Source organism: Neltuma alba, unplaced genomic scaffold (assembly GCF_004799145.2).
Source record: "Neltuma alba isolate B1F8T4 unplaced genomic scaffold, ASM479914v2 tig00010174_pilon, whole genome shotgun sequence".
Classification (NCBI taxonomy): domain Eukaryota; kingdom Viridiplantae; phylum Streptophyta; class Magnoliopsida; order Fabales; family Fabaceae; genus Neltuma; species Neltuma alba.
In genome coordinates, this window is record NW_021635117.1 from 1071938 (window position 1) to 1144026 (window position 72089).

At 33.0% G+C, this 72089-nt stretch overlaps 2 protein-coding genes and 1 long non-coding RNA gene across 6 annotated transcripts; 2 read left to right on the forward strand and 1 right to left on the reverse strand.

The window, feature by feature from the left end:
- The first annotated feature begins 3172 nt into the window (after nucleotides 1-3172).
- On the forward strand, nucleotides 3173-9622 carry LOC114754648 (DNA replication licensing factor MCM6-like). The gene is given in 22 exon segments (XM_028943441.1): nucleotides 3173-3324; nucleotides 3449-3598; nucleotides 3694-3819; nucleotides 4227-4389; nucleotides 4558-4751; nucleotides 4851-5004; nucleotides 5006-5059; nucleotides 5140-5214; nucleotides 5675-5904; nucleotides 5988-6102; nucleotides 6753-6827; nucleotides 6904-7044; nucleotides 7137-7340; nucleotides 7421-7582; nucleotides 7665-7720; nucleotides 7926-8076; nucleotides 8154-8280; nucleotides 8459-8514; nucleotides 8560-8620; nucleotides 8798-8863; nucleotides 8866-8927; nucleotides 9021-9622. Coding segments are annotated over 22 exon segments (2643 nt in total). The 5' UTR covers nucleotides 3173-3247; the 3' UTR covers nucleotides 9165-9622.
- Nucleotides 9623-27036: 17414 nt separating this feature from the next.
- LOC114754668 (transcription factor GTE1) lies at nucleotides 27037-47653 on the forward strand. Of its 4 annotated transcripts, XM_028943462.1 has the most exons (11): nucleotides 27037-27133; nucleotides 27220-27388; nucleotides 35006-35224; nucleotides 38161-38238; nucleotides 38495-38719; nucleotides 38867-38965; nucleotides 39058-39116; nucleotides 39234-39296; nucleotides 39610-39732; nucleotides 46983-47133; nucleotides 47271-47653. In XM_028943462.1, exons 2-11 carry the CDS (start codon nucleotides 27263-27265, stop codon nucleotides 47466-47468), a joined length of 1341 nt encoding a protein of 446 aa, XP_028799295.1. In that variant the 5' UTR covers nucleotides 27037-27133; nucleotides 27220-27262; the 3' UTR covers nucleotides 47469-47653. The 4 variants fall into 4 exon arrangements, with proteins under 4 accessions (XP_028799295.1, XP_028799296.1, XP_028799297.1 ...); XM_028943463.1 differs by lacking the exon at nucleotides 39234-39296; XM_028943464.1 differs by lacking the exons at nucleotides 39234-39296; nucleotides 39610-39732.
- On the reverse strand, nucleotides 43670-56070 carry LOC114754669 (uncharacterized). The gene is made up of 3 exons (XR_003741225.1): nucleotides 56058-56070; nucleotides 55031-55032; nucleotides 43670-43952 (listed from the first exon to the last, which is right to left on the reverse strand). It is a non-coding gene; the product is annotated as an uncharacterized LOC114754669 (long non-coding RNA).
- Nucleotides 56071-72089: the final 16019 nt, after the last annotated feature.

Here is a 72089-nt window from a genome sequence, read left to right on the forward strand (position 1 = left end):
TTTTTCACACTTTAGATGCAAAAACACAATTGTTCATATTTTCTTTGATTACTTTTCCAACCATGTGATATCAATGGAGCAATAGTATAGTTTGCCTAAGTTTAGTTTCCTAGTTATTCTATATTTCCACTAATTTTCACCTATATTGGCAATGAATATTGGCAAAAAGATTATTAATGTAATGCTTATACTCAAAGTTCATTATTGTTAATGCACTCAATTAATAAAACAAAGTCACTGCTTTATATAATAGGAGTAACCTAGGTCATTCTTTTCTCAAAAAACCTGATTGTTTCTACTTATTAATAAATTTGGACAAAGAATCCGAAATTAACCAAGTTGGATACCAATTATGTCTAGTTGAATTAACCTATGTAAAAATAATAAAAACAATAACTAAATTACTGGTTTGAGTTTCTTAGTGTTTAAGTGGAATAGTCAAATGAATAGATGAATGCATCAACTCTTGGATTGGGTTAGGGGTACCATCCTAGCTTCTCAAATGCTTGGAGTAACACCTTCCATTAAGTTAAATGAATTTGCCAAATCTGCCATAAAAATTAATGTCAATCAAGTATTAAGCATTTTCTATAATCCTAGCAAGTGTTCAAGCCTTTAATTACCGTTTATGATTACCTCATATGTGAATTAGTCCTATTGCAAACTTAGATCACTCTTTAGAACATAAACTTAATTATATGTCTCATCCTTATAAAATATTTGTCGCAATTGAAAGTTAAATTTCAACAACAACTTTTTAGAGTTATTGCTAAAAGTTATCACCAAAAGTTAGATTTTTTTTATTGTGAAATCATGCATATAATTATGAAAACAATTGATTTCAAGATCCATAAAAAAGAGGTGAAACCAAACACCGTAGAATCCTAGAGATTTGCTCACAACAGAGTTAATTTACAAGTCAATGAAAACATGTCTATCAATCCATACACACTCCTCAATTCGCAAATCACCGCTCCTAATTTAGAAACTACAAATGCGAATACAAAGAAAGTGAATGAAAGGCTTCAGGCTTGGTGGCTACTCCCTTGAAGAACTACAGGCTCAGATACTCCACTAATTTCCAATCCAAGAGCTGGAGACGCTCAACCACTCATAGCTGGAGGTTTAACTCCATCAAACTATGGTATAAACTTGATCGAGGTTCACAAACCTTGGGCAAATCCATGAAAAGATTGAGACGGGGAGGATGAAATGAATTGAGGTATAAATGGCATTTTGATAAGAAAATGGATGAGAATCTATGGTGAAATTGAGAAGTGCAACTCAACGTGGAAAGGAACTCTGATTCAATGCGAACTGCAATTCAGATGCGGCTTAGGAATTCTGGGGAATAGCGATTGAATGGAAACTCTTTTCTACCCTTACATCTAATACGACATGAATAACCCATGTGATAAATATTGTACCGATTCTTAAGTGTATTCTGCAAGATAAACTTTTTATCTGCATATATCCACTATGTCCAATTTTTTGATCAAATTTTAATTTAATGTATAGACTTTACTTTATAATATAAGAAACCACAAGAATAAAATTTAAATACTTTATTGGACCATTATTAATTAAAAAAAATACATATGACGAAATTTGGTTAGAGAACTAAATCTAATGGATACGGGAAAATAGATCTAAGTTTTGTCCGTATAGAAGCATTGCGTGGTGTGTGTATAAAGGTCTGTGGTGATTATTACATATTTCAATTATGTGCAAGGTTCGAGTCTGTTTAAGTTAGGCAGAATAAGTTTTGCTCATGTTTTTGCATGAGATTATAGTTGCTTGTGGATTTGTTGAGCTTCATAAGAAGTCCCAAAGCAGGTGAATTGAAGACATATTGAAGTTATTGTGAAACCCAAGTGATTAAGAAAATTTTGGATAGTTATGAGTGAAGTTCATCAGGCAATTTCAGTTTTGTTCTGAACTTTAATATGAAACAAAAATCAATTCAATCTAACTTTTCTAAAATTAATTATAAATTTTAAAGTTGATATAGAATGGGAAAAAAAAATAAGAAAACAGCAGCCTAAGAAAATAGTTGGAATATCAAAGATTTCAAAGATTTATCATTCTTATCCCACTTTGCACTTTAATAAATTTCTCATTCTTATAAAAATTTAGTTATTTAATAATTAAGAATTTTCTTCTCATTTAGCTTCCTAAGCTTATAAAATAATTTTCCTAGAGTTTTCAGGCTAAAAATTAACATCTATCCATTTTTCTTGAGTTTCTCAAGAAAATAAGCCTTTTATTTATGAAATTAAGTTTTAAATTATTTCTACCCCTTTTTGGCAAATAAGCTCTTCCATAAACTCATTTATCTCCAAAAATAATTATCTATAGTTTTTTAATCATTTTGTGCATTTATATATTTTTTATAATTATTTCTTTCTTTATTTTCCTGAATTTCTTTAGGAAAATCCATTAAAAAAATACTTCTTCAATTTTAAAATTTTAAATCAGGAATTATTATATAAATGTGTTGTTGTTTGCTTTTCAAGTGCATTCAATTACTATTAATATGTAGTAAATAAGACTGATTTTGAATTTTAAAATTTGAGAGGTATTTTTTTAAATTTTCTTGATCTGTTACTAAAAAATATGCTTTATTTATTTTTCTTAGATTTTAGCTAATTCTTTAACCTTTCTAATCATCTTATTAAGGGAAAATTGGTATAAAAAAATCCTTGTTTAAAATTTTAATTGGCCAGAAGAACCTGAAATTGTGCAAGTATAAGTATGATCCGTGAGTGTAACATATCATCTACTGTGTGCAATTGCACAAAATTAAATTCTTCACTATTATCAAATATATAGAAAACTAAAAGCTGAATATAATTAAATTTGAATTCATTTAATTATAATACTATTTATTTTTGAATTCTGTTATATTATAATATTATTTATATTCCTATGTGACTCCTTTCACAATTTTCCTTTTCGTTACTTATTCATTCTTATCATTTTGTTCCAATGAGAATGAAAATAAATAACACGGCAAGGAAAAATAGCATCGGGTACTGCCCCGTTAGAACTGGAAGCCCATGCCTGTGACCCGGAAACCACTGCTTTTGGCGGGAAACCGTTGGGCGCCTTTCGTCTTTTTCCCGCCAATAATACAGCGAGATCCCATTTGGAGTGAGGCGGAATCCAGATTCTAAGAATCAGGAAGAGTAAGAAGAAGCAGTATCCGTTGTGAAGAAGGTGTCTTGTGCTGAGGAAAGAGACGGAAATGGAAGCATACGGTGGGTACTTGGTGGATGAGAAAGCTGCTCGGGTTGAGGATGCTTTCCTTGAATTTCTGAAGAGGTCTCTTCTCTTGTTCTGTTTTCTCACTCTGGTTCTCTTTAATTTAATTTGAAGGTCTCTTGAGTTATTTTTTCCCCCTTCCAATTCTGATTCTAATTTTTTTCATTTGTTCTGGGAAAATCAGCTTCCGGGTCGGCCAGCAGAGAGAGCCATATTACGAAGCGGAGATTGAAACAATGAGAGCCAACGAATCCAACACGATGTTCATCGATTTCTCGCATGTCATTCTTTATAACGATCTTCTTCAGAAAGCCATCTCTGATGAATACTTGAGGTTCTGTTCTTTCTGCATTTTTAATGAAACCCCAAGTGTTTCGCGATTTATGAAATTGCCCTTCATATTCTGAGCCCAATAATTTACTGTGATAGATTTGAGCCCTATTTGAAGAACGCTTGCAAGAGGTTTGTTATGGACTCGAAGCCAACCGTCATATCTGACGATAACCCTCACAAAGACATAAACATTGCTTTCTTCAACATCCCAATCGTTAGGAGGTAAAGTTTCTGTTTTCTATTATTTTTACCCTTTTCCTGTTAACCTGTTTGTCCCCTTGTATGAACCAAATTTGGAAGCTGTTAGGTTTTCGGTACCCTCCATGTCACACGTATAGCCATGAGAAAAAGAATTTGGTAACAGGAGTAACACATATTTTCGTAGATTGTTTGGTCAGTGTGTGTATTAAATAAAAATCTGCAGTTTTTGGGCTTTTTGTTGCTTCAATTTGTTATACCTACTTCCAACCTGTGTGAGTAAATTTTCTATAGGAACCAAATTGAACGATGTACTGTTAGCCTTTCTGCACCAGTAGACTGCACACAGTGCACTGGTTTCTTCTAGGATTGTTGCTGCTCACTCTAACGTCAGCTGTTCTCATTTATTCCCTTAATTTCAAAACTTTCAGGTTAAGGGAACTTACTACAGCTGAAATTGGAAAACTGGTGTCTGTGACCGGAGTGGTGACACGGACAAGTGAGGTTCGACCTGAGCTTCTCCAGGGAACTTTCAAGTGCTTAGAATGTGGTGGGATTGTAAAGAATGTTGAACAGCAATTCAAGTATACTGAGGTGAATTACAGATAATTGATCAAAACATAGTTGGTGTAATAAAATTCAAAATAAATGAATTTTTATGCATTTTACTTTAGATTTAGGTTATAAATTATTGTTCTCTGTTATCAACTGTTTCCTTAGTTATCCTTTGACTACCACTGTCTAATTTGCATGCTCTTGCAGCCAGCGGTCTGTCTAAATGCAACCTGTTTAAAGGGGGCAAGGTGGGCATTGCTGCGGCAAGAGAGCAAATTTACTGACTGGCAGAGGGTAAGAATGCAGGAGACATCTAAAGAGATACCTGCGGGATCTCTTCCTAGGTCATTAGATGTTATTCTGCGTCATGAGATTGTGGAACAGGCCAGAGCTGGTGACACGTAAGACTTCCGATGCCTTAAATATTCTGAGTTAGTGAAATTGCAGGGTAATTATTACCTGATTGAAGTCATATCCATTCTTATTCTGTCTTCCTACAGGGTGATTTTTACAGGGACTGTGGTTGTCATACCTGATATATTGGCATTGGCGTCTCCTGGAGAGAGAGCTGAATGCCGCCGAGAAGCTTCTCAACGCAAGAGTTCTTCAGTTGGAACTGAAGGTGTGCGGGGTCTTAGGGCTTTGGGAGTCAGGGTATCGACTGGCTCCAACTCTGTTCAGACTTAGGTTTATTGCCAACTCTGTTCAGGTTAGGTTGTTAATGGATCTGTACATCTTCACATGGTTTGGTTTAATATAAGATGTGTTTCTTAATTTCTTGGTCTACAGATATGTGATGGAAGAAGAGAGACAGACATCAGGAATAGAAAGAAGGATGCGGATGGCGAAGAGCAGCAATATACAGTCAGTACATGATGCTATTTTCTTGCATGCACCTTTGTATCTTCATATGGCTTGACTTATCTTTAATTGCATTTAGTAAATGAGCTTGATTTTCTTTTTCCCTTTATAATTACGCTTTAAAAATTCTCATCCTCATTTTTTTCAGTTCCTGTTCCCAGTATTCTAGTCTGTATGTCTGCATCACAATGTTTTCTATGCTAGTAAATGAATCTGCTAATTTCAGATACGTAAATTAGTTTTGGTTCCAGTGAACAAAATGTATTCTTTGTATGCTTCTCAATCAGGAACCTGCTGCAGCATCTCTGATCATAATTATTTTTCCTACATGTATAGAACGTGTATGAAAAAAAAACTAAACAATAATAACGTGGTTATAAAAGAAGAAGAAGACTAGTGCATATTTCCTCTTTGTCTTGGAAAGGTTGATTATGACCCTCTGTTTGGCTGTCTTATATTACAGACACAGGAGCTTGATGAAGTTAAGAGAATGAGGAACACTCCAGATTTCTTTAACAAACTTGTTTCCAGCATAGCACCAACTGTCTTTGGTCACCAAGATATCAAGCGAGCAATCCTTCTTATGCTAATGGGTGGAGTACATAAATTTACTCATGAATGCATCAATCTAAGAGGAGATATTAATGTTTGTGTTGTTGGGGATCCTAGTTGCGCCAAGTCTCAGTTTCTCAAGTACTTCTCCTTTTATGTATGTTGGTTCTATTGTATCATTTATGCAATTGAGTGGCTAATACGTGCTAATCTATGATTATTAGATATGCTGCTGGCATAGTTCCAAGATCTGTGTATACATCTGGAAAATCATCCTCTGCTGCTGGCTTGACTGCAACAGTTGCCAAGGAGCCTGAAACTGGGGAGTTTTGCATTGAGGTAAATACAGTCTGTTGCTACTTTGTACTCTTTAGAAATTAAGAAGTTAGTGCGGCTGGATTAGGGTATGCTGGGATAATCTTGTAAATTCATAACTGGTTTTCTACCTTCAATATCATGGAATCTCTAGTTTATAGTGGCATATAAGATGAGCATTCCACATGCCTAGTTTAAAGTTAGACTAAACGAGGGAATTATGAAATCTATTAATTGGTTGTGCATATTATAAGCTTTGGAGATTTAGTTGCTTGAAAACAAAAACAAGAAATGGCAAGATATTATACGACATATGCACTAGAATCAATTATTGAATGAGGATTTGAGATCCTCTCAGTTCTCATGATTTTATGCTTGTATTTCAGATGTCTGTCTACCCATTCTTGATCTTCGTGTTATTTACTCTTATCTTTTGCATGATATCATGGGCAATTAGAATTTTATGTTAACATCTCATACAAAAGTGACATGTTAATTATTTTGTGTAATAATATGGACTGAGGTATGCTACCTTAATAAAGCATGGAGGTGCAGCAAATGAGTATGATTTTTCCTTTTTATAATATTATGTTATATTTTTATTGGATTGCTTGATGATATTAGGTACTATCTTCAACTATGTGTTTTCTGATACTTGAATAACTTTTGTCCAGGCTGGTGCTTTGATGCTTGCTGACAATGGCATTTGTTGCATTGATGAATTTGACAAGATGGATGTCAGAGATCAGGTAATAAGCATAATTTTTTGATTTGGTATCCTGTGGCCGTGAACAGGGAAGTATCTCATACTTGAATGAATTGAAGGTAGCAATTCATGAGGCCATGGAGCAGCAGACAATTAGTATCACCAAGGCAGGAATACAAGCCACACTTAATGCACGTACTTCCATTCTTGCAGCCGCCAACCCTACAGGGGGACGATATGACAAGTCTAAACCACTCAAAGTAAGTTATCCAGTTTCTGATAGAAAGAAAATCATTGTTCGTTGCTCCTCTCTTCTGAATGGAAAGGCCTAATTACTCTAGTTGCTTTTCAGTATAACGTGGCCCTTCCACCAGCTATTTTATCAAGGTTCGATCTGGTATATGTTATGATTGATGACCCAGATGATCAGACAGATTACCACATAGCCCATCACATTGTGAGAGTTCATCAAAAGCGCGAAGAAGCTCTGACTCCATCATTCAGTACAGCAGAACTGAAGCGATATATAGCTTATGCAAAAACTCTCAAACCAAAGGTTTGATGAATTATTTGCCTTTGAGACCACTTGCTTATATGAATTTTGTGCTTCTTTCTTACATAGCCTGATTAATGCAGCTCAATCCAGATGCCAGACAACTATTAGTAGACTCTTATGTGGCCCTTCGGAGAGGAGATATGAACCCTGGTAGTAGGGTTGCATATCGCATGACTGTTAGGCAGTTGGAGGCATTAATCAGGCTCTCTGAGGCCATTGCACGTTGTCATTTGGAAACTCAGGTGCTACATGATTTTTGAACTTACCTACCTCCATTTAGCATTACATATTTGGCTTTTCTGGGCTAAAGTTGGCCTTTTGCAGGTGCAACCTCGTCATGTTCGTCTAGCGGTTAGACTGCTGAGCACGTCCATAATAAGGCAAGATGACAATCAACAATATATACCTTATGATTTGCTTTCGCTTACGCTTAATCATCATCTTTATATCTTCTCATTTCCAATCTCCTTTATCTCTTTCTACTACTTACCATGTGTATTCACAAAAATAATTGCTTGTTTCCCAGTTGTTATGCTAATTGCTTTTTGAAGTTGACAACTGTATTTTTTTCCCCCTTGTCTGCAGTGTGGAGTCCAGCGAAATTGATCTGTCTGAATTTCAAGAAGAAAACCGAGATGACAGCTTGGGTGGTGATGATGGACCTGATAGCAGAAACGATGCTGATGATCAAGGAGGAAGCACTACAGAACAGAAAGATGATGGAACTAAAGGTGAGGTTTCATGTACCCACTTTACCTTAAAATGACCATACTTTTGAGGAATATCTGCACTGAAGATGATGAATATTTCCAGAGGATGCAGCAGATGGTCCTACCCCTCAACAAGGCAAGAAGCTTATTAAGCGATGAATATTTCCAGAGAGTTACCCAGGCCCTTGTTATGCGCCTTAGACAGCATGAAGAAACTGTTGCACAAGAAGGTGAGCAGTACAAATTTTTCCCTTTGGCATGTAAATACTAAATACGAAAGAATCGCTCAAAATGCTTGCTGGCTTAATGATCTAATCTCTTTCCATGAGTTTAGCTATATTCCCTTTCCTGGTGTCCACTTAGGTACTATATTGAAATGTTAAACTCCCATGGGCTTGTTAATTTCAGGAACTGGTTTGGCTGGAATGAGGCAACGGGATTTGATCCAGTGGTTATGTGAGCCAGCAAAATGAGAAAAATACTTATTATAAGCGATGAATATTTTCCAGAGAGTTACCCAGGCCCTTGTTATGCGCCTTAGACAGCATGAAGAAACTGTTGCACAAGAAGGTGAGCAGTACAAAATTTTTCCCTTTGGCATGTAAATACTAAATACGAAAGAATCGCTCAAAATGCTGCTGGCTTATTGATCTAATCTATTTCCATGAGTTTAGCTATATTCCCTTTCCTGGTGTCCACTTAGGTACTATATTGAAATGTTAAACTTCCATGGGCTTTTAATTTCAGGAACTGGTTTGGCTGGAATGAGGCAACGGGATTTGATCCAGTGGTATGTGAGCCAGCAAAATGAAAAAATACTTATAGTTCAATGGAGGAGGCAGCTGCGGAAATTACCAAAATTAAAGCTATTATAGAGGTACACATTCACTTTATATGCTTCCCAGAATTTATTTACTAACATGCAGACAGATGTCGCATGTTTAACGAGAACAAAACACTTGTACTGCAGAGTTTGATTAGAAGGGAGGGCCATTTGATAGTGCTAGATGATGGTAGGCAAGCAGCATCGGAGGCCGCAGGTGCGGAGCACGTGACATCAATCTCCAGAAATGACCGGATCCTGGCTGTGGCTCCAAACTATGTTGTCGATTAACAGCTTTTCGCGTTGTTGCAATGCTATGATGTGTAAGTGTGTACAAGGGAACATTCAAATTATTCAATTACCACTGGAAATTAGTAACTAATGAAACTGGTCTTTGATGGAGAAAGTAGCAGATCACTCATGATTTATGTCGGCAGTTTCCGTGCTAGCGGGCAGGCCATCGGTGGCCTTGTATAAAGAATTTGTCACAATCAAAATCGGATGCACCAACAGCCTCGGCACACTAAGATTTATTCAATACTGCGAAGAGATTTTATTGACTAGCTGTTGGTAGTTAACTATCTCGTAATTCTGTAATCTGTCACATGCTCACGCAAGAGTTGCAAGATATTGGTGACCTTGATAACGATTGTGTTTTTTTTTTTTTTTGGCCAAACTATACATACTTTCTCTAATTTTTATGTCATGTGTAGATAGCCTTCTTGATCTCTGAAACTTTACAGCAAACTCCAAACTGTCACATTTATGAATAACTTAACTGAAATTAGTTTTGTTTATTATTTGCACATAATTTAAAGCTTATTACAAACTTGGTTAAACTCGTGTGTGACTCGGCTAATTTTTTTATCTTATTGAGATAGGCAAATGTATATTGAACAAAACTAGCTCAGTGCAGAATTTGTAGAGGGCATGGTTCGAAAAACAAAAATAAAGACCAAAGGCAAAAACTAATATTAATGCAAAAATATGAAATACTAAAAGTAACTTGTCTTCTTTTTTTGTCGCACACACATTAATATTGAAGCAAATTTTATACGTTTATAATTCAAGTTCACGGCCTAATTTTAGGCCACTATCACTAGTTTTCTTGTACGCGTAGGTTGACACTTATTGGAAACTATGAGACATTTATTATTAACTTTAAATGTTAAGGGTTTATGGGATTTTACGTAATTTAACGTTTTTTTTTTTGTGCCACCCTTAGATAGCCTGTAAAAATACTATTAATGTCTTAACAATGTTTGAATATACTAGTAATATTTTAATATTTCAAATACTACATTTTATCTAAAAGTCCTCTTTTGCAATTTAATCATAAACATGTAAAATTAACCAAATGTCCTATGTGTCTTCCTGTTAATGGTTCTTCGAACTTTATAAGTTCTTCTAAAATTATTATTTCCATTTTTACGATTATTTCTTAAAATTTTACAAATCCTTCTTTGCTATTGATTGCGTGAAACAAATTGCAAAGTTTTTCCTATTCAATATTCAATGGCATTGGGCATTGTCGGGATTTACAACTCCGCGCTTGTTGGATGTTGTCATGATACAAAAATGGGCCAAAACTTGCATATGATGGACCAAGAAGTTTGGGCTGAAAGGGGTGGAATGAATAAAAAATGGAGAGGTAATGGCTACATAAAAAGAATATACGTTGTAGGGAGCCCAAACAAAAAGGGGAATACACAAATAACCAGCAAGTTGTTGATGGAGGGGTGGAGGCGGCAATGTCCTCACTACCATAAAGTGGAGATGGTGAATTTAAATTTAAGAAGCATAATCTCCGGTCCTAAATATAAAAACTAGTTGACTAATTTGAGTAGATTAAAAAAATAAGTTAAGTTAGTTATTTATAACAAATAAATGTTGTTGTTATTAAATCTCCTCACCAATAAAGCTTATTGGCTAGAACTGTCATTATTAGAAAGACTATTTTAGAAAAAAAATAAATAATTATAAGAGAAAAAGTGGATTGGGATCTTATATTTAGGATCAAAATAAAATTCAAACGAGATCTTATATTAAGAACCGAAGGTAGTACTTATTTAGAGAACTACGCATTAAGATACCGATTGGTACGAAGTACTGAAAATAAAAAGTAAGAATTAGAATTGCAATTGAAAAAATATGTTAAAAAAGTGTTTAGTACGAATGATTACTTATTATTTGGGATTAAGCAACCCATATGTGAGATTGGAGAATACTGTGGAGAGAGGTGGTTTTCTCCAATCCCACCTATATGGGATTGCCTAATCCCATGTAATAAAAAATTACTCATACTAAACACTTTTTAATGGTTTTTCTCAATCCCAATCCATACCTATCTTTTTTAATAGTTCATACCAAATGAAATCTAAGTATTCAAGACGTGACAGAAATGTTTAAAGTAACTTAGAGATACCTGAGTTTAAACCAAATGAAAGAGAAGAAGATATGGATCAAGGTCATGGAAATTATTTTCCAATCGTTCTCTTAATGCCTTCTTCTGTATTTCTCTTCTTCTGACATTCTTTGGACCTTATTTTCATTAAATCACAATTAGTATTGTGGAGCTCATGAAACATCCGTCATTTTGACATCTTTATTACGCATTTTGAAGCGCTATAATGTAGGTCAATCATTAACCAAAACTCATAAATTAAATTTTGTATTTTTATTCTTGGGTTACTATTCATTTGGTATTTTCCAGTTTTGTCGTTCAATTTTAAAAATTCATAACTAATAAAAATATTTGAAATCTCTATAAATCCTTTACATGAGAAAAATATTACTCTAGCCTAATCCTGTCCATATTGATACAGTTTATTCTTTTTTAAACTTGCTCTATTGTTTTAATAGAAATTGTTCTTTGAGTTTCAAAATTCATAACTCATGTTTTACATATCCATTTGCCTTGATATAGGATTTGTTGGAAAGCTTAGGAAGTGACGTTTGCACATAAGAATCATCATAGTCATTAGAGATCTTTTACTAAGCGTTATTTAACAAAATATTGAGCATGATATGAAAGCAGCTTAATCTGGACAGTCATGATCATGCATTTTAAAATCATGTTTCTAAGCCCATATTTAAGCATATCATCACTTTCATTAATCAATACATATCAAACACACACACACACACACCAAGGCCTGATATTATATTTAAACAACTCATGGGCGTTGTTATACATTTTACAACTCACATGAAAATAATGCCAGAAGAATTAATCAATCCACTTAGAGATTCATAACCTAGCATGGTTAGTCAGTGAAAATGAGATTTAAAGAATTCCAGTTTAAATTAACTTTCATAATTGAACTCATTGACAAGTAGCATTGCCAAAACACGCAATCAAGAACATGTGCGTATGTGTAATGGTGGTTAAATGAATGAAGTATTAATGTAACATGTGTTGTAATTAATTTAATCCGCATTTATCTTTAGCTGGAAGTTCCCTAACCTCATCAATCTAAAGTCACTGAAAATTTCTCTTTTATTATAACTCATAGTTATCCTCTTGTTTGAGACAATTTTGTCCAACTTACCATTGATATTTAGAACTTGTTTTCATATCAATAACAAAGTTAACATTTTCATGCCTTCCCTCCTTGAGAAGTCATTGCAATATAAAGTATCAGTTAGTTCATTGTCCTTAAATAATAGGTTTTTAATGTATATCACTATTTTTCATAATAATTTGCCCACTTCAACCCTTGATGACTTGTGGTTGATAGATTGAGTGATCTATCCAATGAATCAAACAACATTATTATTAATATTTTGTTATGCTACTGCTAAGTACCAACATATCCAATGCTTGATATATATGTAAATAAAATTAATCTTGGGTAACCAAAAAAAAAATCTTTCATGCTCAAACAATATCTTTTCATTAATTTGGATATTGCAACATGTACAAAATATCATTGTCAAACGCCACATTTTGATGATCATTTTCATTAGTTCATCATATTTAAAAATTATTTAAAGAGGTTGTCCAACTGCACAGAAGCTTGAGACTTCCAATTCAATAGGAAAAAAAAAAACCTAAAATTGTGATATCTCAATTCAGGTACCTAATACTTCAAAATGACAAAGAACAAAGTAAATCCAAATTGAAATTTTAAAATTAAAAAAATTACAAAAATGTCTCTTGGTTATATTTTAAAAAAGTTTGGAACCCCTCACCAGCGACCAACCGCAGCTGGCTAGTTGCCTGTCGATGCTAGAGCTCAACCACCGACCACTGGTGAGGGGGGGTGCCGATGGTTTTTTTTTTTTTGGCTTTTGCTGAGGAAATTTGTTTTTTAGATGGGGAAGAAAGTGAGGTTGGGGGGCTTTGATCCCCCAACCACGGTGGTTGGCAAAAAAAAAAATGACAGAGCCAAGAAGCTTTTTATAACTTTATTATGCAAAAAAAAAAAAAGTGAACTCATTTGCTTTGGCTCCAGTTCATGACAACAATTTATATAGGAATAATAAGTCTTGATTGTGAAATGACAAGTTTGGAATTAGAATTAACAACACATTTTTTCCAAATACATAACATATAAATCAATTAAAAGTAGCAATAGTTCATTTGGAAATAACAAATCCAAATTATGAAATAATAAGTCTTGCGTTGGGATTAACAACACATTTTTTTAATAAATCAGATGTGAAATAACATGTAAATCAATTAAAATTTATAACACTTCATCTGCGAATAACAAATCCTAAATGTGAAATAACAAGTCTTGAGTTGGGATTAACAGTACGTCATCAGATTACAATTGTTATATTATTTATAATTTATAAAAATATAAAAATAATTTTTAACTATAATAGTTATATTTCATGAAAATACTTTATCTCCATTTTATAAAAAATATAAAAAAAACTTTTTAATTAGAAAATGACATAAAAAAGAAGTTGAAAATTGTAATATTCTAATTTAGGCACTTAAGAGGTCAAAATCCCAGGAAAGGAAGTGGTACTTGATCTAGTAATCTGCAAATGTAGTCAAATGACTAAAATGCCATTGTACCATATTTTTTAAAAAAAAAGCTATCAAACTTATTATTACCATTTCATTTTTTATCATTAGTTGTTTAACGCTTGTCATTACTAGTTCATAACTTATTAATATATAACTTATTATTATCAATATATTTCTTATCATTTGCTGTTTCATACTTATTATTGCTAGTTCATAATTTGTCAATAAACTTTTTGATACAAGGGTATTTTTATCATTTAACTATATTTGTAAAATTCCAAATCAGGCATCACTTCTTTCCCTAGGATTTTGACCTCTTAGGTGCCTAAATTGGAATATTGCAATTTTCAATTTCTTTTTATGTCATTTTCCCTTTTAATTATATTAGTTATTTATTTATAATTTATAAAAATATTTTATCTCCAATCTATAAAAAATATATAAATACTTTTTAACTATACTAGTTATATATTTATAATTTATAAAAGTACTTTATCTCCTATTTATAAAAAATACTATTTTATTGTACTAGTTACAATATTTGTAATTTATAAAAAATATTTAATTTATAATGAATTATAGGTTATGTATAAAAAAATGTGTTTTTAATCCTAACTCGAGACTTGTTATTTCACAATTAGGATTAGTTATTTCCAAATAAACTGTTGTCTTTTTTAATTAATTTACATGTTATGTACCTAACAAAACGTGTTGTTAATTCCAACTCCAAACTTGTCATTTCACAATCAAGACTTGTTATTTCCAAATAAATTGTTATCACAAGTTGGAGTCAAAGTAAATGAGTTGACTTTTTTTTTGGGCATAATAGTCTTAAGAAAGCTTTTTGGCTTAGTAGTCACCTAATTTTTTGACAATCACTTGGTTGGGGGATCAAACCCTGCTTTCCTCCCTCTTTGGAAAAAAAATTTCCTCAGCCCAAAAAAAAAACCTCCACTACCTAATGGGCAGCTAGCTGCCAACAATGGCTCCATGAGAGGTTTCAAACTTTTTTGAAAAATAATAAAGGGGTTTTTCTTTGTAATTTTTCTTGAATTTCAAATCTTTAATGGGTTTATTTCTTTTTTTGTCCTTCTGAATCAAAATTTTAATTTGGGTTTAATCTATCATTTTAAAGTATTAGGTACCTGAATCGGGTTGTCATAATTTTAGATTTTTCTTTTGTCTTTCTCCCAATTCAATATCATAAATTAAACAAGATTTCAATATTTTTTTTTTCATCTTTTTTGGGGCCTTTATAGGTAAGAGCTCAAAGTTAAGCTCAAAGTTTCTGTTTGCTCAACTACCTTTTGAATTTGCAATTCTTGTGGTTGAATCCTTTTGGGCCCTTGACAATTATCAAAGCCTAGGTATAATGCAACACATTGCTCATTATTTGCCCATCAAAAACTTACGCTGAAAGCATGCTTAAGCTCTACTTTCCTCTTTTTAACTCTTAAATTTTGGATTTTTAATCCAAGGGGTTTAAATTCAATTCCATATGCCATCTCTCATAATTTTATGTGTAGAATTCATTTCCAATCTTGGATTTTACAAAGTCCAATCTTATTCCAATTAATTTTCCTTGGCCTAGAGGTAGGGCTCATTATGTAAAAATGCCAACTTATTTTCTAAAGCTTCTAAAAACTCATTGTCTAACACTTTCCTACAACAAATTTCATTATAAGCTCATTGGAAATATCGAATTAAGCAAATTCCATCCCTTCGTTGTTCATACCCTCTAGGCTGAAAATCACAATAAATGGGGAAATATTGTTGGTTTTGTTTTCCTTCCTAAAAACACATGGTTTGATGTCTTTAACAACTCTTAAACCATAATTAACATCATCAAATCATCAAGCTAGGTTTGATATTTTTGGAAAATTGGGCAGAACTACCCCTAGGGTTTCATGCTTCAAAAATTCTAACAACAACCAACAGCCATAACAAGAACTATATCATCATAATCTTAACACTGGCCAATTTCTAAACTTGATTTCTTCAGTTTCTCGTTCTTGTTCCACTTTTTGATGTAAACTTCAAGTTTATGTATTATACTCTGAAATTCTGTTATAGGCACTCCACGTGAACTATAGCTAGAGTCGTTGCCTTTGTATATTTAATACTATACATGGAATAGAGCTACTCATTATGCTGAATTGTTGCTGACTACGCCATACAATAAAAATTTCAGGAGTTCTTTCAAATTTGCTATAGATAGCTTGAAACTTTTGTTTATGTGAAATCTGGCAAAACTTTATATTATGTATTATGAGTATACATGTCTATAAGTGAAGATGAGGAATTATACATGTGTGTGCGCGCACCCGCCAGGGCAGAGATATGGGTTTTCCCATGTTTTGGCTTTGTTACATCTTTATTTATTTTGGGGCGTGACAATGTGCTACGTGAGCAAAAATGTTTTTTGATGTTACATATAATGTTGGTATCCTAACGATTTTATTGTTGAAATATCCCATCAAGTCGTTAGCAAATAAAGTAGTTCAAATACATGTAAACAAGAAAAACAAAAGAAAAGAAAAGATGGGGTGCCAACGAAATAATCTCTCTATTTAATAATTACCACTTTCAATTCTAAATATAGGAGTTAGAAAAGGGATGTACTTTAAAAATAGCGATTGTAAATACCTCTTTGGGTGCGGCGTGGAAAATGTGCCAATTGATTGATTACTCAATTCGTTTTTACCAATCGATGGATCATTCCATTGAGTATAGGTAACGACCCATGCTAATTTTAATTTTAATATATCAGACTTCAAAGATTGAATCTCTTTACTATAATTAGCCACGAAATTTTGTCCATTTGTTCTCCATCAATCTGTGCAATGCACAAGGTTTTGCTGTCCAACAGAACATACTTTTCTACTATTCCCATGTAAAACTTGCAAGTACAACCTCTCGCAAAAATTAACAGACGCCTATAATTGAATCACACACACACACACATCTACTAATAAGAGTTTGTTTAGTTGGTAAGGAGTCAGCTCATAACCCATAAGGTCGTGAGTTCAAATCTCACTGCTGGTATAAAAACTTTGTTGATGAACAATCTATAAGTACTTTTATAAACATCAAACTAATATTTTGGGTTATGAACTTTTCTCTTTTGCCTCTTGATTGCTTTGTTGTAATTTTGACAAGCTGCTACTTCTCTTGTGTGGGGCTTTATCTTCCAAATCTGATGTTCTGCCATGGGCAACTCTTATGTTCTAGTGTCAAGAGATAAGAGCATTGGAGGACTAAAGATACTAATAGTTAATTTAGAGAAGAACCCAACAAATGTAATAACCACACTACTACAAATAAGGTCATTTTCATAGCCCATTTTCATTTGTTTTGAAAAATAGAAGAATATAGACCTTCAAATTCATCTATTAAAAGGAAACAGACGAGTATGGGAGTTCCTCATAACAGATGAGTATGGACTCCCCATACTTATATGTTCCCCATACTCGTGTGTTTCTCTTAAAAATGGACAAATAACATCTTTTTTATTCAAATTTCATATTTGCAGCGCACAAATTTGAATATGTCCTAGAAATACGCCTTCTCTTCTCTTCTCCTCTCTTCTTTGTGTGAGGCAAGCTCTCCCCCTCCCTTCTTTAGATTTCTACTTCTTCTCTCCAGCGCTAATGCCAGCGACTAAGTTTGCCTTCTCCCTCTCTAGCTAGCAGCTCACTGTCTTCTTCTGTCTCTCTCTTCCCCATTCTTCTTCTCCCTCTCTTCCTCATTCTTCATCCATGCCATCTTACAACCAGGAGCAATGTTTTCTTCCATGGAAGTCGCCTTTCTTGTCCAGCTTAAGCTGGTTCACAATGCAAGATAAGTGGCATGGGTGTGTGCGCCTTTTATATTATGTGGGTTTTTGGATGTTGAAAGGAATTAATGCAATTGCTTGTGGGTGCGTATGTTTTCTATTTCAAATCATTGTTGGTAAGAATTGCACCTAGGAATTATTCAACATTAATTGGGTTACATTTTGATGATTAAAAAGCTTGCTAAGCTTGTTTAAACCTTAATGCACATAAGGTGTTTGTGAAAATGTCTGACAGAGCAATTTGATTGGAATATAATAGTAAACTTGAAATTGATTTTTTGTTTCAATGCTTCATTCTTTTTGCTTAACTAAGCTAGGATGTTATTAGATTTTTTGGTTTTAAAATTTTTTTGTTATATGATTAACTTACAGTGTTTAGTTCTTTTTTTAATTAATTAGGATGTTATTTGTTTTAAATGTTTTGACTCTTAAAATTGTAGATTGTGTGGATTCTATTTACATGAAAAAAAATGTAATTTGGTTGTGCTAAATTGCTGTTATTATTTGCTATAATATATTTTAGTTTTGTTGTATGTGTGCTTTTATAATTGCAAGTTGAATAAAAACTAGGAATATGCAAATTTTCACCTTTTTTTTCCAAAAAAAAAAAACATATTTGCATGTTCTGGCCAAAATCGCCAAAACAAACAAATCTGCAGGCTCATTTTTGTCTGTTCCATAACAGATAAATATATGGATGACAATATTCATATGTTTTAAAACAGACGAATATATAATTACTATCTTCGTTTTCTTTATCAATGTCTCTCCCAAAATAGACAAAAAAAAGGCATTTAGAAGAGACGAAAATAACATATTTTGTAGTAGTGCCCATGTTGGAATATTTTTAAAATAAAGAGATGTATTTTTAAAATAACATATTTTGTAGTAGTGCCCATGTTGGAATATTAATAAATTTATATGAGGAGTTATATCTTCATATAAATTAATAAATTTATTTGAAGGGTTGTGTTCTCATATAAATTAATATATTTATATGAATAGTTACATAGGACGTTACAATACTAAAAAGCCCTATATATTAAATATCTTTTATTTATTTAAAATATGATGGTTCATGAACTAACATATAGCTGTGACTTTTTATTTAATTGGGTATTACTCTAAAAGACATCTCTTCAAGGTATCATTTCATGATCTATATAGATCCTTCACCATCACTTCATTTGCAGATAACGCAATACAAACACAAAGATCAAACTCATTACTTTTGTCTTTGAGTGCACGTGGAGATAGAACAAATTATCACTTTGTAAAGGCTATTTGTTGTCTTTGCTTAAATCTTAAAAGTGTAATTCATATTCAAGAATCTTCATTGTATACTAAAGAAAATTCGCCAATCAACATAATTTGCACCCTATTAGATAGGAATAAGTGGGGCAAATTATACCTAAAAGAAAGCGCTACTCATGTTTTAAAGACATCATGCACTACTTTTTTCTTCATCTTTTCTTCTTATGCTTTTTAGAGAAGCATGGGGTGATTACAAGGTGATGTAGTGAATTCTCCACAGTAAGATTGCAATTCTTCGTACATACAGGCAGGTCTTCTGTAAACAAAAAAGAAAATTGTCACAAAAAAAAAGAGTCTTCTGTAAAATGAACAGGAGCAGCATTAATTAGACTAATTATTTTTTATTTAGGAAAGTATAATTAATATAATTATCAATTCTAAAATTATATGTATTGAATTATTAGGTTCGTAAGCAATGAATTAATTATTTACTTTCAAATCAACCTTTTCGGTTATTGAATACATATTAGAGTCAATCAGTGAAGAATCAGATCATGCAAATAGCGTCTAGTTACTCTCCAATTCAAGTTCAGGTTTCAATATCAAATCACGTGGCTCGTCGTTTTCTTTCATGGGCATGGCTTATCGGTTTTGCTATGCGGGGGCGGGGGGACTGGATCCGGTACTAAACAAATTAAGATAGTAGTTCAAAAGTCAGCGAGTCAGACTGGAATCAACTCGAAATCAAATAGTTTATATTAAAACAATATAATTTAATTAAAAATAATAAAATATAACAATATTAATAACAACTAATAACAAAATATAAGGAAATATAATAATAGTTTGATCGTGATAATAACGAAATATAATAATATTGAGAATTTTGATTTTTACGATTCTTTAATAACTAAAATTAATAATAATTGACATCAAAATGATCATTAAAATTCATTCAAATCTATAATGACAGATATTAGGAGCGGAATGAGAAAAAATAGAATCAATAATAATATAATCATTCAAACTGGTTCATCATTGGTGTTTACCAATTCACCTTGGTTTGATACCGTTTCAATTTTTGACTGATTTAACACTTAAACCAAACTGAATCACTGGCTAGTTAAGCAAGTTTTGGGTTGAACTAATGGTTCGATCTGGTTTTTTATTCGTTGATTTTGCTTGAATTGCGTTGGACCGAGTTTTTACCAGATCATTTAAAAGAAAAAGAAAAAAGAGCAAACCTTATGCTGATTTTTTGTATAAACCACATTTAGCTTAACCATTTCAATTAAAAATTAGTTAAAAATAATAAATATGTAAAAACTGTTCTTTTAAATATCTTATTTATGTAGAGAGAGTATAAGAGAGAAGATAAAAAAAAATTAGAAAAAAAGATTGTAAAAAAGAGAGAATGTGTTGTGGAAAAAAATATAAATGAAAGAGGGAATGATGTTTTAGGAGCCATGTGATTTTTTTTTGGTGAGTAGGAGCCACGCGGTGTTAAAACCAATAATTTAAAAACCGAATCGAATCGAACAGTTGGATCGGTCTAGCCAGTGACTGGCACACTTTCCGGCTTGTTCCACGTAATTGGCCTGCCTTGCCATTTGAACCGTTTCAAGCCGCTTTGAGCCGGCATTTAGACCGAAAGCAAGTGTTAAGCCGGGAACCGAGACGGTTTTACAAAAACCGAATGGCCTAAGTTTGTTATGGAAAAAAAAGTTAGATCTGAGTTGAGACTACCCCAGATTGAAGAAGAAGAAAGGGAAAAAAAATGGAGATCAAAAGAGAAGATGGAAGAAGATAGCATAGGAGAGAAAAGAAACGCAACCGTAGAACACCTGAACCCACCAACATTGCAAGTTGCGACGGCCATGAATGAGAAAAATGAAAGCTGTTGTGATGGCCTGAAAGTGAAGGTTGAGATCTGAAAGGAAAATGTTTGGCCGACGGTGTAAAATTGGTGGAAGTGAAAAGTTGCTTGGAGTGTTATAAAAGTAAAACATCATTCAATGTCAGCCACCATCACATCACATTTACCCACGGATCATATCTTTTTGTTTCAGTTTTTTTTTTATTTCTCATTTGTCATAAATACATGTTATTTTCAATGATTATGTGAGTTCAAGTGAAATTAAGATATTTAAGTTTTTCTTCATTTTTTTTAAGAATTTGATATTTAATTTCATATAAATATATATTATTATATAGATATAAATATTATTTGTATTTATTATTATGTTACCGGTTTGACTGTGGATTGACCAATCTGACCGGTGAAACCATGACCTACCATTTTTTTCAGTTCAATATCCGGTCCAACTTTTAAAACATTAGTTAAAACGAGTGATTAAATGAAAGTAAAATAGAATCACAAGAATAATTTGCTTATGAGGGTTCTATGCGTTCAGCGTCACACCGCTCCCCTCCTTTAATTTTAGCTTCTCTTCTTTTAACGTCCACTGCCATCCTTTACCCCCAACAACAGGAAGGATGATTTTTTTTTTTTGAAATCTAGTATTTTAAAACATTGTTTTATTGTTATGCAATATTTTAAACTAATTTTTAATACATTTAGTATTTTAAAATATTTTTTTAATAATACCAACAAGTATTGGTCTAAATTAAAGAGATTTGGATACCTTAAACATCATATCCAACTATTGGAAAGGGTTTTTGTTGCGGCCCCTGACAGTATTCCAAAAGATTAGTCTCTTACTGTTCGGGTGGGAGGATACTCTGAGCGACAAAAAAATATTTTTTAATGACGCCAGTGTTTAACAACACACTCAATATCTCAAAAATGGTTTATTCAAGGCCTAAAATATATTTTTTTAGTATGACCTACTACCTGGAATTCTTAATGGGAAATAGCTAATGGCTCCGTTTGGATCAGAGATTGAAAAAGATGCTTACTGAAAAAGTAACTTATAGATAAGTAAAGTTAGATAAATTCTAAATTGGATAAGTTGAATTGTGTTTGGATTAGAATTCAGAAAAGCTAGTTTGCAAAAGTGAGATTGGTAAAAAGTTGTTTAGATTATGGTTAAGTAAAAGTAAGTTTAGTTGTAAAATGACCAAAATGGGTATGAGTTATAATAAATAATAAAAAATAATAAAAAATAATTTCACATAATGCAATGAAATTAAAATAATTTAATATGAAGAATTCAAACTTAATAAGTGAATTAAATTTTAAAATTTTAGAGAAATCATAAAAAATATTTTAAATATAAAGTGAAAGATGAAAAAAATGAATTGAGCTAATATAATGAAGAAGTGAAATTTATAGAGTGAATGAAAATTGAAGACTTTAGAGAAATCATAAGAAATATTTAAAATATAAAATGAAACATGATAAAAAAAATGAATAAACATAATAAAATATGAAGAAGTGAAATTGATTGAGTCAATTAAATTTGAAAACATCAGAGAAATGAAAAAAATATTGCAAATATAAAGCGAAACATAATTTGAATAGATAAAAATGTTTTGAACTCCAATTGGCAACATTGCGACAAAGTGAAACGAAATAATATTACATAATTAATTAATTAATAAGCTATGGATAATTTGGTCTCTGATTGCATCATGGACGCGATTTATATGCGATGAAGACTGTGATGTAACATTTTAAGACGATGGTTGACTAGTTTCAGTCTGATCATGTTCGCCAACAATATTAGCATTTTCAGCTTGTTCAAAAAAGAAGTCAAAGCTTGAATGTCTCCTTATAAGGTATGAATGGCCATTGTTACACAAACCCTGTACACTTGTATTTGGAAGTCGTAACTACGCATGTTTCGTGAGATTTGAAATTTATTCTTCCAAACACTGAATGTTCTTTCTATTGTGCACCTTAAGGTGGAATGATAATAATTGAAGGCTTCATTACTATTTCGGAATCCTACTTGTCATTGGAAGTTTGGAAGGTGGTAGCGCTCAGATCTATATGGACCTAGATATCCATTCGGTGTTGGATATCCTGCATCAACCAAGTAATATTTTCCTAATGATTCATGAAACAATTTGAGAGATTGTGAAATGAATAAAAATATGAAATAATTAAAAATCATGCATGATTGGAACATATAAACATATACCTGGAGGTGAATGAGGAAAATTAAGATATGAATTTGTAATAGCACTGTCAAATATACAAGTATCATGTGCAAATCCCTCCCATCTTGCCAAGATAAAAGTGAAACACATATCCCAATCACATACAGCCATTACACTTTGTGATGGATTTCCTCTACTACCAATAAATTTGTCTCGTTTTGCAGTGGGGACAACACATTGTATATGAGTGCCATCAATTGCTCCGATTGCGTCCTTAAAAAATGGATAATAACGTGGATCGTTCTCAATTTTTCTATGAGTTCCACGAAATGTAGGATCTATGGGTTGAATAAGTTCACTATATAGGCTAAGGCAAGCTTGCAGTACATTGTGAAAGTGCCTACTTACAGTTTCCCATGAACGTTGAAATCATTCCTGGATCATTCTATTGCATTGTCCATATGCAACCGTGTTTACGTGACCATTTCTTCAATTCCTATGTACTTAGACTTTCGTAAACCATGTTCCTCCAGTTTAGTACATAAGAGGTGGAAAACATGTTTATCCACTCTAAACATTTCTAGACATCGAACATCATGCACTACTATAATGCTTTGTACCCATAAGTTTCCTGTCAGCTCACTAGTTCTGCAGCGTTGTTTAAACATATACATTTCACAATAATAACCAACCAATGCACCTACTGCTTCATATTGTGTTAATTCTTCATTAATCATGGATAACCGTGTTGAATAGTCATCTTCATTACACCATTCCATGGTGAATCATCATTCCAATTTTGCAAAGTATCTTCATTCCATGGTGAATCATCATTCCAATTAGCCATTTATGGAATTAACCCTGTAACTGTGATGATAACGAAGTGTAAGCATTATAAAGACTAAACTAAACAAAGTGTAAATAATTTTCATACTGCAAACAGAAAAACCAAACACATAGATGACAAGTAGAAATTAACGTAAATATATTACAGTCAATAATAAAGTTCCTACAACAAACCACATCAGTTCAAGTTAAAATAGCAATCAGTTTAAGTTAATAAGTGCAATAACAATAGTGAAACAACTAAGTCTTAAACTAAATCCTAATCTACAGGTCCCTTCCATGTGTCTGGGTCTTGTGCTGCCAGTATCAACCACCCCAACAACTTGCGTCTATCATGCATAAACCCCAAATAGGCTTGCCTAGCCCACCTCAACCGTGTAAGCATCATGGCACATGCATAATATAGTTGAGGGTCATCATTAAGCTCCTCAAGGCTAGCCAGGTGTGTAAAAACTTTGTCAACTAATTGGGAATCTTCAACCAATATTGCTGCTCGCTTGTCAGAAGTAGCTATTATAACACTAAGGCTATTAGAAATTTTAGTAGATGCAGCAACTTTTTTCTTCTTCTTTGCATCAAACGTCTCATCCCTTTTTCTCTTTCCATAGCTTCCTAAGCCACTTGGTCAAGTACTGGCGGGGTTGTTTAAGTTGCAATCGGTGAAGTCATCTGTGACCCTTGCACTGACTATTGGGTCAACACTGAAATTTTCGTCCGTATTGTCCCCTAACCCTTCCTGTTGGTCTAGGCCGACTCTATAAACAACCTCCTCCTCTTCTGTGTCAGCCTGTGCCACAGGTGCCGGCTGAGGCTGTGAGGCTGATGGTGCTTACATATAGTCTCCCGAAGCCACAACATCTTTGAATATTTTCTACAGATCTGATGCAAACATCAATCCCTGATGTCTATATTTCTTGAAATTAGGGTCCACCTACATTACATTAACATAATTAGGCATAATTAAACGAAGTCTAAATGGATATTGAAAATTAAAACTCAACCAACACAAATAGGTACCAGTAATTTTCATTGCCACCACTCATCGAAGGCTAACACTCTATTTGTGGTTGTATCATAACCAATTCCAGTCTCTCCAGACGTCAGTTTATCCCACAACTTTCAATCTTTTCTCAATATATCAAATCTATTCCTCAATTGCCTCCTATCATACTTTCTCCCGCTCCTTTCCTGAAAATTCTTTTCAATTTCCCCCAACTGGGCTTTGTAAACGATGTTTTTTGTCGTTCCTTGTGCACTATTTGCTAGGCGCAAACATCGATTAGAATCTTTGTCATATAAGGATCCCATGTTGATTTTCCCTTATCATTATCCATTTCTCAATGTCTTTTGATTAAGAGAAGACTAACTGAATCAACTAAAACCCTAAATATGTAATAATAAAAGCCATATTATGTAACACATACGTTGTCACCAAACAAACATATATATAATTTTCTTAATATTATTGTACATGTTTTTGTTATCAAAACTCTGGTTATTATTATGAAGTTGTAAAATATTAATTAAGACATTGTAATTGCAAAAGCTGTTTAGTTTCTTTTTCAAAATTTTTTTAAATTATAAATATTTAATCAATGGTAATTGGTTGTGAAAATTTTTTCAAAACTGAATTTATCAATTATTTTTCTTATTGTTTGAAAAACAATTGTTCATCTTTGAATTGGAGATGCCATATTTTAATAGAAACTTAATTAGGAAAGACAATTTAGTAGTTAATTGCGCTATCAAAAATTCAATTAAAGGAACAAAAAAATAGTTTTAAAATTAGTTTCTTCAGTCTATACAAGATGTTCACATAAAACCACTAAAGTCATAAAAATTAATATATTAGGAACAACAAGCCTTTTTAATTTTGACATAGAATTTTCCCTGCTTAATGGATAGGCATTTGCTACCAATGGGAAAGTCTTTTTCATGTGAAATTGCAAATTGAGGTTATTGGATTTACACTAACGGAAACCATTAATTTTTTGTACATTTTTCTTTCAAAATTTCAGCCGTATTGCAACAAAATGATTAGTATAACACAATCTCATATACACATATACACAAGCTCATATACACATATACACAATCACATATCCAGAATGATCATCACAAGCTCTACGCAGATCCATTGCTTCATTTGACAGCCATTAATTCACCTCAACAGCTCGGATAAGATGACCATAACCACAAAGGGGGAAAAAAATCAGACCACCTGTGAGCAGAAACAGAGGACCATGAAAACCAGAAGGAAAAAAATAAAAACAACCACTGGCCAGCGGAAACAGAGGACCACGAAAACCAAAAGGAAAAAAAATAAAAAAACAACCACCGGCAAGTAGCACAGAGGAGAACTCTTGATTAAACCAATTTTCAGGCTTCCACCGGCCACCAAGGACGATGACAGCAAATTCAACCATAGGGGATCAAACTGGAAAAGCAAGAAAAAAATTACCAGCCAACCTGTAACAGATCAAACCAATCGAAGGCTGGCAGAGGTAGATCTGACGATGTATCAAACTGGTAAGGCAAGATCTCCATGCACAGCTCGAAAGCACAGGCAGACGGCTGTGACCTCGGTTGCAAGCGGCAGACCAGGGAGGGAACTTCTGTAAGGCAGCTAGTGACGGAGCAAGGGTGGAGTTCTGGGTGAAAAAAAAAAGGAAGTGAGCTCGAGGGAAAAGGCAGATGGGAAAGGAAAAAAAGGAATCAATTCTCTGACGTTACAGAACGGTTAATATTAAGCTCTTCTGATATGATCATAAGCTCCTTCTTGGAGCTTATTTTAATCGGGCATTTAGATGGCTTAAAAATGAATAAGCCCAATACACTACAAGCTCTGCCAAATAGACCCATTCTGTCAACCCAGCTTATTTTTAATTTTAAGCCACTTTTCAGTCGGCAAACGCCGACCCAAACAAGCCCAATATCTTAAACTAAATTTTAGTATATCTAGTACTCTTGTATCAAAAATTATTTTAAGATACTTGCTACTAAGAAACATTTTAAGTTCCTGAATGCAGTAAAGATAAAAATTAATTGCTACTGAAAAAAATACTTTTTAATGTTTTAGGATACCGGGTGTCAGTTAGATATGTTAGGCGGCGAGCGCTAAGAAGAAAGGGCATAACGGGATAAAATAAAATAAAAGGCAGGTAAATAAAAAAGTTGGTTCTAAACAACCGCGGCTTTTTTATAGTCTGGACGTTAGCTAGGGAGAAAGAGAGACAAAGGTTCAGGAAGCTCCTGAGTTGGGTCGAGAATCGTTTGGTGAGTTGCGAATGTTTGATTATTATGATTATTGTGCGTATGACTTTTGTTCGAATTTCTGAATTCCTTAATGATTCTTTCCACAGGAGTGAATGCGATAATCAGAGGGTGATTGATTCTCACACTTAGATGGAGCTACGGGTTGCTTCGGATCCTAGTCTCACAAAGGAGAGCTTGTGCGATGATCAGAGGGTGGCTGCAAACATGGAAGATTTTAGGCTTTCTCTTGATGAAATTCTTGCTACCGTAGATAAGGTGAGTTTGTGCTTTCCGATTTTATGATGGATGATTCTGAAGCAGGGGCCATTCTTTGTTGGGCTTACATGATATGCCCATGATATTGCAATTTTTTTCCCCTGATGTCTAGAATGCGAATTTAAATATCTGAAATTGGGACTGTACTCCATGGTTTTTCTCCTTGTGTTTAGCTCCTCATTATTTCCGTCTCAAAAATTATATTTGTTGCGCTGATAGTCGACCTAATTTCTAATATTACTGCTTTCATTATTGCCCTTTTGAACCAAAGATGAAAGTTTTTCCCCGTTAATATTTCTTGCATATTTATCATGATTTGGGGTTTACTGCTGGGCATTTTGTTGTTCTATTATATGCCGTGGGCATTATTTCTCCTACATGGTAGCTTTAGATTCGTATCTCGTTACAGTCATGGATGATTTTCACCTTGTGTGTTTCTCCCCATATTTGATTTTAATGCAGGTAATGACACTAAAATATTGTTGTCACTAATGTTCAAACTGTCTGACTTATTTGTCTTGGTAAAATCACTTCGTGTTACTTATATACCATCCTCTACTCCTTAATATCCTTCATTATAAGGGACATGACATTATTCTGTCAACGATCACTTCATCTCAAAAGCATACAAATTTTGATTCAAGTGGTCCTTGGCATAACTGAAGGTCAGCTGAATAATTGATATCTCAGCTTCAGGTTTTATCTGATTGCTCAAGGGTTACATATATGGGACACCGAAGCTCTATGATGGCTCAAGTTGTCTGCAAATCTGGGTTAAATCTAAATAAATTCTATCTTAGAATATCTTATCTAATCTGATAATTAGGTAGCAGATAGGATTACATAAATAAAAAAGGATAAAATATACTTAAACAATAAACTACATAAACTAAGGGTATGAGTATTGGGCTGCGTCTTTGGGCCTTAAAGCCCTTTTGCTCTACGTCATCTTCCAACGTAAACAATTAAACAATTTTTCAAAATCATTTGATTTGTGATTTGATTGTACTATTTGCAATGAATGCCCCTGGAAAAGCACTTTTCCTGCGTGCACCAAGGCACCATGACAAGACAAGAGTAAGATGAAAAGTTTGTTATGTCACTTGAGATAGCATCAAACTTAAAATGATCAAAACTCACTGTAGAGAACTTCAATTAATGCAATTTCAAAACAAAATGTAAGGTGAACAGACGGTGTTTCACTCAGACCCAATGAGGGCTTTTGGGAAAACCACCTGAAATAATATGATGACTGAAAAACTAGAAGTTCTCTAGGTCAAAGTGCATATGACAAGCCACCATGTTATAGATATAGAATTATGTACAAAAAGTTGTTCATATCAGCCCCTGTAGTTTATCAAAGAGATACAGACTAAGAAATAGGAAAGAAAGAAATTTCAAATTTTTTGATTATCAATTCATATGAAGAACCATTGGAGATAACATTGGAACATCTGTCCAAGCATAGTAAATGACAACATCAGGAGTTTAGTTTCATGCTGGCCAACCTATTGAGTATTCCGACAGCCATTCTGCTAAGAATAATGTGATAACTTTGACTTTATACTTATTGACAAAAGTAGCATAACTAATTCTGTAATATTTAAAATAAAATTATTTGTATGAATGTATATATGCTTTTTTTGTGAGTACTAATTCTATAGAATAATATGACAGACATGAACTCGGGTTCTGATGTGGCTTTTGAGATTTTGGGGTTGATGGGAGTGTGAAGAACCTTGCTTTGATATCAAATTGATGCAGGACAAAGGGAAAGAAAGGTTTGGAGAAGAAGAATAGAGAGAGAAATATAAAGAAAGGATGCGGAAATAGAGAGAAAGGAGGGAGATATGGAAGAATGGGGGGAGAGTAGACAACAAATAGCTAATCTCTATCATTTCATCAAAAAGTCTACAATGATAATAACCTCATGCTTAGCCCTAACTATAATTATTAGACTAAATAATAATGATGATGATGATAACATAAACTTAAATGAGATAAAAGCTAACTTTAACTTCAAGTAAAAGAAAGCAAAAAATAGGAAACAACCTATGAAAGCCTCAAGGGAAACAAAATAATGTTATAAAAACAAATCACCGTAACACTAAATAAATCTTGTCATAAATCTTTCCTAATATCCCATCATGATACCAACAAGAGTTGGTTTAATTGGTAAGAAGTCAGCTCATAACCCTAAAGTCATGAGTTCTAATCCCGCTATCAATGTGAAAATCTTGTTAGTGGGCGATCTGTAAATACCTTTGTAAGCACTTTCTGAGCCTACAAGCATCTTGTGACCTAGTGAGCTCCCGAGACCTAACTCACCTAAGTTTTTTGTTATTCAAAAAAAAAAAAAAAAACCCATCATGGTGGTTTTAATACATTTGTCCCTCAACCTTATAAGGATTATCCGTAACATATTTGGATACTAAAGCATAACTCTCTACTAGTTGAACTTCAATCATCGTACTTGTTTTTTCTCTACCAAGAAATGACAGTTGGTTCATTCAAAGAGATTAAAGTCTCCTTGTCAAGTATCTAGATACTCAACTATCAAAGTCATTGTTCGATCATGCAAAAAATTCAATGTTTTCTTTTTTTGCAAGCCACTTAGGATTGAAGAATAGTAGCAATCTCTTTACCCTTCACCCAAGTGCATTGATGCTTTTGCCAAAAGCTTCTTGGCAAATGAGATTATTAGAGTATTCAATAATTGATTGGTTTCCTTGTTTGGTGTTGGATTTTTAGTCATAAGCTCATAATTTTGTGTGGCATATCAAACTTTTGGAAAAAATTGTTGAATGATATCCAAAATCTCCTTGGTCCAATGTGGGAAAATGCATGTATTAGGAATCTCTAATGGTACAATTCCATGAGAAGGACATTACTAGAGAATCATTCTCATCCCAAGCATCAAATTTGACCTTGTTTGGGATTGTTACCTGGCAAATAATTCAAGTTGCCTCATTGTTTGGGAAATGTGCAAACTATGAGTTGGTTTCTAATAATTCTTACTAAACTTGTACATGCTTTAATATGTGACAAATCACTTGTTGAAGTCTACTGATTGCCAAAGTCATTGTACAGCTAGGAGCTATGGATTTAGGCATGGTAGAGAAAATAAAAGAATCCCAAGCAATCAGCAAGTACGACAAACAGTCAACATAAACAATGGAAGTGATCATTTTTAAGGTTTCATGTTTTGGGTTGAATTTTGTTGGAGATGAGTTTCCATGCTTGATCATGTGCCTACCTAAGACTTGATGCATAAACAATGTAATGGGATGTGTAATGGTCGAGGGTTGCTTAACTGGAAAGTTAGATTGGTTTCTCTGGGGATTCCTGAAGTGTTTGTGTCAAATGGTACCAACTACAAGGGCAGAGAAGGTTTGGAAGTTTTATGGTAGGGATCGAATCTCACGGGAATAACAAAAAGGCAAAGTAACAGAAAAGAATTCCAATAGAAAGGATGTAAATCGCTACTCCAAAACTGACTCTTCTATGCCATGTTTACCCCTTCTTGAATAAGTCAACCTGAATTTGTTGGGTATCCTATTAGTTTACAATACAAAGAGGTAGAGCTGGGAAAACGGGCTCACCCGCGGGTTGCGGGCCAGCCCGCCACAACCCGCGGGCTAAACAGTGCGGGTTGCTTCAGCCCACAAAAAGCCAACCCTAACCCGCCATGGTGGGTTGGCGGGCCAGCCTACCAATTTTATTTTTTTTTCAAATGTTTTTTTTACAGCATGTTTTTGAAATATAAATTTATCCAAACTATCACCAAAATACAATTATAAGTTATACAATCCAGATTTGATCAGCAAATCCAACACATAAACTAGAAACATAAACTTCAAGGCTTCAACAAGCCTTAATCATACAAAGTTTTCAAACAAAATAGGTCTAATCTAATGATTTTCAATCTGCAATAATGAGATTAGAAGCAATATCTGAAGCATCCAAAAGATCAACATCAACAATGTCCTTCTTCTTGACCTCGGACTCGGATGTATCTACCACATATAAGAAAAAAGTGCATATTTACTACTATGGTGAGCTTAATATATACAAAACAAATATATTACCACTAGGAAAACCAAGAATCCAATTCTGAGTGCAAATAAGAGCTTGAACATTTTCTGGGAGAAGAGAACTTCGATATTTGTGAGAACCCGTGAACCAATGCTAAAAGCTGATTCGCTGGCAATTGTAGTAATTGGAATACTAAGAATATCACATGCCATCTTTGAAAGGCATGGAAACCTAGCTGCATTAGTCTTCCAATATTCCAAAACATTAAATTTCACAAACAAGTTAGGATCAAGGGGCACTTCTTCCAAATAATAGTCTAACTCAGACTTTTCAATTGATGTGGCATCTTTGCTCTTACATTTAAGATATTTCTGCAGTATTAATCATTAAAATAAAGAATTAGTAAAAGCTAAGTAATGAAAAGGGACAACAAAGAAGAAATTTAAGTTATAAGTATTGAAGAATTTCAAACCCACCCTAAAAGCTTTCAAGTAGGTGGTGCCTTCATCATCACTATCATGAGAGGTAGAGTCAGAAGGTGGTGCTGCCATCTCAGTTCTCACATTGAGATTAGAAGTTGAACTTGATTCTCCAACAAAAGGGATCGAAGATGAAGTTGATGATCCCATATTTCTATAATAATTGAAAACATAGTATAACTTGCTCTTAATGTTTTCAACCTTATCATTATAATTGATGGGATCAAGATTTGAGTAAGAAAACTTTATGACATCAAACTTCATCTGTGGGTCAAGAACAATCGCTAGAGAAAGAATTACACTATATCACTCAAATATTTGTCAAACTTCTCAACCATTCTCACAGCCATATCCGAATCACTGGGTCTTCATCATCCAAATGTGATTTTAACATTAACTCAATTGTAAATATTTGCATGAAATATATGTTAGCAATGGGATATGATGAGCCAGAAATCATGTCTGTTATAACTGCAAAAGGCTCTAAGAATGTGCACATCTTTTCTGCTCTAGACCACTCTTTATTTGTTGGATAATAGTGGTAATGGGTGTCATGAAAAGCTAAATTAACAAAAGCACGACGATGTCTAATAGCACTTTCAAGCATTGTGTATGTTGAATTCCATCTAGTCGGTACATCTAGCCTCAAACCCATTGAAGTTTCAATACCCCCAACATTCTCACAACATTTCTTGAAATTAATGAACCTTGCCTGTGATTGCTTTACATATCTAATGCTCTCCCTGATTTTGTGCATAGCATCACTTGTTACTTTCAAGCCCTCCTGCACTATGAGATTCAAGATATGGGCACAACATCTCACATGGAAAAACTCTCCATTGCAGATCAAGCTATTGGTCAAATTCAACTGTTCTTTCAGCAAATTTTGCATATTATCATTTGCTGAAGCATTATCCAAAGTAATAGAAATACCTTTTTATCAATCCCCCAATCCCTCAATATATCATGTGTCCTTTTAGCCAATTCAATCCCAGAGTGAGGAGGATCCATCTTAGAGAATGCAAAGATTTTGCTATCAAGCTTCCATTTATCATCAACAAAATGAGTAGTCAAACAAAGATATCCTTCACCAGTTATAGAAGTCCAACAATCAGAAGTCAAACACACTCTACAAAGACTGTTTGCTAATGTTTTCTTTAGGATCTCCTTTTGACTAAGATAGAAATTCCAAATATCCACCACAGCAGTTTTTCGAGTAATGTTCTTGTAATCAGGATTTAAATATGAAAGTAAATCCCTAATTGCATCATACTCAAGAAAGGAATATGGAAGATCATGTTTAATAATAGCAAAAGCAATCTTATCTCGGACCTTGTTATGATCAATTTGTCTAGCCCTCACATTCCCTGCTTGATCTATCATCATGGCACTAATGTTCTTATATTTTGGAAGAGACACACATACATTAACATGACCCTGGAGAGTTGAAGTCCCATAATCCTTACCACCAACTACATACACTTTTCCACACCCATTACATGTAGCCTTTTCTTTGCCATCTATAATACTTTTAGTAAAAAACTTCCAAACCTCGGATGTTGTTTTTTTTAGCCCTTTTATTTGATTCAGGCATAGAAGACACGGGTGGAGCAAATTCATCTTGAACGGTATTACTTTCAGCAGCATTGTCAACATACTTTCTTTTATTTGTCTCATCACCCATTTTGGTTTAACAACGTATACTGCAAAAGATATTCTATATTTCCATTCAACAATTACAAGAACAAGAAAACATTGAAAAAAAAATTAAATTCTACTAATCTATTTCAATCAGATCCAAATGACCAAACGACCCAAACATAACTAAAAAAATTGAAATTTAACCGAAGAAAGAATAATCAATCTATCAATCCAGTATTCCAGTCACAATCTCGGCCTTAACAACTAACAAGTGTTAAATTAATGACTTAATCAATCCAGTATTCCAATGAATTAGCAAATTACCGAGGGGGAGAGGAGAGCACAGCTGCACAGAACAGGCGAGCAGTTAGCAGAGTGGCTGAGTGACCGTGTGCGCGAGGCAGAGTACAGGAGGGAGAACTGGAGAAAAGAACAATCACCAACGGAGCAGGAGGGAGACTTGGAGCAATGGAGCTCGAAAAACCCAGATTGGAGCTCGACGACAATGAAGAAGGGAGACAGACTCAAGCGACGCGAACGCGATCTCTGTCTCTGCCTCTGACCTACGAGCGAGAGTGCGAGACCAGCCACCAACTCCAAGAACCCCTAGTCGCCATTAGTAGTCACCAGAGACGAGAGTGAGTGAGATTGAGGTTGAGGATTTGAGTTTGAGACTTGAGAGAGGGGTGTCTGTGTGAGATGAGAGTCTGCTGTCTCGGTTTCTCAGACTCTGCCTCTGCATGACCGGTGACCGTGCCGTGAGGTGAGGGTGAGCCGTGACTGTGAGAGCCTAAGCGTGAGGTCGTGACTCCATAAGTGGTGATGTTCAGACCGTCAAAGGGACTGAGGGAGTGAGGTTTAGGCACTGTCGGCGTCGCACTGAGACTCTGAGAGTGAGGACTGACCGTGAGTCCGTGAGACCGTGACTGAGTGTTAGGGAGTGACTGAGCGAGTGAGGCGAGGGACGGGGGGGGAGTCGGGGACGGCTGGTCGGCTGCTGAAACTGGAAGGGTTAGGGTTATGACTTACTGGATTAGTGTCTTAGTTAGTGACTTTGGTTTGGTGTCAGGAGTCTAGGAGGGAAAACCAAGAAAAGGGGAAATATAAAATTTTTATTAAAAAATGGCGGGTTATACGGGCTAGCCTGCCGACCCGCGGGTTAAACAGTCCGGGTTGCTGTAACCTCTTTTTGGCGGGCTGGAAAAAAGCCAACCCTAACCCGCCTCTTTAGAGTCGGTTGGCGGGCTGGCCCGCGGGCCACAGCCCATATTACCGACTCTAAAAAGAGGTGGCCGGCTGACCACGATGGATTCCATAATAAGGAAATAGTAGATTCTCTGCCATAGTTGTCATCACTGTTTTCTTCTGCTAAAGTATAAAAATTCTGCGTTGCATTCAGAGTCCTATGGGTTTTAATATATCTTAATCAAAATATAACTTATTTTTGCTATGTTTCTTGCAGATTGAGAAGCAAGTAAATGAAGTTGAACAGTTCTACCAATCCACTTCTAATGTTCAGACCAGTGGCAATTCCAAAGGTAGTTCACTTATTAAAGACAAGGGACGAGAGAAGCATTTTATTAGTGCCGAGAAGCAACAGCAAAATGCACTGCGTAGGGCAGCAGCTGCTGCAAAGAGAATGCAAGAGCTCATGCGCCTGTTTTCCACAATATTACGTCAGGCAAGTACAACTATGCCCTCTTATGTAATTTTATTTCTTTTGGTGATGATTTAGATCACTTTATGCTTCTAATATAGAATAATTGATTAACATTTAGGTAATTATTTAAATTAGTTATTGTCTTAATAGTTATTTAATTTAAATAGTTATCCAGTTAGTTAGTAAGTTAAGATATAGATATACATATTTAGATTTAAATTTAAACGTCATATCTTAACCCTTTCTTAATCATATCCTCCTACTGTGGTTCCTTCTAATAGTTTCTTGTTAGGGTCATGACTCATTCAAACTCGGTCTGCTGGGATTCTGACGTAGAAAAAAGTTAGGAAGAGGAAAGAGAAGTGGGAAGAAGAGGGGAGAGAGAGAAGGAGGAGAACAGGAGAGAGACGAGAGAGAACATTCTATTGCATTAGTCTCATCATTAAAACTCACTCCTTTAATCAAGTCCTAGGCCCCTTGTTTATACTATTCTAAGCCTAACAGCCAATCTAAGCCTAACTAGTAATTCATAACTGTCGCAACTAACTACCTCCTACTTCCTTATATATTTACATAACAGATTCCTCCCAAGGTTGTGACTCATTTTGACCCAGCCTGCTGGGATTCCTACAAGCAATATCTCATTAGTGTTGTGATTCATTCCAACCCATTGTGTTGATTCCTTCAAGATGTGTCTCATCCTTGGTTGCTAGAAGACCTCCCTTGCACTGCATTGCTAGAATTGTCTAGAACCCATGCATCAGCATGTGAGATTGTGTGCACTGTCACTTGTCCATGCTGTTTGCCTAGATTTGATCAAAGTGTTATCATTCACATATTTGATGCTGGTTGAATCAGTTCAAGCATCTGAATATATCCAAATCCCTTAAGAGGTAGTTATTCATGAATAAAAAAGACTTTTTCAATTTGAAGTGAACTCATAGCGGATGAAAAAGGAAGAAGAAAAGAATATCCTATTATTTTGGTGACAAAATCTCCAAAAAAATCTATAATACTAATACTATTTTTATGATTTGTTGTTTTTCTTCTATTTTGTGGTCACTTATTGTTCTTGTGGAATATGCGTGACTTGTGAATGCTCTTGGAAAAATCTGTCTTTTCAAGTCTTACTATTATACATTGAATGATTGTACATACATAAGTTAGTGTATTTTTCTGTTGAAAGAATCACTGTTAGAAACATTTGTTCTTTTGATCCCCTTTTGGCAGTTCCATGTATAAAGGTTATTTTTGAATAATCTCTTTAGGTTGTCTTAATTTATTTGCATGCACAACTAATTGTGAAGTTTAGATGTATCAGAGAATATTTAGGATTAGTCTTGTTCTTTTCTGTTTCTACAAGGAGGGTCTTTTCCTATGTGTCAACACTTATAAATTGAACTGGTAATGTTTCATTTGAAAAATCCATAGGGACGTGTTGTGTAATATTAATAGGCATGAGAGTTAGGTATTACAGCTGTTAGTTAGTTGGGCTAGTTAGGGAGAGTTGTGTTTAGCATATATAAATAAGGGTAGGGTGTTAAATCCGTATGTTTTATTAATGAGCATATACAGAAGTATTATTCAGATCCGACCTAGCAAGCTCTCTCTCTGTCTTCTAGTTCTTGTCCTATTCTCTCTTCTCTCTTCGCTCTTCATTCTCTTTCTTAAAAAGAGTGATATCAAAGCCTTCTTTCGTACCCTTATATGCCTAGCTCACGTTCCCTGGATGCACAACACCAAATGACGGATTAGAATGGTGAAAGATTTTGTGTCTTAGAGGGACAGTTTCAGCTCTTACAGCTTAGGTTGCACAACTGATTTAGGGTTCTAGGCACAACAGTTTCAAGCTCTTACAGCCTTGATGAATCACACAACTATGGGAGGTCATCCTTCAATGGTCATGGTGGCCAAGAAAGACCAAGAATAGAGTAGTATCAGACACCTCCCTGCTTTGCAAAGATGGATTTTCCAACATTTACAAGAAATGATGTGCTTGGTTGGATTTTGGAGGATGAACGTTTTTTCACCTGGATGAAACACCGTCTGAAAGGTGACAATGGCCAGTATTCACTTACAGATGAGAAGGCTTTTCAATGGCCCCAAGCTTTTGAGAAAGGACAAAATGGGTTGGAGCTCACGTGGGATGTGTATGCCTCAGCCATTAAAGCACACTTTGGACCTTCTTATAAAGCTCCCATGGAGGAACTCATTTGATTGCATATGACAGGTGCTGAGTGAATATAGATGCATTTGATGCCATAGAGAATTGCTTGTTGTGGTGCTTGCAGTGGAGCATTGGCATCAATATCTTGAAAGGAAGTTTATCATAAGAACAGACCAACAAAGCCTGTGGTGTCTGTTAGGGCAGAAATTGAAGACATCTTTTGAATTGGATTGGGTTGCTAAGTTGATGGATTATGAATACGAGATCCAATACAAGACGGAGAATGATAATACTGCAGCAGACACTCTCTCTCTTCTTAAGGGGTCTCAGTTATCGCAAATCGCCCAGACACAACGTCTCCTGTGTTATTACAAAAGATTGAAGAAAGCTGGGAAGTGAATGCAGATTTGAAGGGCCTAATTTCTGAGTTGCAGAAACAAAATGGCAGCATTAAGGCCTACACTTGGAATAATAAGTTTTTGAAGAGATAGGTTGGTAATGTTCCAGATTTGAGGCAACCAATTTTGGAATGGTTATTTGCTCAGGGTGGACATTTGGGAATTCAACCCATTTTGGTGGAAGAAATTAATCAAGAATGTGCTGGACTTTGTTATGTTCAGTATACATAATTAAAGAGAGGGTCTTAATCTGAATGTGATGGTAATGAGCATGTACAGAAGTCTTGTTCGGATCAGACATCTTTCTCTCTCTGTGTCTTCTGGTTCTTCCTCTGTTGTATTCTCCCTTCTCTTTTTATTCTTCTTACAACATGTGATTTCTTTCTTCTCAGATTACTCAGCACAGGTGGGCGTGGCCTTTTTTGGAGCCTGTAGATGTTAAAGGTCTTGAATTGCATGACTATTATGAGGTAAAGCTGTCCTGCATCTCGGAGCTTTCTATTGTTCGATACCATTGTTAGCACAAAACTGTGTTCGTGTGGAATCTTATGCCCAACAATAATGTATTCATCTTTACACTTGTCTTTCTTCAACTTGATGGGCTATTGTTTCTGCTCATTGTGGATTCCCCCCCAGTTGCCATCTACCTTTTATCTTGGACTGCTTTGTTTTCCCTTTTGTCCCCAGTTGTATACCTGGAAGTAATATTTACTTTTGCACCCTTAGGTTATTGAAAAGCCCATGGATTTCAGCACTATTAAAAGTAAAATGGAAGCCAAGGATGGTACTGGTTATAAGAATGTTCGAGAGATCTATGCCGATGTAAGGTTGGTTTTTAAGAATGCAATGAAGTACAACGATGAGAAAAATGAATTTCATGTTATGGCTAAATCCTTGCTGGAAAAATTTGAGGAGAAATGGCTGCAACTCTTGCCGAAAGTTGCTGAAGAGGTAATTAGTGGACTAACTTGGGGTGAACAACTTCTCTTATTAAAGTTGCTTTTTTTTTTTTCCTCCCTACTTTAGCAGCAATGATTTTAAGTGACCCATGGCACATTTTCCCCTTTCTTATTACCTTTCTATGTTTGGTTATTGCAGGAGAAAAGACTACAAGAGGAAGAAGCAGAAGCACATTCAGATATGCAGCTTGCACGGGAAGCCACTTATGCCAATATGGCTAGGGATTTAAGCTTTGAGGTTGGCTACAAATTTGAGCTTCAGTTGTTATTTCCAGTGCAACTAAAGTCTATTGCTTGATGTTACTATTTTCGCTTTTCCAATGTCTGCAGCTTTTTGAGGTTGATAAGAATTTGAAGACTCTCAAGCAAACAGTGATTCAGAAGTGCAGGTTGGTGAAAGACTCATCCATTAATGTTACCATTTTTAATGAGATTAATTTGCTATAGAAATATACGATGAATCTGTTTAATTCATTTAAATCTCTTGGACATAATGATTCTGATAGGACTCTCCGATCAAAGAGCAGAAAAGTGGCTACTATTTGCATTAGAACTCAAACGAGTCTTGGGTAAAATCACAACACATTCTTACAGCGTGGTAAAATACAGCTTAAGAACACCAGGAACAGAATAGACTTGCCAGTTTTCTGGAGGCTGCCTCTCCAGCCAAAATGAGATTCAAATTCTGTGCTCTTACAGTCAGTTTTCTCCTTTTAAAGCCTTCTCCCAACCACTCCTTTCCCGTTGTCATCATGGATTACCTTTTTTAACCACCCTTTCCCTCATGATTTCTGCTGGACTCAGTTCCTTCATTTCTTTTTTTGTCCCCTCTTTTCTGCATTCCCCTCATCCTTTCTTGCCTCCTCTGGATCTTGGCTGCAGGTTTGGGCCCATCATTACCCTCCCCCAAAGAAGTTTTATCTTGTCCTCCAGGTGGATTTTGGAAGATTGCATTTGGACGGCTTTAATTTTCTTCCATGTACTTGTCACTGCTTCAGTTTTTTGGTGAGCTCTCCAAATTCAATCATGAAATATTTCTACTCCTTGCACAATGACTTGCCTTGAAGGATACTTGTGTCGCTGGTCGCAAAAGATCTTCCTTCATGTAGATCAGCTTTTTCTCTTTCATATTGTTCATTGTGTGTTGGGTTGCCCTTACCTCTCCCAAGACTAAGTCTTCTTCCCCAAGCTCAGATGATTATCTTCCTTGATGACTTTCTGGGGCTTTATTTCCAACTATAAATTTCTACACGCTTGATCTCCTCATTGATACTTGTATTTTACAGTCTATGCTAGCAGCTTCATCCTTTACACCAAATTGGAAGAAATTAACTTATCAGAGGCTTCACTGTCTATTAGAACAATTATAGAGTTTGTCGTTGATAAGAGTCTAATGGCGTTATGCAATCTATGTGGCTGATTTTACTTAGTGAGTTGAGGTTTGTTGTTCTTTGCCCTTCATCATCCAGTGCCAGCACCACCAGTCTGATGGGTCTCGTTTTTCGCTTTATAGTTGGGCTCCAACTTCTCATTACATTTGAAGGAAAGGCACAACTTCTGTCTGGTTGACTGAGCAACTAATAGCTTCCTAAAGTTGTTTTCCCTTCTTCTAAGTGGGGCATTTAGTATGTGAGCTTGCCTTGGGCTTGTTTGTTATAGAATAAATATATGTAAGAGTGAGAAATAGAGAGGGGGGGGGGACAGAGAGAGGAATTCGAAATGTAGAGAACAAGTGGAACTTCCCCCTGCCCCTGGGGGCAGAGAACTTCAATTCAACTCATTAACCTTCAAGCCTACCTACAAGTGACTTCTCCCATCCTTTCATAACCGTGTGCCAAGGAACTATACGCCAAGTAATGTTGGGTGGTTTTCCTACTTATTTAAAATTCTGTGACGGCTATCTTTAGTGCTCTACTTTCACATGCCGTTTCCAAAACTAGATTCCTTTTTCTACTCTATGGACCGTATACCTCGGTTTTCTTGCATTCTTAGGTCTGCCTTAACCTCATGCTTCAAGCCATTTAAAAAGGGGGGAAAAAAAGACTTTGAACACATTGCCTTTTTCTTTCAACCTAGCCAGTTTGAGTAATTATTTTGAGTAATTCACACTCCCTTGTATTATTTCATATGATAGGCTACAATATATAGAGTCCGGATGGGTGAGAGAATCCGGTTACAATCAATCAAAATTGAATTACAATTAATTAGAGATATAGCAGCACATAATCAGGGATTGATCTTGTAGCTAAAATCATGGGTAGGGATTCTGAGGATATCACGGGATTCTAACACTCCCCCTCAAGCTGGAGAGTAGATGTCAACCATTCCCAGCTTGCTTCGAAGCCCTTCAAACTTGACTCTAGCCAAAGGTTTGGTCATGATGTCAGCAATCTGATCAGATGAGCGCACATAGTTCAAGTTGATGATACCCCCTTCTACTTTCTCTTTGATAAAGTGCCGATCAATGTCGACATGTTTTGTTCGGTCATGGTACACCGGATTCTTTGTCATTTCAATACTAGCTTGGTTGTCACACCAAAGTTTCACTGGGCCTTCATAGGGAATTCTTAGTTCATTCAGGAGTCTGATCACCCACATTCCTTCACATACCCCCAGTGCTACAGCTCTTAGCTCAGCTTCAGCACTGCTTCTTGAGACCACGGTCTGTTTCTTGCTCCGCCAAGTGACAAGGTTTCCCCAAACATAAGTACAATAACCTGTGACAGATCTCCTGTTATCCACAGCTCTCCCATGATCTGCATCAGTGTAGACCTCTATGTGTCTTGTATTTTCCCTTTTAAAGAATATTCCTCTTCCAGGATTGAGTTTGAGGTAGGTCAGGATTCTATACACTGCTTCCATGTGTTCTTCCTGAGGTTGGTGCATAAATTGGCTTACCACGCCGACTGCATAGCTGATGTCAGGTCGTGTATGGGTCAAGTAGATTAGTTTTCCCACAAGTCTTCTGTACCTTTCTGCGTCAACTGGTACTCCTTCTAGTTTAACCTCCAGATTGCATGATTCTTCCATAGGTGTTTCACTCGGTTTACCCCCAAGTATCCCTGTTTCGTGGAGTAAATCAAGTGTGTATTTCCGTTGAGACACACTTATACCCTTTTTAGATCTAGCAACCTCCATTCCAAGAAAGTACCTCATTTGTCCTAGGTCCTTTACTTGGAATTCCCTTGCCAGGGCTCTCTTGAGTTGAGTGATAGAAGCTTCATCATCACCAGTTATGACTATATCATCCACATACACAATTAGGATCGTTACCTTTCCAGCACTGTGTTTGATGAAAAGGGTATGGTCTGCTTGACCTTGGTTGTAACCAAATCTTTTAATTGCTTTGGCAAACCTATCGAACCATGCTCGTGGAGACTGTTTCAGGCCATATAATGACTTCTTCAGTTTGCAAACCGAATTGGGTGGAGCTATTACTCCATCTGGGACTTCCATGTATACTTCCTCCTCTAAGTCTCCATTTAGGAAAGCATTCTTTACATCCAGTTGATGAAGAGACCAGTCAAGGTTGGCGGCTAGGGATAGAAGTACCTGGATGGTATTGAACTTTGCCACTGGTGCAAACGTTTCTTGATAATCAATCCCATAAGTTTGCGTGTACCCTTTTGCAACTAATCTCCCTTTGTACTTGTTGATGCTTCCGTCAGGATTGAACTTAGGGGTGAAGATCCATCTGCAACCCACTGCTTTCTTCCCCTCAGGGAGTGTGGTAATATCCCATGTGTTACTATCCTCCAAGGCTTTCAACTCTTCGTATGCTGCATATTTCCAATTAGGATCTTTCATGGCCTGTTGAAATGTCTCTGGAACTTTTACCTGTGAGCTATTCACCACAAAGGTTTGCATTCTAGTAGACAAATTGCCGTAAGAGACAAATCTTTGAATAGGATGCTGAGTACATGACCTTACCCCCTTTCTAAGTGCAATAGGCCATCCTAGCTCTTCAGGATCCAACTCCGGATTGGAATCATGTTGCTGCCTTGGAATGGAAGGAACCCTACTACTCCTGTCTTGTTCTCCTGGTTGAGACCCTGAGTGCTCTGTCACCCCTGCATCAATCTCAGCATTTGTTTCCATTGTGTGAGGGTTGTTTGTGGGGCTGTTGGGCTGTTCTGGTCGAGGTGTAGGTTTTGGGTTTTCTGGTTCAGGTTCAGGTATTTCCTCTTGTGGTATGGAGGGTTCAGGAGGGTTAAGATGTGAGTTGGTTGTGGGTTCAGGTGTAATTAGCCATTCTATTCGATCACTCTCCCCCTGAATGGGTAATTTGGGATAATATGCATCATCCTCATAAAAGACGGTGTCTTTGGAGATTATGAGTTTTCTAGTAGAGGGACAATAACACCTATAACCTTTTTGAGTGGAGGAGTACCCAAGGAAAATGCATTTTTCTGCTCTAGCACCCAGTTTGCCCCCATCATGTTTATGGACAAAGACAACACACCCAAAGACCTTTTGTGGGATGGTATTGATGATAGGTGAGGTTGGGTAGGTCTCAAGGAGTTTTTGGATAGGGGTACTGAAATTGAGAATTTTGGAGGCCATTCGATTGATAAGGTAGGCTGCGGTTAGCACAGCGTCTCCCCAAAACAGGCTGGGAACATTTCTTTCCATCATAATGGCTCGGGTTACTTCTAAGAGATGTCTATTCTTTCGCTCGGCAATTCCATTTTGTTGAGGAGTATAGACACATGAGGTTTGGTGGTGGATTCCCTGTTGTTCAAGAAATTCTCTAAAGGCTCCACTCATATACTCTTTAGCATTGTCACTTCGCAGAACTTTGATGGGAGTTTGAAATTGGGTTCTCACAAAGGTGTGAAAGTTTTTGAAGATTTGTAAGGCTTCGGATTTCTCTTTCATGAGGTACACCCATGTAACCCAGGTATGATCATCAATGAATGTAATAAACCATGCTGTGCCTGTTCGGGTTTTAGTTTTGGCTGGTCCCCAAATGTCTGTATGGATCATCGTAAACGGTGTAGTGGGTTTGTAAATATGTTTGGGATAAGACGCACGAGTTTGTTTGGCAATTTGACAAGTTTCACATTGGAAAGGTGAAGAATTTTTATTGAATAAAGTTGGAAACACATGCTTCATATAATCAAAACTGGGGTGGCCTAATCTTTGATGCCACAACATTACATTTTTATTCTGAGAATTGGAGCTAACCATAGCTTTCCTTGCTTCTTTAGTCTTCATATCCTTTCCTTCAAAGTAGTAGAGTCCATCCCATTCTTTAGCAGTCAAAATCTTCCTCCCCGAGGTCGAATCCTGAAAAACACATTTAACATCATCAAAAATCACCCGACATACTTGTCCTTTAGTCAATTTGCTCACAGATATAAGATTGCAAGTGAGAGCAGGAACAAACAAAACATTATGAATTTCCAGATCATCAGAAAGAGCCACAGTGCCAACACCCTCAACTCTAGTATATAGGCCAGTTGCTACTTTTACTCTAAGATTCTCATGGGAGTATTTGAGAGTTTTGAAGAGGGACTTGTTACCAGTCATGTGGTCTGTCGCACCTGAGTCAACAATCCATGTCTCATCACTAGTTACCATTGCATTAAGGGCAATAATAGAATTACCTGACTGGATCAAGTTTACGTGGGGAACTGATTTTGATTTGTTTTGCTTTTCAAGCATCTTACGAAGTATTTGAAGTTCTTCTCTGGTCAAGTGGTCTCCATCATCACTTCTTTCCTCGGAGGAGGTGTGGTGGCTTTTTCCATCTTGTCGTTGTTTCTGTCTCCCTGGGTTTGGTTTTCCATGCAGTTTCCAGCATTCATCTCTGGTGTGGCCCTTCTTGTTACAGTGATTGCACCACTTGTTCCCTTTTCTTTCAGAGCTCTCTGATGTTTGGGAACTTCTTGTAACTAATGCGGAGCCATCTATTGGAGGAGGTTGGTTACCTTGAGTGAGGTGTCTTCGGCTTTCTTCAAACTTAACCATACTGAAGACTTCAAACAAGGATGGAAGAGGTTTTAGACCCATAATTCTGCCTCTTACTTCTTCAAACACATCATTCAGGCCCAATAGGAAGTCATAAGTTCGACCTTTTTCAACTAGTTGTCTGTAGTAATTGGCATCATCAATATTCTTCCACGGATGTACTTCAAAGAGGTCCAATTGCTGCCATATCTTTATCAGGGTGCTGTAGTATTGTGTTATAGTCAAGTTTCCTTGCTTTAGATCCTTGAGTTGCCTCCTCAGATCTAACAAGGCAGCAGTGTTGTCTAATGTAGAGTAAGTGCGTCTAGCAGCATCCCAGATCTCCTTGGCTGTGCTTGCAAGGAGGTATCCCTCACTAATTTCGAGAGTCATTGAGTTGCATAGCCAAGACATCACCTGATTATTTTCAGCGAACCAGGTGTCAAAACTAGGATCATTATGTGCCAGTTGTTTTGCTTCTCCATTGATATACTTCTCCTTACGCTTCCCACGAAGATACATTAATACACTTTGAGACCATTGGAGATAGTTGCTGCCATTCAGTTTGTGAGCCACCACCATAGCTTGAGGTTCAGTGGCTGTTGTCAAGTCTGACACTCAATCACATGTTCTCGAGGGGGCCATTGGTGAAGGAGAGTTACCTTGAGTATTTGAGGAGGTGCCGGACATAAGACCCATTGGAACGGTACCTTTGGTGGCTGGGGTGTTGCGAACAGACCCAAAAAGAGGTGGAAAATCTGATGGGTTCATCTTCTGGGCCGAAAAAGATCCTGCGGCGGCGCTGGCGGCGGCGCGTGGACTTCACGCGCGGAGGCTGTGGCGGCGCGTGTGCTTCACGCGCGGCTCCGTTTGACGCCGGCTTCTGGGGATGCGCCGATCGGCGGTTTCCGGTGAGAACTGGAGGGGTGGTGTCGGTCACGTCCTGCTCCTGGCTTCAGATCTGAGGACGCCTCACTCTCTCTCTCTCCTCGCTCTCTCTCTCTCTCCGTTTTCCGGCGGCGTTTCAGGACGGGATTTTGGGTTCAGGTCGAACCCACTGCTCTGATACCATGAGTAATTATTTTGAGTAATTCACACTCCCTTGTATTATTTCATATGATAGGCTACAATATATAGAGTCCGGATGGGTGAGAGAATCCGGTTACAATCAATCAAAATTGAATTACAATTAATTAGAGATATAGCAGCACATAATCAGGGATTGATCTTGTAGCTAAAATCATGGGTAGGGATTCTGAGGATATCACGGGATTCTAACACAGTTCATTTGATTGTTCATCCTTTCCTGCATTCTTTTATTCACCATGCCGAGGTCACAACACTCACTCTGATACTTTATATTAACAGCAGTGCAACAGACCAATAAGTGCCTTAAAAAGTAGAGGTGCTATTATTAAAATTCAAAAGAGCCCTCGTGTAGGAGGTTGGATTGTTGGGGTTCTGCTATTCAGTTCTGAATGTGTGTGTGTGTGTGTATTAATCATTTTCTGAGTTCTCATTGTTTAAAAAATTGAATGATTTTCTTATTTTCCATAAAATTGAAAATTTGTATTTGCATAAATAGCCATAAATTCGTTGAACCATTTATCTACCATATGATTTTACATCATATTCTTGATGATATCCATATCTGAGAAAGCCATTTCAAGTATTGGAGTTGCTACTGGTACTATCGAAGTTAATTTGAAAAATGCAGAAGATAAAATCAGGTATAAGAGGGAAGAAAAGGCAGTGTGTAGGAGGCGTTCATGGAATGATGAAATTTTGAAGAAATTGAAAAAACTTAGCTTTGTCAAATCCACAAAATAAAAACTTCAAGTGGATATATAGATATGTGATGTATAAAACAGTGTGTATGTATGTGTGTGTGTGTTTCACCGAATATGTATGTGTGCGTGCATGTGGTGTGTGTGTATCTATGCATGATGCATGCGAGGGTGCCTGTGTGAGATGTGTGCAGCAAAACATTATGTGTATATACCAAATATGTAGAGATATTTGATAAAAAATTAGGTGGCATTAGAACTAAATAACAACTAATGTGGGTAATTAATATTTTTAGCCAATAATTAATATGCATTTTAATATACATTTAACACACATTTGTAGGAGATATCTATCAAAAATGTTGCCCATTGAATAAGTCTGTCCCTCGTTCAGAGCTGTAGTTATAGGAATAATATCACTGGCAATATTTGGTCCTGATATATGTTCTTCTGCATTCTGGTTCTTAGTGCATGACTTGGAAATGTTCTAAATTTGATTTCCGGACAATGCTGTAGGAAACTGACTTCTGAAGAGAAAAGAATACTGGGGACGGCCCTTGCAAAATTGTCTCCTGAAGACATTGGCAGAGCATTGGAGATCGTTGCTGAGAATAATCCCAATTTCCAAGCAACTGCCCGAGAGGTGGACCTTGACATTGATGCTCAGGTTTCTCTCATTTTATCTATTTACTAGTGTTTGCTTTCATATTTGTCTAACAGTTTCCCTTCTGTGAATGTTGTTGCTTTATTTAGCAAGTTTAGTGGGCCACCAATATTTTCTTTATTGTCTGCTGTTATATTCAGAGTGACTATACACTATGGAGGCTAAAAGTTTTTGTCAAAGATGCACTGGAAGTTCATGAAAAAACCACTGCGGACACAGCTTTTAACAATAATGATATCACTGAAGACAAGAAAAACAGCTTCAAGAGGAAGAGAGACCCTTGTGATGCACAAGCGAAGACAAACGTGAAAAGGACTAAAAAGCTATCGATTTTATGATTCCACCACCGTCACAACATTGTGACAGCCTATAGGTTTGCTTGAGAATTTTAGGCTTAAGTATACATTTGGTCCATTAACTTTATATAAGGTTTTAATTTGGTTCCTTAATTCTAAAAAGAATACTTTTGGTCCTTTAATCCTAAAATCTTTTTAAAAAATGATGACATTAAGATCTGATAAAATATTCTCAAATGTTAACATATTAAGTTTAATTTTCAAAACATCCTTGATTGTTACAAAAAATTATCATTAAAGCCTAATGATTTTAGAGCTAAAGGACTAAATGTATACTTTTTAAAGTTAAGAGATCAAATTAAAACCTTATACAAAGTTAAAAGACTAAATGTATACTTTAGTCAGAATTTTATTAAAACAATTCAGGTTTATAAATCATAGGCGGTAAGTAAATTTTTTTCTCAGTTAAGTCCTTAATGATGGCCAGTATACATAATGCTAGAGATTGGGTAACTTTGTTGTGGGGTGCTCCATAATTTTGTCCGGCAGTGCAGCCTCGTAGATTGTAGGTCCGTTCTGTAAATCTTTTGCTATATAAAGTTCTGATGTTTCTGCAGATAAGTTTCCTATTTTCCACAATGTAGCCATGGGGTTATGCGGGTCCTTCCTTTTGTTCAGAATTAGTTTTTGGCCATTGTTTAGGATTTTGGTGCATGGTATGTAAATAATCTGGTTTTTGGTTTTTGTTTTGTTTTGTTGTTATTTTGTCTTTTTTTTTTTTTTCCTTTTTTGGGACCAGCTTGTGCTTGTCTGTTTTGTAAAATCGGAATGCATCCTTTCCGTTTTGCCAGGAACAGAAGGACAAGCAAACTTTCTTTCAATTGGTCATGTGCTTGAAGCTCTTGCTCTTTTTTCTTTTAATTTAATGGGTAACTGGAAAACCTTTTTGTGGTTGCATGGATGTTGTGGAAAATCAGCTTTTTGAAAATGTTTAAAAACACACGCACACAAAAGCCTATGACCTTATCAAACATGTTAAATCAAACAATTTTGATAATTCTATTATTAATCTCCATATTATACGATACAAAGTTTATAACGTTTGGAGTTCAATGCAAATAAAACCCCTTGTGCGCGCGCGTGCGAATTTTAGCAACAGATGCTGTCCATCCATTTTTTAAATAAGAAGGTAATTGGTTTTGCATTTCATGGTTGAGAATTTATTTATGCAAAAATTGATATCCGTGAAATAGTGCCACGATATGAATATGTGAATTTTTTTTTTCCTTTTGATACAATGTGAAATATTGATCCCTATAACATGTTGCTTGTTCACTAGAATGGGCCACGAGTTCCTTTTTTTTTTTTTTAATAATATTCCACTGAAGTGGCTAGTTCTATTATTTCGACTTCACTATCCTGTAGGAATCCGCCCAACCAACTGCTCTAGTTCTTCTAGATCATACACAGTTGAGGCTGTGTTGGACGGGACTACACCTAAGAGGGGTAAATTGGATGATTGCAAAAATTTTAATTAATTTAAATCAATTTAAATAATCAATTCAAAATAGATTAAAAGGGGTATTGCGACATGATTTATGTCTAGTTCTTAAAATAATTCTAAGCATTCCAATATATTCTTTGAGATTCAAACGAGTTCTTAGCGTCACGGTAAGCTCATCACAACCTCAACAACCTCAAACTGAGGTAACAACCTCTCTCACAAGGAATGAATACTTGAAAAACACTGAAGAGTAAAGAATGATTTGGCAAATGTATAATGATGGTGGCTCGAAGTTTTAAGAATGCTTTTACTATTTTAGATGAGTTTGATTGTATTCATTAGACACGATTAATTTCCTTTTGGAGCATTCAATGCTCTAACAAAAGGTAATTTTGAACCCCGTATGGTCGTTGAGCTTTAATCTTCATTTAATCTCATACAAAATGTTAGTATATGTTTTAATATGCAATTAAGGAATACTAACTCTCTTAAAACAAGTTTAAACCAGATATCAAAATCATTTGGAAAATCCGACACGTTTTTAACATTAAAGGTTTTGACTCAAATATAACAGATGAAATTAAATTTATCTTCAACTATAAGTGAGTTTTAAGATGACTCAAGGCCAAGTAGTGAGAATCAATTGTAAAAAGTCGCTTTAATTGGAGTCAAGCAACTATGACTTAAGTCATAAAAAGTAACCATGGCTAAACTATGAGCTAATTTGAGTCAAAAAATCAAGTTATATTATCTAAAGTAGCTTTAAGATAATGACGCGAGGCATAGAAAAAAAAAATTTGAAAAAAGAAAAACAAGTAAAACACTTTGATTCAGGGTAGAGAGGGAGTGACTCAAGGCAAGCAAGAAAACTTCCAAACCATGAGATGATTCGTGGTGGGCAAAATTTTTGAAAATAAAGCACTGTGACTTGAAGCAAAAGGTATTTTGAGTTTTTGACTCAAGGCAAAAACAAATTCTCTCTTTCTATCTTTTTGGTTTGTAGCTCAAGGTTAGCAGAGATTTTTTATACTGACTCAAGACGAAGGACTTTGTGACTTGAGGTAAAAACGAGATATCAAATTTAAATTTTTGATAATATCAAAACTTGGTGGAATCTTGTTTTGCAGGGGTATGGTTTGTTGAAAAATATTATATTGATGGAAAAACATTTACTTTATTGAGATGATTTAGCTTGGGCCAAAATTTAGGTACATTTACATATATTTATTATATCCAATTCTCCAACCAAATCTTGTCATGTGGACTTTTCTTAACAATAAAAATTCACAACGATAAAATTTTAAAATTCTGTTGGACGTTTATTAATAATAGAAATCACACATGACAAGATCTAATTGAAAAATGCATGCACCTAACTTTTGTTATCTAAATGCATGCACCTACGACGGACTTTTATTATAAGCAATGCATGCACCTAACTTTTCATCACTTCTTTTGATCTTTCCTGTCTAGGAGATGATGTCATTCTTTTAGATATTAAGAGAATTTTCAGTCTATTTAATTCATTTAGTATTTTTGTTATTTATTTAAGGTCCCTTCTCAACTAAGCATGATAGAGGGTACCTTATCATCATGACTATTCAACCTTTTGTTTTTGTAATATATTTAATCATCTTGAAAACAAAAAAGGTAGAAATGAGAGGAATTAGATTTTTTTCCCCCAAGAATTAATTTGTTAAGTTTTGTGATTTTCTTTTTTCATGTGGAAGCCCATTGGGCTATATCGCAGAACTGACCTCTTTCATAGGTTTGACATTGGTTCGTCGTAGGTGCTATTGAGGCCATGTTTGTTGCGTGGGAAATTAACGTAGGGAGAAGGAAAGGTTAAAGCTTCAGGTTAAGGGAGACTTGTTTTTATCATTTCAAAAACCAAATTTATTTTCTAATTGAAATAATTATTTTTTTTAACAACTATATCATCAAAACATTTTAAAATTATTTATTTTAATGTATCAATCTACTCAAAGTCATAGTGTAAACATATGATTAATATGTGTGTGTATTATATTTTATTCATATAATATGATGTCACTGTATTGAAAGATTTATGCATTTGCCCTTGCACATTCTCAAAAATGTATGATTTAATGGGTTTCTATTTTAGGAATTGAACGATTTTATTTAAATGTACAATTATTTTCTCCATTTAAAAAATCAATATAGTCATTCTTGCTATAGTTTTGTTTGATTTACCATCAAGTTGCTCTGGAATTTAATTAATTAATTGATCCAAGTCAGTTTTAAGCCTCTCTAATCATGAATAATGATGACAAGAAAGGAAAAAAAAATTACTATGAGATTCTAAGAAAGGAATGTAATCATTAAAAAAATGGGACACTAAATGAGTACTCCTCTAGTCCTATTTATCAGATAAAGATTGAATGTTGTTTTTAATCCTATTTATAAGTCATTTTATTAAATTTTTAACATGAGTGTATTATTTTATCTTTTATTTATTACAGTGTAGATAGTTATTTTTTTTAAAAAGTATGTATATTAACTAAGAATAAAATTTAAAATTTGTTATTTTTAATAAAGAGTTAATGCAGTTTAAGATTTTTCTTGTTCTATGTGATTGAAAGTGTTTTATAAATAAAATCAGAAGAATAATATTTAATGACAGATTCGGGTTTCGAAAGTGACAAGAAGTCACTACTACTCACTTACTATTAGGCTTTTTTTTAAGTATTGCATGCTTTCTTTATAGTTTCGTAATAATTTTTTAAAGAAATAACTATTCTTTCCGTTGAAAAATGCCCACTCATGCGAATAGTGACGCAGATCGAAGCAGTTGCACCCACTCTAAAAGTGGTTGCCACGAAATAACAAGAAGCACAATTGCTTAATTTAAAGTAATGCCAATAATTAAAAAACAGTGTAGCCCATAATTGCCAAACTCCACCATAAGACCCAAAGAAGACCCACATGCTTTTTTCTCAGTTTTGGGGTCATAATCACTATCATTTCAGTGGGCCCATAACAATCATGCTGGACTAATTATTGCTGAAACTCAGACTCCCCCACTCGTCCTTCCCCTCACCCCATTACCTGATTGAGAGATTTTAGTCGTTTTCGAACATGATTATCGTAATACTCCTTTTGATCTTTATTACTAAATTATAAGAAATTTTTTTAAAAAAATTAGATTGTTTTTTTATAAGTCACCAAGTGGGAGTATTAATTACATTTTTCTAGAATTATCCTTGTTTAAAACTTTATTAATTGCAACTTCTATAATTTCTTGGGTGTAATCGATACTACAGGGAATATTTATTCTTTAATTAATGGCATTTACTATATTTTTTATTCAAAAAATAGTATTTTTATTTGTTTAGGACAAAATTACACAAAAGTCCCATAAACTCAATGTTATGTGTGGATAATCTCCTTAAAGTTTACTATGAATCCCCTTAGGGTCTTACTATCTCCAGATATATTAAAGTTTAGGGGACTTTATATATATATATATATATATATATGGGTTAATTAATCCGTAAGTCCTTATAGTTTCAACGAATTTTGAACCAGGTCCCTATAGTTTTTTTTCTTTTTATCAAGTCCTTAGACTTTTACCTTTTTTTAATTAAGTCCTTGTATTTATTTATTTTTTAATTAAGTCCTTATAATTTCACTAAATTTTTAATCAAGTCCATGTAGTTTTAATTTTTATTTATTAATCAAATATAAGCTTAATTAAATAGATTAATACTGAAATATAACATATTAATAATTAAATTAAATTAATAATTATGTAATAAAAAAGTAATAGAATTAATTAATTCAGGAAAATTTTTTAGAACAATTAATTTTTTTGCTGAAAAAATTAAAATCATTATAATAATTCAATATCTTTAGAATATTATTGTTTATAAACTAATATTAAATAATATATACTATTTTATGTTTATATAATAGTACTATTAGAATTTATAAAATAAAGAATAAAAAATTCAGGGACTTAATTAAAAATAAGGTGAACTTATAAGGACTTGATAAAAAAATAAATAAATACAATGACCTAATTAAAAACAGGTGAAAGTATAAGGACTTGATAAAAAGAAAAAAAAATTATAAGGACCTGATTCAAAATTAATTGAAACTATAAGGAGCTGTGGATTAATTATCCCTATATATATATATATATATATATATATTGGAAAGGGTTTATAAACACAATATATATAAAATTTAAAGAGTATATAATTGATGGTTGGGGTTTATTCCTATGGAATTGAAAGTTTACGTGGATTTGTTGTTATGTTTCGAAGGTTAACGGGTTAATTGTGCTTGATTCAAAAATTCAAAAGAAAATTGTGTAATTTAGCCTTTAATTGGGATAGTTATTGTTGGACAACGAATCTAAATCTGCCTTTCATGGACTGGACTATTTGATGAAAGAGATGTAAATCTTTTTTATCAAGAAAATCAATCACTATTAAGAGGAAAAAATTGATTGACTAAACAATATTCAATCAAGCATTAAGAACTTGATTGAAGATTAAAAAAATCAATCAAATATTAATTGTCTATTGTGAATCAGAATATTTCTTACAATAAAAAAGTGAGATTATACTATCCTAATATTGTAAGCACCCTTATCTATAAATAGGAAGTGTCTTTGCTCATTTCTGCTCACACCAATCGTTAAGCTTTCTGTTTACATCTTCTCCTCTTCCATCCTTCTCGTGCATCTGCCATGTCACTCTTACCAAAGTTCTAACATTTTAGGTACCGCATGTGCGGTCCACGTCATGACCCAGACCTGACCCAATATAATTGTCTCCCTTCCTTTAATTTGTTTATTTTCGACAGTTATGTAAACATAGGTTTCTCAATACATAATTTTCAAACTCACCATTTAAAAGAAGTACATCATTTTCAAACTCACCATTTGAAAGAAGTTTAAAGTTTTTTCCACTTGACCTAACCACCATCTTATATTTTTTAAATCATTAACACTAAACAACCATTTGATTTTGCTTAATTTTAATGTCATATCATTATCTGCGACTTGAGAACTCCGGTATGACATTTTTATTCTCTTCCACTGCATTCTTGCATTTAGGTTCTTTTGTTTGGCTTATGCTCCCTCTAGTCTTTTTTTTTATAATAACCCATTAACTAATTTACATGTACATACAAATTTAATTAAAAGTATTAATTCTGTCATTCAAGTGATTTCTAATATTATCATCATTAACTACACTAAATTCCAACATCATATTAATTGTTGTTCTCCCACTACCCTCGTTAAATATGTGCACACAAAAATTATTTAATACTCATTGAAATTGTCAAATGGTTTTATAAAAAGGACAAACATTTCGATGCTCATCAGAGTGATGAGAACCCTAAACTCATCATATTTGTACCATTCAGATTTGATTTAGATTGTCCAAATTTAATTTCTTTATTATTTTTTTAAATAATTATTTTAATGAGTATAGAACCTAAAATAAAGGTAATCTTTTAACTATCTTATTTTCTGAAAAATGATTTTTTATTTAAAAATGAAATTAAATCACTGTCCAAATCAATTTTCAATAGTTTAGATATAATGAGCTTAAGGTGCTCACCACTCTAATGAACACCGAACTCATTCCAAAGAGTTTTTTCTAGGAGGGCTCCTGTAAGAAGAACCAGAGGGGGTGCTAGCTTACTAGCATAAATGATTTGGAGCCATTTGAAATTATTTATAAACAATTTTTTAATCATAATTTACTGAATACAAAATATAAAGAAAGTTTTGTTTTAGTTTACATGAAACGTGATTCCAATCAGGAGCTTAATTGGATTAAGGAATCATTACAGATTATTTGTTTCAAGAAAAATAGCATCAATCTTGCATCGTCCAACTGCTAATCGACAATCTATCATCTGGCAAAATATACTTCTGGTGTTGAGAAACTACTCTTAAATCGCCACTTTTACAACCCTCTTCCTATTTCATAATCATGTGAACTATTACCTATATCCTTGGTGCTATAAAAAAAAACTGACTTTGAGTAGTGAGTTCAAAAAGTCAACGATGAAAATTTTCAAGGGGAATAAAAGGTTATCGCTAAGTCATTACCGTGACAACTGTCCCTGAAAATTTGGCAATAAATCTCACTTTTTTATTAATATAATTTTGTTTCAATTCAAAAAAAAAATCATGAAAACGCAGCAATCCAATGGAAAGCTAAGGTACAACAAATCAACCATAGACTATCTCTCAAGCCTACCACAACATTCTTATTTAACGAAAACAGTGACAAAAATTAAAAAGCCATATTTTATCTCTAGCATGTAGGATTACGTTATCCATGCGTTCTCACCTAGACAATTTCTTTCAATCTATATTTTACAGGGTTAAGCTGTAAATATACCTATAAACTTATACCGAATGTGTGCTTAGCACTATGAACAAACTTTGAAGGCAAAAATACACATAAAAATTTCAAAAAATTGCAAAAATACAACGATCGTTAACTATTGTAACGTGACTATGTGTTTAACCGAAGATAATGATGTGAACACTAATGTGGCATAGAGAGACATGTAAAAAGAGTGAAGGTACAATTATATCTATGAATTTTTGTCAAGTGTACGCTTGACACTATAAAAAAATCTTGGATGCAAAAATACCTATGATCATTTCAAATAATCCTAAACTGCTATAGTTGTTTAATTTATTAAAGATGACTTTCCAATTCAAACTTTTGACTAAATAAGGTGACACAGATGCTAAGTTAGCGTTTTAGTCTTCCTCCTTCAAGTATAACTCTCTGCTGTTACAAACTATCACATTTCAGCCTCCCTCAAAGAGAAGACAAGCTGAAGCTCTCCATAATACTCACTCTTTTATTTCATCTCTCTTAATCTCTCTTGTTCTATGAAGAATAATGCTATTCTCTCAGCTCTATTTTAGTCTTCATCAATGAGTAACTGGAAAAAAAGCAACAAGAGTAACTGAGAGAGAATAGCACTATTTTTTTTTTAAAACAAAAAAGAGAGACTTAGATAGATGAAATGAATAAGTAAGTTTCGTGTGAAGTTTCAATGTGTCCTTGCGTCAACAAAGGTGCAATAGTGAGGAGAGAATGTCATTGGAATCAAAGGAAAACGGAAAGGATGTGAACAGAATTTTATCTCAATTTATATAAAAGTATTTACAAGCACAGATATAAACAAGCCTATAGTAGAGAAAGTATTGGACTTTCTTTTTTATTAAGAGAAATTTCTTGTTTGTAGGTATATACATATGCATATCGCATCACGTGCTACTTCCTTTTTCGTATTTGAAGTTGCATTTAACTTATTTGGAAGTTAGTTTAGGCTATGCATATTTGGTACATGGGTGAAGATTGGGATGAAAATGGAATAGGAATGTCGAAAGGTGTTAGATTTGTTTGGCATGAGGGTATGTTGAGCCTCCAAATCATTCCATAGGTGAAGCAATATTGGAAATGTGTGCGTATTGTCAAAATTGTCCCTAATAATGAGCAAAAAAAACCGCTAGAGTTATTCTAATATAAGGGCTATTTTAGTCATTTTCATTTTGTTTACCTCCACTTCTTTTCTATTTATATCATATCAAACATAATTTTTAAAAAATTCGCTATTTTGTTTCACGCGCACACCAAACATTGTTTTTTCATATAAATTTTTTTTTCAACATGCTAGAGAAATATATTGCTTGTTGAATAAATGATCACCGTTTTCAGATTATTTAGGCTGCGAGGCATCTTATCTAAAAAGACTTGAAATAAAGAAAAAAAATCCCCCAAAAATGGCTCATAAATTTCAAAACTTCAAATTAATTTTATTTACTACATTTTAATAGTAATTGATTATACTTAAAAAGCAAATGACAACATCTTTTTGTAATAATTTCTGATATGAGATTTTGAAATTTAAGAGATATTTTTTTTAAAATTTTTTAAAATAAACATTATACGTTATTTTAATTAAAACATATCTAATATTGAATTAGACCAATTCACATAAATGATAAAACTAAGGAAAGCCATTATCAGTTTTTTTTTTTTTAACGACATGGAAAAAACGAGTAATGCACTCGTGCTCCCGATGGTGCCTAGGCACCTTCTCGGAATTCTTTCATCCTTGATAGTACTCCCTCCATCTCTTTATATGAAAAAACATTTGATTAAATTACGTAGATTAAAAAGATAATTAAGATAGGTGAAATATAATAAATACATAAAAATTGTAATTTTTTCCCTCAAAGTTACAATTATTTTTGGGGAGAGAGTACAAAAAAAAAAGAATAAGAAAATTATTGAAATAAAGAGAGTGATGCTTCAGGAAATGAGAAACTATATAAATATATTAAGTATTAAAATAAGTAATTAATGGATGCAAAATAGAAAACTAATTTAGGAAGTCTGAGACATCTTGTAAATATTTCTTATAAAGAGAGACAAGGTGAAAATGGCAGTTTTTCTTATAAAAAGGGATAGAGGGAGTATATAAGTCATTTGGAGAGTCATTAATGCTTATTTATTAATTTTATCTCTATAATTAATGGTTAACCATGGCTTTTTTTTTATTTTTTCCCCCTTCTTCAAAACTTCGAAAAAAAATTATAATTTAAGATAGATTTAATAGGTTAAGTGTCATTGTTTAGTTTATGTGAATTTGCTGAAAGTGACAGGTAATAAATGAGGAGGAGTGTTAATATAGCCCATGTTTATATTTGATTTAAAAAGATAAATATATTTAGAAACTAATGAATAAAAAACCGGACTAGACACTAAATCGATTGAGGTCGTGGTTCAAGAATTAATTGGTCAGACCCACGGTCAACTCAGGGTCAAACGATCATGTTAAAAAACATATTTAATAAAAATAACAAAATATAACAATATTAATAATTCACTAGTAACAAAATACAAATAAATATAATAATAGTTTGATTGTAATAATAACAGAACTCAACAATATTGAGAATTTTGATTTTTTAAGAATTCATCAATAACTAAAATTAATAATCATTGATATCAAAATTATTATTAAAATTTATTCAATCTATAGTGACTGAGATATTAAAAACTGAATAAGAAAAAAAAGGACCAATAGCAATATAATCAGCCAAACTATTTATCACTGGTTCACACCAGTTTTTGTCAGTTTTCATTAGTTCACATCGATTTGACTAGTTCGATACCGGTTTAGCTCCTACCCGATTTATTAATTTTCTAGTTAAACTGACTAATTCGATCCGGTATTTTTCTCAGTTAGAAACTGGTGATGGTTTTCTAAAGCAAGGGATGCTACGCTGGCTAGTGTGATTTGACTAGAAATCTATAATATATGATCGCATCATTTTGGGACTGTTGGCTTGTCACCATGGAATGAAGATCTTAATTCTTTGGTTGTAATCTTTCATCATTATTTATTGCTTTGAGCCTTTGACTTATACTTACCATATGATAAATGGAATATTCCTCCGTTTTTTTACTTTTTTTCATCATTGAGCTTCAATCCCACTGATAATTACCCCATGTATCATTCACACATATACCCATACATTAGTCCCTCCCGCTCATTTTATAATTTAATCAGTCCGTTCCATCCTTATAATAAAAATATATATAATTAGATCAAGTTCTTATTGGTGCTCTTCTAAAAGAAATGGATGGTCCTTTTCACAAGTCAGTTAACAAGATACTCCCTCCTATTCTTATTATAAGATCTTAATTTTTTAAACTGATTTGGTCTTTTTATAAGATCCAATTTGGGACTACCTTGAAAAAAAATGAAGTGGATGACACATGGACCAACTGGCTCTATATATCTGGTTAACTATCAATCAAACTTAATGATAGCATACCAAAAAGTACTCAATATAAGAGTCCTGAATCCTAATAAATGTTCATCCAATTAAAGGTCCAACCAGTCTTCCAAAGTATTCAAAGAATTTATAGCTTCAAAATGCTTACATGTAGGGGGACATGGATCATTGATTGGATAATGATATGGACAATTACAAACTTGAAGTGATATGTGATAGGCCACCCCCCAAAACCACCATAGCATGATTAGTGAGCCCAACAAGTCCAAGCTGATGTACAAGGCTCATATGGAGTCCAAATTAAAGAATTCACTTAATGTACCATATAACAAGTATATGCCTTGGACAAGAATCATAAGTGACGTCCAAAAACATTCAAGTAGCATCTAGAAGGTCCTTATACATTGATTATGATTTAATTTCATTTTAAGAAGTTTCCTTTTTCATTTACTTTGAATAAGGCCTTTTGGTCAATTATTGTTTTAGAAGTTTTGTTTTGATTTAGTTTTCTATTTTTCAGATAGCAGACTTGTTCTTGAAGTTTAAACAATTTTCTTTTATCTTTATGTAATAAATAGTGCCTTTCGTAGTCAAATAATCATCAATAAGGCATCATCTTAGCATTTATGTTCTAGGATTATGACCCTAGAGTGTTTTATAGTTGCCTATAACATATGCTATGTTTTTTGTATTTTAAGAAGATATTATTTGGATGATTAATAACATCAGAATTTTATTTCTTTTTGTATGAGTCTTGCTTACATCTTCGTATTCTTGTGAGAATATTCGACAGTATCAAGAGAGTGATCAACTTGTGGTATTTCATAACTAGGATTATAAGAGATAGGTTCTCTTAAGGTCCTACCTTGATCATCCATTTGATTTCTTGTGTTTGGATTTACAAGAGACAAGTTCTCTTAGGGTCTCATTCCATGGTATACGTGTTTCTAACCGGTCTGCACATTCTCCTCATATCACTCAACTTGGACAATGGTTGAGGCAACATTGCTTCAATTTAGAAACTCTAGGGGAAATGTTGGACCAAATAAACTTCTAGATATTCAATGCTTGTAAATGAAAATTTTCAAAACAAATTTGCTACTTAACACAAAAAATGATAGATGACATGTAGGCACAGACTTGTCAGCTTAGTATATTTGGTCAAGTAATAGTCAAACTTTAACTAAATAATGACCAAGGCTATATTGCTACAATTAAAAGCTTTTGGAGAGTGACATTGAACCCAAAAGAACTTTCAGACACCCAATGCTCATAATGAAAATTTTCAAGACAAATTTACATTTTAACTAATGTAATAATACATATTAAAGTTTACTTAAAAATTATTAAGCAAATGAAAGTTGATCCAACTAGCACGAATACAACAAAAGTATGGGGTTAAATATCATTGCAAATGTGATAACATTGTTGGGGAGTAATTTATAAGTATATTTATAAATAATCTTTAGGTTTAGGTATATACTTATCTTTTGCGAACAAGTTATTTTCATCCTTTCGATTCGCATGCGTTCACTTGATCAACTTCATGATTTTCGCATGTCTTCATCATCATTTTGATTATCATTCATCCATTCCATGATTCAAACAAAGTAATATTACTTAACATGTTATCTAACTGCGCATCGCACGGTTACTAGTTTATATTTAAATTTTGAAACTTGTTTTGACTCTTATGAGTCAGCAAGTAGATTTGCTTTTTATGATGAAAACCATTAAAGCTGTAATTTTAACTGGAAGACGATATGATTTTAGTACTCCCTTCCCTAAATTAATTTTTAAAAAATAAAATTAAAAAAATAGTTGAATTAATTATTCATTTAGTTTTTTTTGAATGTATATCCTTTTTAATTTTATAAAAAATTACAAATTTAAGAGACGGATTAAAATTATATATTTAGAGAAGAAATAAATTTCTCTATTAGTTGTTACATGTAAAACCAAAGGTAATAGTTTTCCACATGAAATGTTAAATCAAACATGGAAGCGAGACAAATAATGGCAAATGTGGACGGTCGAGAGGGTCGCATGGGTAATGATTAGGTGGGAAATGGAGTGTCAACAATTCCACCTTGAGTGGAAGCAAATTCCATAGCAATTTTGAATAATGCATAATTTGGATCATTACTATATAGTGGGAAGCAAATCATTTTCCATGACGTGTCACCTTCTTTCTTTTGCTTTTATTATTTGCATCTTGTTTTTAAAATAGGAAAAATAGAGTGGTAATGACATAAAAGTTGTAAAGCGGTGGTGATGAGCCGCTAAAGATCTTATAGCCTAATTACGAAATTGATGCTTTACTGTAATCAGAGGTCACAGGCTTAATATCATTTATAACTTTATGTCATTAGTGTTTACCTTTTAATTCCAAAAAAAAATTGGTGATTAGTCTATTTCTAAACTTACCAATCCAACAATTCTCTCTCTCTCATTTCTTCTTTGACGATGAGGAATATAAGACAAAAACCCGACAGATTTTTTAGCAGCCAGCGTAAGACTTGTGATCCTTCTGAAAGCAACATAACCTCCCATTGTCCTTATTTACATGTCAAATTTCTAGCTACCATTCTTTCATATTCTTTGAAAATTTTCTTTATTTGTTTCTTCCAGATATTTTCCCTTTCAAATGCTCTTTATCTCTCACCCACAATAATTATCTTGAGTGGAAATACTACCTCTAATCTTTAATATAAGAACTAGTCTAATATTCAATTTAACCTTAAATATAAGATCTAAATTCATTTTATCTCTTATATTTATCTATTTTTCTAGGCATTCTTTATAGTAGTTGCACATAATAAATGTTTTATCAAATAGTACTTCTAACTAATACACTTGATTAACAAGGATATTTGAGAGAAGATAACATATCTTTATTACAAATAACTAATTTAACTAATTTTTTAATCTATTTAAATTAGCCAACTAACCTTTATATTAAATATCGGAAGTTGTATATACTAATGTGGATGTGTAACGAATTCTAGAGTGTAGTTTTGCTATGCGCACTAAAGATCTTTGTTGGTGGAGTTAAATATTGTTAATCTTGCTAGAAGTTTGGACGTAGCTCAGCTCACCTGGATATAAACAATCTCCATTTGACGAACACTTTTCATCCGTCCGTCTAATTGCCTCATCAGAATCAAGGAATAGTGATCATGGTAGACTCATTAATTACATTGTCTTGATAAAAGATTATTTTTAATCTTATCCTTAATTAAGAGGATAGAAAATTATTATATTAGACTTCAAGTCTTCTTCTAATAAATTGCAACAGATATAGTACTACCTCTGATCCTTAATATAAGATCTACTTAACTAATTAAAATAAATTAAGAAAAATAGTTAAATTAGTTATTTGTTAAAAATATGTGTTCATTTTCCTGAAATACCCTCTTAAATCATTTGAATTGAAACTAACCTTTGATGCAAACTTTCTTAATGCATACAAACAATAGGATTAGTTCGGATAAATAAAAGGGTAAAATTGATTATAATCTTATATTTAGGACTAAATTCAACTCTATACTAGTTCATGTTAAAAACTAGAGATAGTATTAAAAAATAAGTAATGAATCACAAAATAATTTATATTTGGATCATCAACCCTTCTAAAAGGCTACTTATACAGGGGACCGAAGGGAGTATGCATGGAATGGGATGGGAAGAAAATTTGAACTGAAAAAGTGATGATTTTTATTAATTACTAGTATATGGCAGTGTTATATATCAAGTAATCATGATACAAGGATTCAAAATTTGTGCAATAAATTCACAGGGAATGACGCTTTGAGAGCAATATACTTATTTAATTATAGTTTACAATCCATCTTTGTCAAAATTCAATAAATGACCTATAGTAGTTTTTTATGTCTAAAATGTTAAAAGTTGCAAAGTCAGTCGAAAATTATTCCCTATCTTTAATATAAAATCTAATTTGAGAGTTAATTTGGTTGTATATATAAGACTTACTTCATATGTTTATCAATTTTTTAAAATTAACCTATTGATATTTGGGTTAATATAATCTTTGGTCCTTCAAGTTTGTCCTTATTTTGGTTTTAATCCTTTAAGTTCCAAGTCATAAGTTTTGGTTCCTCAATGGGCAAAATGGTCCAAGTGTTTTTTAAATTATAGAGACCAATATTTTAAATAAAAGAAACCCGAGGGACCAAAACTTATAGTTTGAAATTTGAGGGATCAAAACTAAAATAAAGATAAACTTGAAAGAGCAGAGTTTGTATTAACTATTGATATTTCTTCAATAATAATCAAGTAAAGGAGGGAGAGAAAACTAAAAAAGATGATTATGATGCTTTAAAAAATGTACATATATTAACTAATTTAATTAAAATTCTTAATATACTCAAATTACAAAATTAAGTCTTATATTAAGAATGAGAGGAGTACTATATAGTCACTAATAAATTATGATAACTAGGTATTCAATTATAATATTTGTTACTTATATCAGGTAACAGATGGAAAAGACGTATGGCATTTAACTAAGGGTAAGAATAAAATAAAAATAATTGGCAAAAACAAGAATAGAATAAAAATAATAAAGGCCCTCTTTGATTTCTTATTTTTAACACAAATTTTTTTTTCAAAAAAAAATTGTTTGATAATTAGTTTTTAAGGGATAATTAATCAGCAAGCCCTTATAGTTTCAACCAATTTTCATTTAGGTCCTAAAATTTTTTTTATTAGGTCCTTGCATTTTCACATATTTTTATGAGATCCTTATATTTATTTTTCTTTTTATCAAGTCCTTATAGATTTACTAAATTTTTAATTAGATCCCTATATTTTTATTTTATTTTTTATTTAATACAAAATTAATTAAATAGATCATATTAAATATAAAATATTAATTATGAATTTAAATTAATAATTTTATAATTGAAAAATAAGTAATATAATTAATTAAAATAATTAATTATAAATCAATTGCAATTATATTTCGTTTTTATAAAGTTGTATTATTATCATTTGAATTTTATAATTATAAAATAAATAAAATTTATAATTATAAAAAAATTATATAAATATATGTTTAATTCAAAAATTTGAAATAATATTAAAATAAAATTATTTTAATAATTTATTATTTATTAAATTATGGTTTATAAATTAATATTAAATAATATATATTCTTTTATGTTCATAGATGAGTATTATTAGAATTATAAAATAAATAATAAAAAATGCAGGGAATAATTAAAAATAATTGAAAACTATAAGGAATTGATAAAAAGAAAAATAAATACAAGGATTTAATTAAAAATAGATGCAAGTATAAGGACCTGATATTAAAAAAAAAAGCTATAGGGACTTGATTCAAAATTGGTTAAAATTATAAGAACTTGCAGATTAATTATTCGTAGTTTTTAATTAGATATTTTGTAAAAAAATAATAATATGCTTTTACAAAGATTAATTTTTCGTGTTTTCTTAATTTTTATTCTGCAAAATTAGGCATTTCTTATTTTCTATTTTGTAAAAGTGGGCAAAACGCCAAAGATGACGGTGCTTCCTTTATTATGTCGGGACATTCTTTTTTTCTTTTTTTCGTCTTCCGCTGTCAAATCGCATTACGCATGGCGCGCCCACTAGCCATGAACAATTCTCCGACAGTAACTCGGATTCACAAAATGCTACACTACCTCTGAGTTATTAATATAAAGATTAGATAATTAATCTAGACATATTAAAAAAATTAGTTACATTAATTATTTGTCATAAATATGTATTAATCCCCTCAATTGCCCTCTTTCAGAATTATCCCTTGATGACAATTTTGAAAAGATGTGAGACAAAATAGAACTTTTTTTTACTTGAGTGAGACAAAATAGATTGAAAACTTATATTTGAGACCAAATTCAATTCCTAACTATATCTCTTACATTAAGAATTGGGTAATATAATTTAATATTTGTTTGGAATTGTGATAGGATTTTAAATTTGTTCTAAAAAAATAATTTCATAAAAACTATTATAAGAACGTAAAGGTGAAAAACAGAATAAAAACAGGGCCCAAATTTTTACCCATCACCTAAATTTTAGTTTTTTCATGTGTATTTTGGAAAATTGGGAACTAAGCAACATAAGGAGAGAGTATTTTTATTTTGCACATTTATTTATTAAAAGTTTTTAAATGTTTCAATATTGACTTACAATTAAATGATTGTATTGCCCCTAAAGCGTCATTTTCACTGACTCTGTTCCTCTTTTTCTTTTCTTGATGGAATACCAAACAAGGCCTAATTGAGAGTGGACTAGCTAGTTAAGGTTTTACCTGATGGAGATGTGCCGTGATGGTTGGGTTACAAATCCCATTGCACATAATCTCCTTCAATTTTATGCCACAAAAAGGTTACTTCTTTAATATTTAAGACTTTATAATTAACTCTCCTAAAACTTTTATATATGTACATATTACTTTCTTATGATTAGTTTTGTTTAATTTACTACTTATTTACACGTAACTTAAGTTTATGGAGTTATTTGCATATAATTCAAAGTTTGAGAGTATTACATGGTCACAAAAGTAAAATTTAAAGAGAATATAATTAATGGTTAGGACTTATCTGAACAAATTTAAAAGTTCATGGAGTTTATTATTAAATGTGAAGAGAGTCATTAGTACTGTACATAATCTAAAGTTTAAGGGAGTTTAATTTAAGAAAAATCTTGGTCTAAAATTTCAAAATCTCAAATCACGAATGACTACAAAAATATGTTATCATTTACTTTTTAAATGTTATCGATTGTTATTAAAGTGTTTAGAATTTCGAAATTTGAAAGTATTTTTTTTGGGATTCTCTCTTTAATTTAATATAGTCTTATTTTTATTTGTTACTTGAATTTTTTTTTTTGCCAACATTGGTCACTTAATGTTTTAGTGCATAGATTAGAATATATAATTATTACATTAATTTTTTTAAAATATTTTCTTAGTTTATTATATCTAGTTTCTTTATAATTATCCTTCTTATTACGTAACTGAGAAGTACCAAAATTGCGAATGAAATAATAGTAATAAATGTTGTTTTGTTAGATAAATAAATTCACGACTTTGTTCACGCACATATATAGTCGTAGTTTGAAAGAGTTAAGCCAGTAATGGCTGTTTATACAAATTCATAAAAGCGTGCTTGGAGTCATGTCTAAAAGTGTTTATAAACACTTTTTTTATAAATCGAAACAAAACTCATTTCATATATTTATCTCGTATTTCGTAAGTCTAACAAGCCATTCCAAATAAGCTCTAAATCTTATGTGAGTACATTTTGAAAATCAGCATGCAACATGACTTAAAATTCTCAAGGGAAAAAAAAAATCTTTTCATAGTTAATGTAACTGCTTATCTAATTTATATATATTAAAAAAAGTCAGGTAAATTTATTAATTGTAACAAATATAACTTAATCTCTCTAAATGAATTTTAAAATATTCCTATGGACTTTTTTTCTCAAAAAAACATGGCATCAAATGACTGAAGTGAAAACTAAAATAAAATGATATTTATGGAAAATAAAATAGACTGATCACACATTTCACATATTAATTGCAAATGGATCGGAAACTTATGTTTTCTTGGCTGAGAAAACATAACAAATGGAAACTTTTTTTTTTTAACAGAAAGGAAAAAAATCAAATCATTCGAAATGAATACCTTCATTGAAAATAATTTTAAAAAAAATAAAAATAGTAAAATTTCTCTATGGGTAACATTAATGAATTTCTTGGTAATAGTGAGCATTACTCGCCTTATAGGGTGCATTTAATTATTGTTAAAGAAATATCAAATATCAAAAAAGTAGTTAGCAAAAATGATCGATATAAGAATCAAAATAAATTAATATCTTATATTTACAATTAAAATTAGCTATTTTAATAACTCTGACATTTAGGACCAAAATACAACTGATTATAATTGTAATTACATAAATTCATTACCGTATCATTATACCTTGATAGAGTGATGATAGTGATTGAACGATAATATTAAACCATTTCTAAATTGGGCAAAGCAAATGGCTTATTTGATGGCTAAGCATCCAACAAGGTGATTGATAAATCCCAACACCTACCATTAATTAATCTCATGTCGCAGTTTCACAAGGGGACAACATGATAAGATCTAATCCTAGCCTTCCCCTTTAAGCTAACCAAAGAGCTCCCCGTACGTACGTGTGTGTAATAATACCACGTGTCGACGGGTATTATGCTCTCGTATTTAATCTCTTACTACACTGGAATGTAAAATTTAATTTCACTTGATGAAGTCGGAGATCCGATTTCTACGCTTATCACAATAACATTGCTCATCACTATAATGAGATATCCACCATTTATATATATGCATATTCTCAATCTATAAAAAATTCAAGCTGGGTCTAAGAACATAGAGAAATCGGGTGTGAGGTGTTTTGGATGAAAATAAATAACTGAATTTAGTTAACGTATAATTGGGAAAAAAAAAGCGTTGAAACTCATATTTAATAAAAATAGTTTAAAATTAAAATAAGTTTCTTAAAAATGGAGCCATCTTCCGTTTAACTTTACAATACATCCCAAGTAGTTTTTTTTTTTTGGAAGTAAAAACAAAATGCAGCTAATTCAAATAAAGTACAAAGGAGGCCTCAAAGTGAATCAAAAGAGGTTGAACTAAAAGACAGAAAATTAAAATCAGAAAGCAAGGAAAAAGAGCAGTTTTAAAGGAGATGGGAGGATGCTTGCGAAGTTGTTGAACATCGTGAAAAACCACATATTTGACTGGTTGATGAAAAGATTGAGTCATGATATATATTAGCAGTAAACACATATGCTGGTGCATTGAATAAGTTGGATAATTAGATATTTATTGCATAAAAATGAAAAAAAATTGCTGAAAATTTTTGGAAAAATGATAGATAAATACTTGTTGAATTCCAAAATGACAGATAGATAGTTTTGACTAATTCTAACATGTCCAAACCATTACAAATATTAGTTAAAATTATTACAAAAATAGTCAGCATGACATATTTTTTTTGATTCGTACTTTAGTTACTGCAATTCTTTTTAAATTGTGTTCAACATATTTTTAATTATGTATAAATTAAAAGACATTTAAACATGGTTAAATATTAAAAATATTTTACGCTGGTCGAAGCTGAGTTTTACTTTACCTACTCATAAATTTGAATTCCTTTTTTGATAAAAAGGCAAATAAGATATCAAGAATAAAAGATCTTAAAGTACAACATTAATAAATGAACAAAAAGAAAGGGAAAAATTGCGAACAAAAACCCCTAAATATGTAAAATTACAATTTAAGACTCTAAATTTGAAAAATAGTAAATAAAGACCCAATCTCACTTTTGTAAATATTAAATTTGGGTAAAATGTCTGAAATGCCCCTCATTCAAATTATGATTTAGTCTATTGAAATTATCATTTGCTAAAGTAACTTGTCATTTCCCATAGTTAACTTGTCATTTGACATACCCTCAATCAAGTTGTGATTTGGTCTACTAAAATTGTCATTTGCTAAAGTGAATTTGCCATTTCTTATAGTCAACTTGTGATTTGAATGAGAGGTATTTCAGAAATTTCACCTATATTTTATATTTGCAAAAGTGAGACCAAGTCCTTATTTGCTTTTTTCAAATTTAGGGTTCAAATCATAATTTTACATATTCAGAGTGTTTGTTTGCAATTTTCTCAAAAGGAAGATTACAAGCGTGCTGCAAAAAGCTAAAGTGATTGGTAGAAACTACGACTAAATAAAACAATCCCATCAAAGAAAGGATATTTTGACGAATGATTCCAAGCTAAGCAGACTTCGCCGCCCTAGGTGGAACGAATTGTACGTTTGTGAATGCAAATGATGTTCAGCTTATTATTAGCTTGGGTTATAAGCTTAGGGTTTAGACACTACAAGTAGAAGTCAGAAGGAACAGTTCTTGGTCAAAAAAAAAAAAAAAGAAGTCAGAAGGAACAGAAAATTTCCTTTGCCACAAGAAATTTTGAATGAAATTGTCATTATAAAAAATAACGCCATAACAATATCTTTCATAACCACACTTATATTTGTCTAGAGTAATTTGTCATGTAACTAACAAGTTGTTGATTGAGATAATAAATAGTCTTATTCTCATAAAAAGAAAATACAAATTTAAAGTTTGAAAAAAATATTTATTAGGAGAGACGGAAACTCTTTCAGCCTTGACCAAATGAAAAAAATAATTTGCCATGTGTCATTGAAATTCCGCTCTGACGCCCTCAAGCAAGCCCTCAGAAAGTAACCAACTATCTTTTCATAAATTTGAGTCTTTGAGATGATAAATTTTGTAACAGCTTTTCTGAAAAATGGGGGAAAAAAGAATCCTCGTATATGTTTGTGGTCGGTCCGCATGTCAAGGCATTCGAAAGTCGAGATCAGCGGTAATTGGTCACAGCAAGGACAGCTCACATGTTTCGTACTTACCTTGGCAGGTTCGGTACAAAAGAATTGAGAAGAGTTGTCTTTTTCCTTTTATTTTTAAAATCATATACAGATTAAATTTTAATAACTTATAGTTTAGTATGCACCTCAAATATTATAATTTAAAATAATAACAATTGGATTGAAAATTTAAATTTCTAAAATTTAATTTAAATAATTAAGCAGTTATAGGAAAAAGAAACATTTTTTGCACAACACATTCGGGTAGCTAGCCCAGTTGCCCGTGGATTTTGCTGCACCTTTCAATTGATTGGCCAAAAATAAATATGCATCTTCTTTTTGTAATTGCTGAAAAATATCTTATTACAAAATTTAAAAAAAAATTGCATACGCTAAACATAAGTTACAGCTACTCAAAGACATGAGTATTTAGTTCTTTTTTTTTTAAACAAATTTTACAACGGGCGACTGATAAAAAATTTGCCCTTTTATTTTTCAAAAATCTAATAATATTTTTGATAAAAATATATTTTTAATCTTTTAGCTTCAAACAATATTTTGTCTTGAACTAACAATATTAAAATTAAAAGATTAAAAATATGCCTTATAAGATTAAGGAACCAAACTAAATTCTTTGAGAGATGAAAGGAACACTTTCCCCTAATATTTTTAAACTCCATGCTCAGCAATTAGCTGTAAAATTTATTTATCATATATTATTTTAAAATCAATTATTTAAGAAATTTTATTAAAAATTGAAATTGAGTTTTATTTAAAATATTAAAAAAATTAATTTAATGATTTCACACATATTTTAAAGTCAAATTTAACAATCAATATCCATACATCAATATGTACAAAATAAAATTGATAAGAAGCAGAGCGACATATAAGTTATTAATAATAAATCTTCTTTTGGCTACTGTATCTGAGCTTAGATTATATACAAGAAACTCAAATTTTACTTAACCCTCCTTTTATAATGTGGAAGAAAATTGGCTCAAAAGAAATCAGGAAAAAGTATTAATTCTTTAGAATTAAAGAGTTAAACGTCATTTCCACTTAAAAAACAAAGAAGAGTTAAAGGTCGTTTCCACTTAAAAAAAAAAAAAAAGAATTACAGGTCATTTTCTTATGAATATAATATTAGGGTGAATGTCCACCTCTCTCTTATTATCTCTAATATCCCTGTTATCTTATAATTATCTCTTAACTATTATAGAATCTATAGATTCAATTAAAGTTGAAATTGTATAGTTATACCTATAAATAAATGACATATAGTACCTTGAACAAGAATAAAAAATATTTTTTTATCTCATATCCAATTCTTTACTTATCTTCTTTATTGAATACTTTATGTTTTCTTTATTTTCATAAAAAAAATTTCTTTTTTTTTCTCATAACAATTTGTCTTTAAACTATTTTTTCAGAAAACTGATTTGAAATAGGAAGAAAAGTGCAATATTGCTGCTATGCTACACAATCGACAATTAGTTTATAGAAAAAAAAAATTATAAAAAATATTTCAAAAAATTAGAAATATACTCTTAAAGAAGCTAATAACAATAAATATCAAAATTGCAAATAAACAACAAGGGACTAATTTTTTTAACTCCGGTAAAAGACCAATTTAGTCCCTTGATATGTAGTTATAATTTTTTAGATTTTGGTATACTTATTTGTAAATTTTGGGGGCCTTTTCTGTTGGTTAACTAATATTCATAATTATAAATGTTTAATAGAGGGACAACATCGCATTTATTTTAATACTCCTCCGATCTTTAATATAGGGAAAATCCCTTAAAAAGACGCTTTAATAACTCAAATTCTTATTTGAGTCGTTAAATTTATCAAATTCTTAATCAGGTCATATAACCCAAAGAGGAATTTTAAAATTTTATGAAATGACTTTAATACTCATTTCATTAGAAATCTAGATAGATGAGAATTTGTATCATTCTCGTGTTGATTAAAAACTTTGAATGAGAGAAACTTGGCATATAGCATTGCAAGTCGAAAAATTGATCAAGTAAGTAGTGGCGAATTAGTTTTTATATTAAATTTTCCTCCCTTATTGCAAGTGTGTTATAAAAATAGAATGCTGTTAATTTAGAATAGAAATGTATTAACTATGAAATAGAACGTGTTAATTTTCAAGTTTGTATAGTGACCAAGTTTTATTCAAAAACTCATTACAAGTGTGTTATGCAGATATAAAACTGTTAATTTAAAACTAAAACTTGTTAACTACGTAATTTAACGTGTTAATTTTCAAGGTCGTATAGTGATCAAGTTTTATTGCAAGTGTGTTATGGGGACAAAAAATTGTTAATTTAGAATTAAAACGAGTTAATTGTACATTATAACATGTTAACTTTTAAAATTATATTATGATCAAGTTTTTTCCAAAAACTTATTGCAAGTGTTTTATGCAGATAAAAAGTTGTTAATTTAGAATCGAAAAGTATCAACGGTGAAAGAGAACATGTTAATTTTGAAGATTATATTGTGATTAAATTTTATTCAAATATTTATTGTTAGTGTATTATGAAGATATAAAGCTTTAATTATTTAGAACTAAAATTTGTTAACTGCATAATTGAACTTCTTAATTTTTCAAGCTGTATTGCAATAAATAAAATTTTATTAAAGACTTCATGTAAATGTATTATAAAGATAGAAAGTTGTTAGTTTAGAATTAAAATGTGTTAATTGTAAAATGAAATATTCTAATTTAGAATTTTCTTTTAGTTTCTAATGAAAAGGGCATTAAAGTTATTTCATAAAGTTTTAAAATCCCTCTTTAGGTTATATGGCCTGATTAGGGATTTGACAAATTCAATGACTTAAATAAGAATTTAGGTTATTTAGCTGTCTTTTTAA

Excerpts from the sequence above, each read along its gene's own strand:
- LOC114754668 (XM_028943462.1), top strand. The coding sequence starts at position 27,263 with ATGGAGCTACGGGTTGCTTCGGATCCTAGTCTCACAAAGGAGAGCTTG. Across the intron at positions 38,966-39,057 it reads CTAGGGATTTAAGCTTTGAG|CTTTTTGAGGTTGATAAGAA; the intron begins GTTGGCTACAAA and ends CAATGTCTGCAG. Across the intron at positions 39,297-39,609 it reads AGAACTCAAACGAGTCTTGG|GTTTGGGCCCATCATTACCC; the intron begins GTAAAATCACAA and ends TCTTGGCTGCAG.